Source organism: Cebus imitator, unplaced genomic scaffold (genome assembly GCF_001604975.1).
Source record: "Cebus imitator isolate Cc_AM_T3 unplaced genomic scaffold, Cebus_imitator-1.0 Scaffold4, whole genome shotgun sequence".
NCBI classification, from domain to species: Eukaryota; Metazoa; Chordata; class Mammalia; order Primates; family Cebidae; genus Cebus; species Cebus imitator.
The window spans coordinates 2460570-2532658 of NW_016107319.1; positions in this window are offsets into that span (position 1 = coordinate 2460570).

A 72089-nucleotide genomic window follows, 5' to 3' on the forward strand; every position below is an offset into this window, starting at 1 on the left:
TTCCCATCCCAGCTCTGCCGCTGAATTGCTGAGTGGCCTTGGGCACTTACCCTCTGTTTACTCATTTATAAACTGGGAATAATGATAGTACCAACCTTCAGGACTTTTGTTCAGACTAAGTAAGTGATAACTGTAAGTACCTGAGATGGGCTTAGCACTAAGTAAATGCTCAATAAATGGTAGCTGTTGGTAAGATTATAAGAAAGTGAAAGTGTAAGAGGTCAGAGAGAAAGAGAAGGAGGGGCTGGGTACTGTGGCTCATGCCTGTAATCCCAGCACTTTGAGAGGCCAAGGTGAGTGGATCACTTGAGGTTAGGAGTTTAAGACCAGCCTGGGAAACCTGGCAAGACCCTGTCTCCACAAAAAAATAAAAAGAAAAGAAAAGAAAATTAGCTGGGTGTGGTGGTGTGCACCTGTGATCACCGCTACTTCAGAGGTAGAGGTGGGAGGATCGCTTGAGTGTGGGAGGTTGAGGCTACAGTCAGCTGAGATTGTGCCATTGCACTCCAGCCTGGGTGACAGTGAGACCCTTTCTTTTTTTTATGCTGTTAGTTTTTTTTGAAGCCCCTCATACAAAACAATGGGATACAAACTGCTTGGTTGGTTTTGTTTCGGTTTTTGTTTTTGTTATATGTATATTTTATTGCACTTTAAGTTCTTGGGTACATGTGAAGAACTTGCAGGATTGTTGCATAGGTACATATATGGCAATGTGGTTTGCTGCCTCCATCCCCATCACCTATATCTGGCATTTCTCCCCGTGTTATCCCTCCCAAACTCCACACCCCCTGCTGTCCCTCCCCTAATCCCCCACAACAGACCTCAGTGTGTGATGCTCCCTTCCCTGTGTCTATGTGTTCTCATTGTTCAACACCCACCTATGAGTGAGAACATGTGGTGTTTGATTTTCTGTTCTTGTGTCAGTTTGCTGAGAATGATGGTTTCCAGCTTCATCCATGTCCCTACAAAGGACATGAACTCATGGTTTTTTATGGCTGCATAGTATTCCATGGTGTATATGTGCCACATTTTCACTGTCCAGTCTATCATTGATGGGTATTTGGGTTGGTTCCAAGTCTTTGCTATTGTAAACCATGCTGCAGTGAACATACATGTGCATGTGTCTTTATAATAGAACGATTTATAATCCTTTGGATATATACCCAGTAATGGGATTGCTGGGTCAAATGGAATTTCTATTTCTAGGTCCTCGAGGAATCACCACACTGTCTTCCACAATGGTTGAACTAATTTACACTTCCACCAACAATGTAAAAGTGTTCCTATTTCTCCACATCCTTTCCAACATCTGTTGTCTCCAGATTTTTTAATGATCGCCATTCTAACTGGCATGAGATGGTATCTCAATGTAGTTTTGATTTGCCTTTCTCTAATGACCAGTGATGATGAGCATTTTGTCATATGTTTCTTGGCCTCATATGGGTGTTCTTTTGAAAACTGGCTGTTCATATCCTTCTCCCACTTTTGAATGGGTTTGTTTTTTTCTTGCAAATCTGTTTTAGTTCTTTGTAAATTCTGGATATAAGTCCTTTGTCAGCTGGGTAGATTGCAAAAATTTTTTCCCATTCTGTTGGTTGCTGGTTCACTCTAATGATTGTTCATTTTGCTGTGCAGAAGCTCTGGAATTTAATTAGATCCCATTTGTCTATTTTGGCTTTTGTTGCTAGTGCTTTTGGTGTTTTTAGTCTTAAAGCCCTTGCCTATGCCTATGTCCTGAATGATTTTGCCTAGGTTTTCTTCTAGGGTTTTTATGGTGTTAGGTGTTATGTTTAAATCTTTAATCCATCTGGAGTTAAGTTTAGTGTAAGGTGTCAGGAAGGGGTCCAGTTTCTGCTTTCTGCACATGGCTAACCAGTTTTCCCAACACCATTTCTTAAACAGGGAATCCTTTCCCCATTGCTTGTTTTCGTCAAGTTTGTCAAAGATTGGATGGTTGTAGATGTGTGTACCTGTGATCACAGCTACTTGAGAGGCTGAGGGGGGAGAATCGCTTGAGTGCTAGAGGTTGAGGCTACAGTGAGCTGAGATTGTGTCATTGCACTCCAGCCTGGGTGACAGTGAGACCCTTTCTTTAAAAACAAAGATAAGGGGAAGGGGGAGCAGGAAAGGGAGATGGGAAGAAGGGAAGAAAGAGAAAAGAGACAGCACCTACACTGGAATGGTATATATTGCTTTTAAGGATAAACAAATATTCCATCATATTGGTTGATTACATTTTGATTTGATTCAAAAAGTGCTTTATTGAGTGTCTCCTCAGTCTATAACTATCATTTAATTTATCCTTCTAAACAGCACTCATGGGGTAGGTTTTATTTACATCTTATCACATGAGCAAACTGGGACTCAGAGAAGTAAAGCACCCTGGATCCCACAGCTTAGTTAAGAGTCAGGCAGGAAGCTAGACAGTGTCCTCCAGGGCATGGGTTGAGTCAACATCTGCTTAGCACCATGATGTTTCAAACAGAGGGCTGACACCACAGATGGTTATAATCCCTCAGCATATAAGCATATAAACAGGGATATTCTCTAAGCCACCATCTCATCAGCAGCATCCCTAAGCAGCTCCTCTTGCCAATTACTGCCCTGCACCATACTGGTTATCTGTCCTGTGTCGTCTCCCAAACCACCATGCCCAGACCATGAGCCTCTGGAGGGCAGAAAATCATGATTTTTTTTTCATCTTGTATCTGATTCAAGGTAGGAAATGAATCACCAGTACAGACTTGAGTTGGCACAATTTCTTCAGAATACGAGCAATGCCAACAACTGCATCCATCCATCAAGTCAGGAAATATTTACCAGTTAACAATTGTGTGCCTGGCCCTGAGCCAGAGACAGAGCAGCACATGGAAGACAAAGCAAATACAATGTCTCTCCCCAAGGAGTTTAGTGGTATGATTAAGGGGTAGGGGGCCCTGATTTCTAGCATTTGCCAGCTGCCATGGTGTTAATATTCCTATCATGAATCAGCCAGTGATTCTTCCATCACACAAAACTGACCTTGGGGTTGATATAGTAGAGTCACCATCAGTGTCCTGAATGAGAGGTTTGTCTAGAAAGAAGGGAGGATATGCCCAAGGGACATTGATCTCTGAAAAACCAGGGAAAGGAGCTTTGAAGGGAGGTACTTGCAGAGTAGACGGTGAACCGGGAGGGGGCTGGTGAGGCACAAGGAGTGGACCTGAATTTATTGTGTCTCTTTCAGGGCTGAGACTAGGGTGATGCGAGTGAAGCTTTGGATGCAAAACTTAAGGGGGTGCCCCCAAACTCAGCAGCCTCTCCAAGCTACCCAGCAACAAAATGGAATTAGGAAGACAGGCTGCTTCCAGCACACACTATAGATTTGTTGAGGAGGTAAACAGAATCGAGCAAGTGAGGAAACCAAATTAAATAATAACTGATTGGTTCTGTGAAGGAAATAAACAGGATGCTAGGACAGAGAGACAGGGACGCTGCCTTTAAGCTAAGAGCCGTGCATACAACTCCTTAACTTTCAAAGAGGATTTTTCAGTCCAAATTAAGCTCTGGTATTTACCATGGAGATTTATAGGAGTGGACAAATTCCTCCTCTATCCTCTTTTTCATGGGCCACCCTCCCCACCAGGAAAGTGGGCTGTCATTGAGGTTCTTCTACCCATCCCTCTGTCTTCTGGAAAAGCGACAGGCTCTTCCCCACCCAGGACTTGGCAGCTGCAGAAGTTTAAACTGATTACGACCTCCACTCCTGCTGTCCCCTGCTGCCTGCCTGATAACGTCTTCCTCCCTGATGGCTGCTGTCCTGGGGCAAGCAGTGAATCAAATCAATAGTGTCACCCAAGCTGATGTCAAACCCTGGAGGAGATGGTTTTTCTTCCTCTGCTTTTAACAGGTATTATGTAGCCACTGGGTCCCAGAGAGACTCCTTAATTATATAATTTTATTTATTTACTAGCATTGGGAAATGTCTCCCACTGGCCTTATCTTATTCAGGTCAATCCAAAATGAAGACTCAGAGAAACAGTGGAAACCTCTGAATTCTTTTTATTCCACCGAGAACGTTAAAGGCATCCTGTGGTTTTTCCTGTGGATGAATGGCATCAGATGGTCTGGATTTTCTTTCTGACTCCACCGCTTGCTTGCTGTATGGACTGTAAGGAATCCTTTTACTTCTGGATGACTTTGTTTTCCTCATCTATAAAGTGGGGATAATAAAGGCCAGGTGCAGTGGCTCACAGTTGTAATCCCAGCACTTTGGGAGGCTGAGATGGGAGGACTGCTTGAGACCAGGAGTTTGAGACCAGCCTAGGCAACAGAAAAAAAAAAAAAAATCACAAAACATTTAAAAATTAGCCAGATGGGATAGTGCACACCCATAATCCCAGCTGCTCAAGAGGCTGAGATAGGACATTTCTTGAGTTCAGGAGTTAAAGTCTACAGTGAATCATGATAATAACATGGCACTCCAGCCTGGGTGAAAATGGAAATAATGAAGTTCACCTTTAAGGTTGCTGTAAAGATTGGATGAATTGATTTGATACAGGCAAAGGCCTTAAAGGAATGCTTTAATGCCACCATGTGTGGTGGCTCATGCCTATAATCCCAGCACTTTGGGAGGCTGAGATGGGCAAGTCACCTGAGGTTAGGAGTTTGAGACCAGCCTTACCAACATGGAGAAAACCATCTCTACCACAAATACAAAACTAGCTGGGCATGGTGGTACGTGCCTGTAATCCCAGCTACTTGGGAGGCTGAGGCAAGAGAATCGCTTGAACCCGGGAGGTGGAGGTTGCAGTGAGCCGAGACCAGGCCACTGCACTTCAGCCTGGGCGACAGAGTGAGACTCTATCTCAAAAAGAAAAAGAAAAAAAAATGCTGGCCACATTTGGCATTATTACTACTTTTCCATTCTTTTTTGATTTCTTGAATACCTACTAAGTGCCAGATTCTGAGCTAGGAGATTTGCCTACATGACCTTACTTAAAATTGGTATGTTGCTCATCATGGATTTTTTGCATTAATTTTCATTTTTTTTAATGTTGCCTGGAAACATCATTGATCTTGGTTGCTGAGTTTGGGAGCACCCCCTTACGTGTTGCATCCAAGGCCTCACTACCCTCATCCTCGTCTCAGCCCTGAGAGAGGCACAGTAGATTCAGGTCCGCTCCTTGTGCCTCGCCAGCCCCCTCCCTGCCCATTGTCTACTCTGCAGGAGTCTCCTTTCAAAGCCCCTTCCCATGGCTTTTCAGAGCTCAGTGCCCCTTGAGCATATCCTCCCTTCTTTCTAGATGAACCTCTCATTCAGCACAGTGACAGTGACTCTATTATATCAACCCCAAGGTCAGTTTGTATGATGGGAGACTCACTGGCTGATTGCAGAGGAGGGACAGAAAGCTGTAGCTGACACAAGCAGCCCAGAGAAGCTGGTGACAAAGAGAACAACAGGGAAGGCACAGTTCTAGGGATATTTCTGGAGCAGCAGACTTGATGGCCCTGTAAATCTGGGCATAAGGAAAAAGGAGGGGCAGAAGGTGACTTGCAGGCTGGTGATCTACGTACCAGGGAGGTTCGGTTCCACTCATGGCAGGGAGGTGGATGCCTGAGAGGTGGGGGGAATCCCACTATGCCCTGGTCCTCCCTGGGGCTCTGATTTCTACCTGTGCCTCTCAGTTAAGCACAGCTAACTCCATGCAGGGGAAAGACCTTGGGCTGTGGAGTCACAGAGGCCAGGGCATTGAGATAGAATTTTAATAACCACACCAAGCTCTAGTATGAAAATAGAACTGACATTGAAATTAGAGGGGGCAGCAAACATTCATCCCTGGTTCCCTGCTCCCAGTTTGTTGCTAGAAGCTTCAAGAAAAGGTGACTGTGGAGCAGCCATTCCTGCCTAACAGATCTCCTTTGCTCTGGTAGACGTAGCCATTGCACAGCGCAGTTCTCCCTAAGTGAAGGCTGTGCAGAAGACACAGGCACCTCTGTTTCCCTCTTGGGTTGCTATGATCTGAATGTCTATGTGCCCCAAAAATTCATACATTGAAACCTAATTCCCAATGGGATGGTACTAGAGCTTAGGGTCTTTGGAAAATGATTCGGTCATGAAGATGTTGCTGTCATGAATGGGATTAGTCCCTGCTATGGTTTGGTTGATTGTCTCTACCATGCCTCATGTTCAAATTGGATCCCCAGTGTTGGAGCTGGGGCCTTGTAGAAGGTGTCTGGGTCATGGGGGCAGGTCTCAGGAATGGCTTGGTCCTGTCCTCACAGTAATGAGTGAGTTCTTTCTGTTAGTTCCTGCAAAAGCTGGTTGTTTAGAAGAACCTGGTACCTTCTTCCTCCCCCTCTTGCCTCCTCTTTTGCCTTATGGTATCTTCATACATGGACTTCCCTTCCCCTTCCACCATGAGTAGAAGTAGCCTGAGACCCTCACCAGTAGCCAAGAAGATGCTGGCATCATGCTTCTTGTACAGCCTGCAGAACTGTAAGCCAAATAACCCTCTTTTTATATATATTATCTAGTCTCCGTTATTCCTTTTTTAGCAGCACAAATGGACTACAACAATATCATTATAACAGGAACCCCAGAGAGTAAGCTAGCCCCCTTCTTCTATGTAAGGACATAGCTGGAAGCTGCCACCTGTGAACCAGAGAATGGGCCCTTGCCAGACCCTGAATCTGCCAGTGCCTTAATCTTGGACTTTGCAGCCTCCAGAATAGTGAGCAACAGATTTGTGTTGTGGATAAGCCACCTAGGGTATGATATTTTTGTTATCTCAGGCTGAATGGATTCAGGCACAGGTATAGATGGCACGAGGTGGATGGTTATGGCTTATTTGGGACAGTAGACTTCTTAGGATATAAGGAGATGATCATAGCCAACACAGGGGACTTCTTCATTCCTTGGGGTTTTGCTTTGCTTCTCCATAGAACATAGGCTCCATAAGACAAAGACTTGGTCTGTTCTGTCTGCTGCCGTCTCCCCAGCCCCCATATGGCTATCTGGCAAGTGGCATAAAACAGAAGCTCATATATTTTCTGAGCCAATGTTTGAATGAATCCATTCAGCAATAAACAAAGTAACAGAATTAGAGAAGACTAGATGATGCAGGACTGCACAGGTACAATTTGAATGTACCCACTGCACACATCTCCTCCCAGGCTCACCGTAGGGATGTTGCATGGGGAAAGATATGGAAGTGGGAGAGGATTTAGGAAATGATTGTGATGTTAAAATGTGTAGTCTTTGACCCATGTGGTGGCTTCTGCCAGTAATCCCAGCATTTTGGGAGGCTGAGGCGGACAGATCACCTGAGGTCAGGAATTCAAGACCAGCCTGGCCAACATGGCAAAACTCTATCTCTACTAAAAATACAAAAATTAGCCAGGCATGGTGGCAGGTGCCTGTGATCCCAGCTACTCAGGAGGCGGAGATTACAGCGAGCTGAGATCTCGCCACTGCCCTGCAGCCTGGGTGACAGAGCAAGACTTTGTCTCAAAAAAAAAAGTGTAGTCTTTAGACAAATCTCCCCTCTGTCTGTGGTTTTGTCCAGGGACTTTGATTCCCTGGTGAGAGCTTCATCATGCAGCCACTGAAAACTCCTGAGATTCTACCAGCAAAATAGTCTTTATTTTTTAAGATTCCAAGGTCTTAGAATCAGAGCCATCAGGCAGGATGGACTCTGTTGGCTGCAACCCTGGGTGGGTACTACTGGTGACTTTGTCCATTTTAACATGGATAAGCTGCTGAGGCAAGCACATGGTTTAATGTACGTGAGTACGCCAGGCATGGCATTACCCTGTGAGATTGATAAGGCTGCCCTGTTCACACTCTTGATGTCCCCTGAGTGCCTATCACTGAGCACACCGCAGGTGTTCAATGGATACTTGTGGGATGCATGTATTCCGGGTTGTATGATGTCCCTCAGAAAGATATGTTGAAGCCCTAACACCCAGGACTTGTGAATATGACCTTATTTGGAAATAGGCTCTTTGCAAATGTCATCAAGTTAAGATGAGATCATTAGGGTGAGCTCTAATCCGATAGGACAGTGTCCCTACAAAAAGGGAAAATTTGGACACAGACATAAACACCCAGTAATCACACCATGTGATGACAGAGGCAGAGACTGGCATGATGCATCCTTAAGCCAAAGCACAACAAGGATTGCCTGCAACACTGGAAACTAAGAGAAAGGCACAGGACAGATTCTCCTCTGTGACCTTCAGAAAGAACATGGCCCTGCCAACCCCTTATTTTGGACTTCTGGCCTCCCAAGCTGTGAGCAAATAAATTTCCAACAATGGAAGCCACCCAGTTTGTGGTCGTTGTTATAGCAGGCTGGGGAAACAAATGTAGAATGGCTGGTCTTGAACTCCTGATCTCAGGTAACTGTCCCACCTCAGCCTCCCAACATGCCGGGATTACAGGTGTGAGCCACTGTGCCGGCCAGTACTCAACACACTTTCACAGTTGTTCATGGACAGGCGCCAAAAGGCTAAGAAGCTGAGTCGCATGACGTGCACCTTCCAGTCTGAGGCTTAACAAGGTGAGGGTCTGCCTTCTTGTATCAGCAAATAAGTGTTATCATTGTGGTCTGTTAAATGCCATTTCTTTTTTTTTTTTTTTTTTTTTTTGTGGGTGCTTTTTGCTGTTTAAAAAGGCCAAGGGTAGTGCTGAAGGCTGAGGCAGAAGGATTGCTTGAAGCCAGGAGCTTGAGACCAGCATGGGCAAAAAAGCGAGACCCTATCTCTCCAAAAAAAATATTTAGCTGGGTGCAGTGGTATGTGCCTGTATTCCCAGCTACTTGGGAGGCCGAGGTGGGAGGATAGCTTGGGCCCAGGAGTGTGAGGGTGCAGTGAGCTATGATTGTGCCACTGCAACCCAGCCTAGGCAACAGAGCAAAACCATGTTTCCTGAAAAGAAAAAATACTGTTGTTAAAAGAAAGTCATTGGGAGAGGGAAGAAAAAAGAAAAAATACACACACACACGCACGCACACACACGCACGCACACACGCACGCACACACACACACACACGCATAATTTTGATGATTACTAATTTAAAATTTTACACGCGCTTATATATAGCATCTACTTTAAGTAAAAGAGGCTATGCTTGATAATGTGGTTGGCTTCATCTAATCAGTTGAGGGTGCTAAGAGCAAAAACTGAAGCTCCCCTGAGAAGAAAGAATTCTGCCTCCAGACCAGCACATGGAAATCCCACCCAAATTTCCAGGCTGCCAGTTTGTCCTGCAGAGTTTGGACTTGCCACCTCCTATAATCTCATGAGCCAACTTCCTAGTTTCTTTCTGTCTCTCTGTGTTTTTGTCTCTCTCCCACCTCCTGTTGATTCTATCTTTCCCCCCCGAGAATTTTGACTGATACAGATATTCAGGGCCTCATAGACCATGCTGCTTTTATTGAATTTTTTTTGGGACAGAGACTCACTCTGTCACCCAAGCTTCGGTGCAATGGCATGATCATGGCTCACTGCAGCCTCAACCTCCCAGGAGCAAGCAATCCTCCCATGTCAGTCTCCCAGGTAGCTGGGACTATAGGCATATGCCATACCTGGTTAATTTTTTCTTTTTTTTTTTTTTGGTAGAGACAGGGTCTTACTAGGTTGACCAGGCTGGTCTTGAACTCCTGGGCTTGGGTGATCCACCAGTCTCAGGCTCCCAAAGTGCTGGAATTACAGGTGTGAGCCACTGTGCTGGGTGTACTATACTTCTTAACCATTCTGGGGTCATAGATACACTGAGAAAATGATATAGGACTTGGGCCTTCACTCCTAAAAAGTGCACATGCATACATAATATTGTGTGCAAGCTGAGGGATCTGACACACAGTTTAAGAATGCTTGAGCCAGTGCTGATGAATCCCTAAACTCTACCCGCCCTGACTGCTCCCTCGAGCTTCAGCCTACTTGGTGTCTCATCTTGGCTGTTTTGCAGAGCCTCAAACCCCAAAAACAAAACTCTTCGTCTTTCTGCCCTGTTTCTCCTCTCCTGTTCCACTGCCAGTGAATGACACCGTCACCCACCCAAGAGAGTGATTTTGGGTCATCCTTGCATTTTTCCCTTCCCCTCTCCACCCACACCTAAACAATCATCAAAACCTGTTGAATCCATCCCCACTGCCAGGGGCCAGCTTCAGGCCATGATTGCCTTCCTCCCTTGGATTATGCTGTTGGTCTCCTAATTGGAATCCTTAATTCCAGCCCTGCTCATGTTCAATCTGTTCCTCATTCATAAACCAAAGTTGAATTTTAAAGTGATCATTAAAAACAATTCCTGAATTATGACTCTTTCCTGATTAAAAACATCTTTAGTGTTTCCACCTTGCCCTCAGATATTGCCAGAGCCAGCATAGCTTACAAGACTCTGCCTCTGCTTCTGTGAATCCATTGCTCATTCATTCCAGAAGCATGTCCTGAGCACCTCTGTGTGCCAGGCACTGTGTCAGATACTGGGAATACAGAGGAGAGTGGTCCCTGTCTTCAAAGTACTAGCTGCTTTATCCTTGTGTCTTCTAGCCATGCTGAGATAATTCCATTCCTTTCCTTTCCTGTCCTGTCCTGTCCTTTCTCCTTTCTTCCTTTCTCCTTTCCCCTTCCCTTTCCTTTTCTTTCCCCTTCCCTTCCCTTTCCCTCTTTCTCTTTCTTTCCTCCATCCCTCCCTCCCCCTTTCCTTTCCTTTTTCCTTCCTTTCCCCTTTCCTTTTTCCTTTCTCCTTTCCTTCCTTTTCCTTCCCTTTCCCCCTCTCTCTTTCTTTTCTCCCTTCTTCCCTCTTTCCTTCCCTCCTCCCTCTTTCCTTTCCTTCCCTCCCTCCCTCTCTCTTTCTTTCTTTCTTTTTTCTTTTCTTTCTCTCTCTCTCTCATTCTTTGCTTTGTGTGTGTGTGTGTGTGGAAATGGTGTCTTGCTCTGTCGCCCAGGGTGGAGTGCAGCAGCATGGTCTCAGCTCACTGCAACCTCTGTCTCCTGGGCTCTAGCATTCTCCCACCCGAGCCTCCAGAGTATCTGGGACTACACTCACATGACACCAAGCATGGCTAATTTTTGTACTGTTTGTAGAGATGGAGTTTTGTCATGTTGCTCAGGCTGGTCTTGAACTCTTGAGCTCACATGATCCACCTGCCTCAGCCTCCCACAGTGCTTGGATAACAGGCTTGAGCCATGTTTAAAAATTACTATTTTAAAAAGAATTTCTCTGACCATTTTGAATTTTGATTCCTTATGTACTTTGCTTTTGTACTGAACTCTGTGTGTCTGTGAACTGTATAACAGTCACTGTGTCTAGAACATAGTTGGTGCTCAGAAATGTTTGTGGTGTTGAACGGATGAGTGTGAAAATGAACATTCAAAATTAAGTGTTTCAAGGTCCACTTTTAGATATGGATTCTTAAGAGCAACATCTGGTTTTGACTTTTAGAATGTAGTTTTTTATTTCCTTTTCGCAGGAGGCTTGGAGTCTTGGAGTGTTGCCTATAAAGAGATTTGGGATAATTAAAATTGATTTGCTGAATGGTTTTCATGATCATAACCAGATACGTGGTGCCCAAGGACAGAGGAAGAAATTAGCTCTTGTTCGTGTCAGAGCCATTTACATGCAGAGATCTAAAGGAAAAAATGATCATTTTGGATAAAATATGATGCATAAAAAGTCATAGAATATAAATGCAAAGTAGCTTGGGTTTATGTTATGCTTGGGGAAAGAAAAGGAAAGCCCAAGATTAAGATTGTAAATGGATGGAGCATGTGGCTTGGAAAATGTCCTCTCTTCTCCCAACTATTACTGACACTTTCTGTGTGCCTGGTACCAAATCAAGCCCTTACACACAGAATCACCTTTTATCCATACAAATCCCTGCTTGGTGGGAATTACCATTCCCATTTTACAACTGAGGACACTGAAATTCAGTCTATTTATGTAAGTCGCCCCCAAGTTCCTACAGTTAGGAAGTGGCAGAGGCAGGATTTGAACCCTTGTCTCCCTGGTGTCAAAGCTGCTGTTCTGGGTTACAGTTGTAATTTCTCAAAACATGGTGCAAAAAGCCCCAGGGGTGAACTTCACACTTAGTCCCAGCAGTCAGTCCAAGGCTCTTGAAATCCCTTCTTGCCAAGGTCAGCATGGGCTCCAAGGTCCAGGGACAGCTGGGCTTGTTTTGTTGGGGTCAAAGGATCAATGGGAAGACTCCATATTGATGGATGTGCAGGTGAAGTGCTCAAGGTCTGAGGACAAATCTTGTAAGAGAAAACCCGCTCCCAGTGAGAGAAAGATCTCCCTTCCTCTGCATCTTGGGTCGATGAGGGTTACGTGTGTACCTGCATGCCACAGGGAATATGTTTGCATGTGTATGTAAAGCCCATATGATTCTGCATAAGAGGTTATGCCTGTCTCTCTGTGTCTCAGTGTGTACTTCTGCGTGTGTTTGGGTGTTGTATGTTTTTTAGTCGTTTATGCCTGTAGGGATGAGAGGAATACATGAGATGAAGAGGAAGGAGACTGTATTTACTTATAACTTAATATCTTTTTTTTTTTTGAGGTGAAATTTTGTTCTTTTTGCCCAGGTTGAAGTACAATGGTGTGATCTTGGCTCACTGCAACCTCCACCTCCCGGGTTCAAGCGATTCTCCTGCCTCAGCCTCCCGGTTAGCTGGGATTACAGGCACCCGCCATGACGCCCAGCTAATTTATTGTATTTTTAGTAGAGATGGGGTTTCACCATGTTGGTCAGGCTGGTCTTGAACTCCTGACCTCTGGTGATTCACCCACCTTGGCCTCCCAAAGTGCTGAGATTACAGGCTTGAGCCACCACACCCAGCCTAACATAATTACTTTTATTTCTATTATACCTGGTTTCTTAGTCCTTCTTGTGTTGCTATAGCAGAATAGCACAGACTGGGTAATTTATGTGTGTGTATGTGTGTGTGTGCATGTGCACATGTGCACATACAGATGTGACTTCATGGATGTGCTTCCTATGAAGTATAAGTAGTTGGGTCTCTGTGTGTGCACTCACCTATATCCCTATGTGTCCGGGTCTGTGTGTGTGTGTGTGTGTGTGTGTGTGTGTGTGTGTGTGTGTGTGTGTAGACAGCCCGATTTCCTGCCAAGCTGTTTGGCAGATTTCAGAGAGTGTCTATTTACCTCTTGTTGAAACTGCTCTGCAATTTCATTTTCCATTTGATCAAATGGATTTTGTTTATCTTCCATAAATCTCACTTTGGCAGCTCCAGCTCTACTGATTCTCACATCTCGCATTGTTCTCAACTCTGTAGTGTCTGTTATGAGGCCTCATATTCTGCCCCAGCCTTCATGTGATGCCAGTTTCCTACTGGGCTGTGGTCCTGTTTCATTGGCCTGGACACTGGGAAGCCTGGCTTTAGTAGCAATGTCCAGACCTGTCCTCTTAGCTCTTCTGAAATATACAGATGACCTTGGCTATTGGTAAATTTGGCATTATCTTAGGCAGCATGATAAGAGGCGCATAGAAGGATAGATTTTTAATGAAATGGAGCTATTTTCAAATCTGGCTTTGGAACCTACCAGATGAGTGAACTCAGGCAAGTTCTTCTTTTTATTTTTGTCATAAAATCTCATATAACCAAGAGAATTATAAATTCTCAGTTGAAAGAATAAAAATAATATCTTCAAAACATTGATTAGTTAGTGAGTGTGTCCGGCAGATGTTGCGGCATAACAAACCATCTCAAAAGTTAATGGTTTAGAAACTATGAACCTTTTTTTTCTTGCTCATAACTCTTAGAGTTGGCAATTCAGGTGGGTTCTGCTGGGTAGCTCTTCTATGCCTGGTGCGGCTTCCTCATGTGTCCATGGTCAGTTGAAGGTTGAGTTGATGACCTTGTGTTTGGAGGTTCGCTTGCTGTTAGCTGTGGTCTCTTGGTTCTAATGTACATGGTCTCTCGGCCTCCAGAAGGCCAGCCTGGGCTTGTCATCATGATTGAGGCAAAGGCCCAAGAGAGACAGTAGATACCTGCAAAGCCTCTTAAGATCTCAGTTTAGAGCTGTAATGCTGTCAGTTCCACTATGTTCTATTTACCAAATCAAGTTAACCAGGCCATCTTAGGTGCAAATGGTGGGAAAATAGACTCTACTTTATGATGGGAAGAAGCTGCAGATTCATAATGAAAAGGATGTGGAAGCAGGGATGTCATTAATTGGAGCAATCAGTGCAGTCATAGTACTGCAATAGGCAATCAATGTTTGTTGAATTGCTCGGAACCTAGGAGGCACTTAGTGAATATTGATTAATGGTAGTTAGTGTAACCTGTAGAGGTCAGGATATCTACGTGGTCCAGTCTCAGCACAGATTTGCATTAAAAGAAGGTGCAGCCCAGGTGCCATGGCTTATGCCTGTAAACCTAGTGCTTTGGGAGGCTGAGGCAGGAGAATTGCTTCAGTCCAGGAGTTCAAGACCAGCCTGGGGAACACAGCAGAACTCTGTCTCTACAAGAAAAAAAATAAGAATAAAAGAAAATTAGCTGGTGTGGTGACATATGCTGTTAGTCCTAGCTACTTGGGAGGCTAAAGCAGGAGAATAACTTGAGAACAGGGGTTCCAGGAGTTTGAGGTTACAGTCAGCTATGATACCACTACACTCCAGCCTGGGGGACAAAGCAGGATCTTGCTAATATGGAAGAAAATTTAGTTGAAAAAAATTAAAACTTATACTCAGTCTCTCAATCATCTTAAAAAATCTTATCTCTCTCACCTCAGATCACTTCCTAAATCTTTGCAGTGGCTCCTGGGAAAAGGCCAACTCGTTTCTCCTTCTCTCTCACTTTCCTAAACCCTGACACAGCCCAGAAAACGTTCCTGTCTCCCTTTTACTTCGTGTTTCCACCTTTGTTCTTTATTATATAAATCAACTTAGCCTTTCTGGATCTTTAGATTTCTTTCTACTTTGCCCTTTTAACACACGCATAAAGGGGAACCTAAGAACTGACCCAGGAAGAAAGAATTTCTTTCTCTTTAAAAGGCCAAAAGGGAGTGATAAGGGAAGAGGAAGGCACTGTACCTACTTATAACTTAATAGCATTTCTTCGGTTTCTGTTACATCTGGTTTCTTAGTCTATTTTGTGTTGCTATAACAGAATGTCACAGACTGGGTAATTTATAAACAGTAGAATTGTATCTGCTTCATTGTTTTGAAGGCTGGGGAGTCCAAGAGCATGGCAGTAGTATCTGGTAAGAGCCTTTGCACTGTGTTGTCCCGTGGTGGAAGGTGGAAGGGCAAGAGAAGGCAAGAGCAAGTGGACAAGGAGCTGAACTCACTTTTATAAAAATCCACTCTCAAGATAATTAAACGTTTCTCCCAGCAGCAACCTAATCCATTCACGAGGGCAAAGGCTTCAAGACCTAATCCCCTCTTATTAGCCCCCACTTCCCAACACTGCAGCATTGGGGATGAAGCATCCAGCGCATGAATTTTGAGGGGCAAATCTGAACCATAACATTGGGGTATTGTTATGTTTAAAAGATCTCTTCTGTACTATGCTTCAAACTATTTTTTCCGCCTTTTCCCTCCTCCTAGCCTTATTTTCTCTTTTGAATGCAGAAAACTCTGCTAGAATGTCAGTTTCTTGGAATCTTTCATCAGGCCCCCAGAGAATATTCCTCAGAATGGTCAAAGAGGAAGTTGAGAAAGGGAAGGGGCATTGGGTGATCTACCCAGGATGTAGGCATCCAAGGAGGTCCATTTCCTTCAGTCAGACTCCTAGTCTTCCTTATTCCCTCAACAGGAAGCCCCCACTTTGTTGAACCCCCAAGACTTCAAGAACATAGCACTGAGTGTGAGAGATTAGTCCTAACTCTTTCCCTTGCTTGTCCCCACCACTTTCTATCCTAGCCGCATCTCTACACTGCTCTCTCTCACCTTCTTGTCTGCTCTAGTCATTAATTCATGGTCTTTGGTTTCACCATCTCTCATTTTCCTGGATCTCCATATCCAGGCTTATTCCTTTCCTGCTTGGGAGGCTTTCAGAATGTACACTGGCAACTCATTTCTTCAGAATGATGAGAAGAAAACATATCAACTGCCTCCTCTGTGACAGACACTATGCTACACACTTTGCTTGCATTAACCTTATTACATGACTACCTTACATACCCGCGAGGTGGGCAAACACGACCATTTCCATTTTGCGGAAGAGAGGAGGCGATGCTGCCTGCCCAAGGTAATTTAGCTAGCACAGCTAGGATTCAAATCCAGGCCTGTCTTCAAAGTTCATGCTTTAGAAACTACATCAAACTATGTCTCCAACCTAGGGTGAACAACTCATCTTAGTTTTAGGGGAGCTTTCCTGATTTTAAAACAGAAAGCCCTGCATCTCAGGATATCACTCTATCCCTGGGAAGGTGGGGTAGTTGAAACTCTGCCCCAACTTGAGCCTTCTTGTGTGAAGAGCCTGGGTAAACAGTCTCATCAGGGAGGTCTGGCTCAGCACTGAAGCCTCCTCCTGCTCCCCTGATCAGAAAAGGAGAGCTGCCAGATTCTCTACATCTCCTGCATCCTCTCTGATTCCTGACACCTGTGTTATTGCCCGCTTCTTGCCTGTGCAGTCTTGTGTACCGTCAACATCTGGTTTGTTCCACTTTACAAAATGCACACTGTGCTGAAGGCTGCTACTGGCACTGGGATTCTCTGCACCCACCCCAATAGCTGAAGCCTCCTTAGGGTCCTCAGGTGATGCAACAAGGTAAGAATTCCATCTGGTTTGCAGAACCTTAGGAAACTTACTGTCCTCTCAATGCCTCCCAGTAGCACCAGGGGAATAGGGAGTGCCTTTCTGCTTATTGAGACATCGTAAGTCCCTCCTAATACCTAGCCACCTAACCATCATCATAAACAATGGAGGATTAGCAGGAAGGAGGAGAGGGTTGGGCATGATGGCTCATACCTGTAACCTAGAAATTTGGGAGGCTGAGGTAGAAGGATCGCTTGAAGCCAGGAGTTTGAGACCAGCCTGGGCAACAGGGTGAGACCTTGTCTCTAAAATAAATAAATAAATGATTTTTTTGAGACAGAGTCTTGCTCTGTTGCCCAGCCTGGTGGGCAGTGGTGTGATCTTGGCTCACTGCATTCTCTGCCTTCTGAGTTCAAGTGATTCCCCTGCCTCAGCCTCCTGAGTAGCTGGGATTATAGGCACACACCACTATACCCAACTAATTTTTGTATTTTTAGTACAGACGGGGTCTCACCATGTTTGCCAGGCTGATCTTAAACTCCTGACCTCAAATGACCCACCCACCTCAGCCTCCCAAAGTGCTGGAATTACAGGCATGAGCCACCATGCCTGGCCTATGAAAAATAATTTTTAAAAATTAGCTGGATATGGTGGCATGTGCCTGCAGCCCCAGCTCCTCAGGAGGCTGAGGCAGCAAGATCACTTGAGCCTGGAAGTTTGAAACTGCAAGTGAACTATGACTGTGCCGCTGTACTTCAGTCTGGGTGACAGAGCCAGACCCTGTCGCAAAAAAAAAAAAAAAAAAAGAGGGGAAAAGAAAATATTCAGATGATCCCCTCCACCCCCAAAACAAACTCTGTCTCAAAAAAAAAGAAAAAGATTTTGTCCTTAAAAATCTTATTTCAATTTTAAACACTTTGGGATTTTAAAAATAGCATTCCCCTGATGATTGTCACTTAAAGACTTCCATTTAGATCAAGGAACTGCAAATGTCCAGGCATCAGAAATACTGCTCAAAACTGTATATTTTCACCTCCAACATGCAGCATAGATGTCTGTATCATAAAAAAAGGAATGCCAGACATCCCTAAGTGTGGAGTTAACCAGTACAAAATCACAAATACATTGGACAGGCAGACCTAGACAGGTTTGCTACATAACCAGAGAGATCACTGGATTTACTCGGTTCCAAATGATCAGCTCCCCTGTTAAGCTTCTTCAAGCTTGGCATCTGTGGGACTTGGTAAATACCCAGCAGAGTTCAGAGTAAGTGGTCTTGAATTGTTTAACAGCCACAGCAATTACTTTTTTTTACACACAACATTCTTACCTTATCCATCTGGGAGAACAACAGGTAGAGCAAAAAAAAAAAAAAAAATTGTGTGAGTGCTTGAGTGGCTCCAAGTTGAATATTAAACAGAAATCCTCAGTGCCCCACGTTTCTGTAGATTGGTGTGCATTTGTGATTTACAACAGAAGTCAAATCAATATTCACCCAGAGAAACAAATTAGGAGTTAACAGTTTACTTAGCCAAGTGTGCTGAGCTCTCCAAGGATATAGAAATGAAAGATTCCCTCAGTCCTCTGTGCATGCCCCAAAGAACATCTAAAAGCTCCCTAAGGTTAACGCCAGAATAAAAAAGACCTTTGGCAATTGTGATATTGTGAGAATTTCCATTAGGTAAAGATAATGGGATTTGTAAAGTACTTCTTGGTTGTTATCAGGTCCATGCTGGGAAAATGATGGAAAAAGAAACAGTAAAAATGTTTTTTAATATTAGTGAGAAATAATATAGAGAAGAAAGAAAATCCCCCGCTAATGAGAAACAATCTAATTTCTGGAAATGGCCATTGTGATGGATAGGTTTTCTGTAATTTCAATTAGTAGTATGACTGATTAATCTTGGGGTGGCCAAAAAGAACATAAAGAGTTGTCTGATCACAGATTCTAGGGAATGGGAGATTGTTAGTACATCATTTTATGCCTTTTTCAGCATCTCAGCTTCCTGATCTCACTTTGTAGATTCTGTGAGTTGAAGGAAAGGAGAGAAAGGTCATGTGTCTCTTCTCTTAGGACACAGTCCCGTCCAGGTATCTGAGTGGTCACCCCTGTCTGTGTGATTCCTGCAATGGCAATGTCTTGTGGGGTTTCTAGTTGTAGTTTGGTGTCATCAGAATTTAGAGGCAAAAAAAAAATATGGTGTTGGTCCAAGGGGGACATCTGTCAAATGGGTAGTTTGAAAGATGGACTTGGGGGCTGAGATCCTGTATCTATTACGGGTGTTGAGACAGAGAATCATGTGATCTAGATTTTGGGAAGAGTGGAAAACCTCGTTTCATCCCACAACTGCAGGAAGCCATGTAATGGAGGGCTTGGAATCGTGGGCTGGACAGCCTTGAGTTACTCCTCCAAGCCACCAGGTATCACTGGTGTGCCAAGGCAGCAACGAATCCAAGTTTTCCCGGTGGATGGGGACCCTGGAAACCAGCAATCCTGTCAGTTCTCCAACCTGGTTGCCCCTCAGAATTCCTTGGAAATTTTAAATAATAATTGTTGGAAATGACTTTGGACACACTGAATCAATCAAGGCCCAGAAATAAGTATCTAAAAAAATTCCTCTATCAAAATCGTCATCATTTGGGATGTGTGTGCAGGGGGATTGTCACTGTATATTATATCTACTTAAATAAATGTCCTAGGTGATTCTGTAGCTGCAGCAGGTATTTGGAAAAATGGAGCTAATGTCTTTTAACAACAAAGAAGACTAATTTTCCAAGAGTCGCGGGACTTGCTTAATGCCACCCAACACAGAACCATGCCTAGAGGCTGGTCACCTCAATTCAGGTGGGGGGGCCCTTCCCTCTAGGCAGGGCTGCAGCTCCTAAAGTAGTTCTGGAAACTTCTGGGAAGGTTTGTGCTCTCTCTTGCACTCCCTCTCCCTGCCCCTACCAAGCCCAAAAGACACACCAACAGAGGAACTGGTTTATTTGGCAGAATATAATCTTCTTATCCTCTCTGATAGCTCTTTGCTCACCTCATTCTCTAAAGCTCCCACACGCAGAGATCTGATCCCCCCTCCTCCAGGTGAGTGGTCTCCATGGGCAATTGGACAAATCAGAATGGTCTACACTCTGCCACAGCTAATGGGTTAACACGTAACATTTATTGAGCATCTAGTACATGCCAGGCATTTTCCCATCCATTTTAATGTCACATCAACATTCTGAGGACTAGGAATTATTATTTCCACTTTCCAAATGAAGAAACAGGCTCAGGGGTTGAAGAAACTCAATCAAGATCACGAAGCTCAGAAGTACAGAGATTCAAGCCCAGGTCTTCCCCCTGGCCCCCACCTTCAAATGATTCTCCTGCCTCATCCTCCTGAGTAGCTGGGACTACAGGCATGTACCATCACACCCAGCTAAGTTTTGTATTTTTAGTACAAAAATACAACTGAACTCCTGACCTCAAGTGATCTACCTATCTTGGCCTCCCAAAGTGCTGGGATTACAGGTGTGAGCCACCACACCTGGTCTCAAGCCAGGACTTTTGGACTTCAAAGCCGTATTATTTTATCTGCTTATTTGGGGTCCCCATAACTCTCCTATCACATCCAAAGAATTTCTGTGATTCTCACCTAGTTTAGAAATGAACCCACTGTCTAGGTTAAAAACAAAAAAAGTCTGTGAGTATCTTTTTCAGGTGAAAGTAAGCTCCAGGGATACTGATACTTTATAAAATTTCCAAAAATATTGAGGTTTGAAGGAAATAAACTATACAGCAAACTTAGTGCACAAATTATCTTTTTTCTTATGGACCTCAAAGAATGTTTAAATCAAAGAATTCTTACCTAGGAGTAGGCCTTGGCTCGGTTGGCATTAGTGTTAATGAAGTCTTTCATGTTCTTGACGTTTGAGACATTCTTCCTGAGCATAGAGGTCAAGTTCGGGCATTTGTAATCAGCTGATAAAAGACATGTGTGCACAGCCTCATGGGAAATTTATTAATATTATCGAATAACGATGTAGAGTATAATTAAGGTTGAGCTATTAAGTACTAATTAATTAAGCTGTCAGATTTTAATCAAGGAATTGATTGTTTCTGTATAAAGGGCCAATGGTTCCGCATATGTGGAAAGCTCTGGAACCCTGATTTGCAAAGATTAACATATTAAAGAGCCACACTTGAGCTATTATGTCCTCTGCAAGAGGCAATGAGCTTTTCTGCTTCCTGGAGATTGTGGATCCAACAAATTTCTCTTTCTTACAGAAAGCCAGAAAGGTAGGTGAGTGCTCTTGGATACGGCCAGACCCAAAGGTTGTACTTAGGGTGGTCATTATTCAGATTTTTTTTTTTCTAGATAGAGTCTTGCTCTGTCACCCAGGCTGGAGTGCAATGGTGCAATCTCAGCTCACTGCAGCCTCTGCCTCTGAGGTTCAAGTGATTCCCCAGCCTCAGCCTCCTGAATAGCTGAGATTACAGGTGTGTGCCACCATGCCCAGCTAATTTTTTGTAATTTTAGTAGAGACAGGGTTTCATCATGTTGGCCAGGCTCAAACTCCTGACCTCATAATCTGCCTGCCTTGACCTCCCAAAGTGCTGGGATTATAGGTGTGAGTCACCATGCCCGGCCATTATTCAGATTTTTTAAAAAACAATTTTTTGAGTACTCTGTGCTTAAAAATACATTGTCTCACCTTATCCTCAAAGCAACTCACTTTACAGAAGAGGAAACTGAGGTTTAAAGAGGTATTGAAATCTTCTCACTGCCTGTAAGTGAGGCCAAATGTCTTCAAAGGAGGAGAGGTGGGTTTGAGTGTGTTTTCAAACTCTGTTTGCTTTTGATGATTGTAGTTCTTGTCAAACCTTTGCTTTTGTCAATTACAGCTCTTTCTGCATTTGATGGGACTGAACTCTCTGCTTTTGACTATTGTAGCTCTTTTATTTTGATTTTTATTTCATTTTGCCTCACTACGTCCTCTATTGCCAATCTCTCTTCCCATTGCATGAAGATTGCCTATCTCATAAAAAAACGCATTCATTTTTGGAGTCATACAGATCAGGGCTTAAATTTTGACTCTGCTAGTTGCTGCTATCAGAGTTTGAATATATTGTTTTCATTTTCCTGAACTTGGCTTTCTCATCTGTGAAATGGGAGCAAAGCCACCACCTTGCAGGATTAAATGACATAACAGCTTTGTTGTATTGAGCACTTTCTATCCTTCAGGTATGGTGCTAGGCACATTGTATTCATCAATTCATTTAATCCTCGCAGTACACCTGTGCTGCGCAGTAGAACTTTCTGCAGTGATGAAAATATTCTATAGCTGCCAAGCATAGCTATGCAATTGAAATGTGGTTTGTGTGACTGAGGGACAGAATTTCTGGTTTTATTTAATTTATAATGAATTAAAATTTAAATAGCCATATTTGGGTGTTGGCTACTGTATTAGATGGTACAGTTTAAAGATGTTCTATTGTTTTTTGAGATGGAGTTTCACTCTTGTTGCCCAGGCTGGAGTGCGATGGCATGATCTTAGCTCACTGCAGCCTCTGCTTCCCGGGTTCGAGCAATTCTCCTGGCTTGGCCTCCCGAGTAGCTGGAATTACAGGTCCCTGCCACCATGTCCAGCTAATTTTTTGTACTTTAGTAGGGATGGGGTTTCACCATGTTGGCCAGGCTGGTCTCGAGCTCTTGGCCTCAGATGATCTGCCCCCATCAGCCTCCCAAAGTGCTGTTACCCATGTGAGACACCATGTCTGTTCTATTCTTAACCTCATTTTATAGACCAAGGCTCAGAGAAACCATGTGACTTGCCTATAGCCCTACAACTTGTATGTGGCAGAGTTGGAATTTGAGGGCAGTTGAAACGACTCCTTAACTGATGTACCATACCACTTTTAAGGAGTCAGGGTTTATGGAAGCAGGGACTTTGCAGCTCAAGATTATGACCTGATGTTGATATGTGGGGCTTCCTGCCTTGTAGCTTGAGCATTCCAGCCCTTCAGAAAGGCCACTGGGTCTCACGCAGACAGTGCATCTTGGCCAATCTCATCTGCCCTGGAGGAGTCATCTGTTTATATGCAGGGGATGAAATAGACTTGGATGGTGGGCTGGCTGAGGGGGCCTTGCAAAGGGTGGAGATTGATTACATAATCTGTGTTGGCTTCTTGGCAAGAGTGGTTCTGTGCTTTGGCACTTGCTCAGTTGAAGAAAGGAGCTGGTATTGAATGAAGGTTGGTTGTGTACTGGGTTCTACATGGAGCTTTATTATGGCTGCATAGTATTCCATGGTGTATATGTGCCACATTTTCTTTATCCAGTCTATCGTTGATGGGCATTTGGGTTGGTTCCAAGTCTTTGCTATTGTGAACAGTACCACAATAAACATAGGTGTGCATGTGTCTTTTTAATAGAATGATATATAATACTTTGGTTACGTACCCAGTAATGGGATTGCTGGATCAAATGTATTTCTATTTCTAGATCCTTGAGGAATTGCCACACTGTCTTCCACAATGGTTGAACTAATTTACACTCCCACCAACAGTGTGAAAGCGTTCCTATTTCTCCACATCCTCTCCACGTGAAACTCTTTACATGAATGATCTCATTTAGCATCGTAAGTTAAGTGCTGTCACTGACCTTCTGAAGACGGGGAAATCGAAGCTCCAAGAGGCTAAGTGAATTGTCCCTGATCACACAACATCCGTCTCGTGAAGCATAAGGTCTTGATGGGACAGGCCTTTGAGATCCATCTCTGTGGGCTTGAGAGCAACAAGAGGAAACTGGGGTTTTGCACAATTTGCCCTCAGCAGCTGTGAACAGGGTGGGAGAAGGGAGGTGATGAGCTAAGGAGGAATATGAACAAAAGGGAACAACACAAAAGAAAGTCATTATAATCATCATCATTATAATTATGCCGGTTCTCCTTGTCCTCTTCCTGGAATCCCTGTGACTCCCCCACACCCAACACAATGGCCCTTTCTGGAGACATCCAGAACCACAGCATCTGTCATCCTCAGAGTAATCATTAGAAAAGAACAGCAGTTATCTTTAGAGCCAATGGAAGCCAAACCACCAACATTTAAGGAAATGTGACTGCATTTAATACTTTCTTTCTTTAATGGAGCAATAAGATGCCAAGATTTACACATTTCAGGATTCCTAATGGAATCGTGTAAGTGGAAAATGCGAGCTCTGGGAATCTTTGGAAAAACAGGCAAGTGGTTTGTCAATGTCAAGTTGCCGAGCTGGCTTCCTTCCAGGACAGCTTGGTGGCTGCACTAGTGAGTCTCCCACACTGGCGTGTGTCTGTGCAGGCTGATTTTCTTCTGGGAAGGCACTCTTCTCCTGCAGGAGATCACTTTGTAATCATGTCCATGCACAAGCCAAACATGAGCACTGATTGTTCAAACCACAAAAATGACCCAACAGTCCCTTACCTTGGCTAATGGGAGTAACCTCTGTTTCTTTACCAATCACAGCTTTACCTGTGTCTCATTCCTCACACCCTCTAAAGGAGATTGATCAAAATAGAGTTACTCCTACTTCATGACAGCATCCAATCTATCCCTAGACAGAAGCTTTCACAGAACTCTGAGTCACAAAGGGTGGAAGAACAAGTAAGCGGAGCTCAAAGCAGCCCACCACAGAGTGTAATTTTTGTAAATATCAGGTTTTCATGAAAAAGTCATGCAAATACTGCTTTTTCCTCCATAATATATTTGCATTTGTTATAAATACATGTTTTTAAATTTCTACCATTGGCTGAACGCAGTGGTTCATGCCTGTAATTCCAGCACTTTGGGAGACCGAGGCAGGCGGATCACTTGAGGCCAGGAGTTTGAGACCAGCCTGACCAACATGGTGAAACTCCATCTCTACTTTAAATTTAAAAAAAAAAATTAGCTGGGCACTGTGGCTCACCCCTGTAGCCCCAGCTACTCAGGGGGCTGAGGCACACAAATCACTTGAACCTGGGAGGCAGAGGTTGCAGTGAGTCAAGATCGTGCCACTGCACTCCAGCCTGGGTGACAGAGTGAGACTTTGCCCCCAAAAAATAAAAGTAAATAAATAAATTTTCTACCATTGAGGAAAACTGACAACACAAGATATGTCTCTCTTCCCCGCTGTCTAGAGACTCCAAATCCATAGTACAGCCTGGGGGTCTTCTACACTCAGCCCTTTGCTTCCTCTCCCACCTTGCGTCAGGAATATTCTCTGGTCCGTACACACCAAGCAAGAATGGCAATTAACATGTTTACTGTGGGCCAGCTAAGCATTTAACACATTTTCTTCTTTATTCAAAATACAAGGAGTGCCTTCACAGCAGACGTGAACGTTTTTGCCTTTGAGCTTGAAAGTCCTCCACGTTCCCTTCCTCAATCACTCCTACTCATCCCTCAAAACCCAGTTCAGGCAAACTGTCCTCAGTCAAGCAGTTAAGAGCATAAACCCTGAATCCAGCTGTCTACCTCAGTTTGTATCCTCCTCTGCCTTTTGCTATGTGTTCTTGAGCAGGTTTCTTCACTTCTCTGTGCATCAGTTTCCTTTTCAAAAATGGGATGATGATAATATTTCCCTCACAGCATTGAGGATTAAATGAGATAATGAGGGTGTGTGAAATAGTACTTGGCACATAATTGGTGCCCAATGAGTGTTAAGTAGTAGTATTTTACTTTCTTTGACCTTTCCCCTATCACCATCCTATCACACCTGCTAGGAACTGGGTGTCACAGGTATTTCTGGATTTATTAGGAGGTGTTCATAAGTGTTTATGGAAAGAATGAATGTGATACACATATGTAGTAGCCACACTTTTGTAGGACTGGTTGCTAAACTCAGCAAACGAACAAAACAACCCAACTCCAAACAAATTTCTGAATTCTGTATAAACAGAATTCAGAACCATAAAAGGAAATTCTGTTATGGTTTCTTGGGCAGATTGAGATTCTGGATATTATTTGGGGGCTCTTAAGAATTTAGGCTAGTAAGGGGTCTTAGCTGATGATAAGGAAGGAGATCAGGCCTGGGAACTCCACACTGGGCAGCTCTGAAATGGCTGGCCCTGGAGCTGTCAGCACTCCAGAAGTCCAGGTTCATTAGTTCTGTCTGCCTAGCAGTGATGGCAGCGATAGGAATAATAATCTCTCGTATTTACAGAGGGCTTTACTTGTTCTCATTTCCACCCTCTCTTGCTCTGTGCAGCCATTGCAGGATGGAGTTTATATTATTACATCTCTGCCCTGGCTGGTTGTCTGACTTGGCCAACCCTCTTCACTTGTTTCAGCCTCATTTTCCTAATTTATAAAATGCAGGCTAATAGTACTTATCTTATGGGCTGCTGTAAAAAGTGAGGTTTAGATCAGAAAAGGCGTAGAGTTGGTGGTGGGCTGTTAAATCAGCTCTTTGAAACAAAAGCCCTGATGTGTAGGGTTTGTCAATTTCCAAGGTATATACGCTCCTTCCATGGTGGAGTCCAAGCAGCCAATGTCACATCACTGAGTAGATTTGGGAAGAGACATGTGCCATCTACTTTTTTGTGCAGCTGTGAGCTGGCTCCAGCACATTCTGTTAAACCTGTTACACTAACTCTGCTTTATTAGTCAGTGGCTTCCCAACATGGTGTTGAGAAAGATCCTGAGGCTGTGTCTGGGAACAGAGGAAGGGAGTAATTAAATTCATTATGGCTGTCTGCCATGGATGATGGAGGAGAAGATGGCACATATATGTAGGGACTTACTATCCCTGGATTTATGAGACTGTATGCAAAGGTCCTTTCAGGGTCTGACACCCAGTAGATACTCAATCAATGTACATGTTGCACCTGGGTAAGGAGACAAAGATCACTTCTTGTTTTTCTTACATTGACACTTGCTGAACACACAGGTAGCAGTTAATTGTACCAAAGGTTGATAAGTGCTACAGAAGCACAAGGCAGTGTGGTATAAAGGACAAAGGTTCAGCTTTAGCAGGAAGGTGACCTGTACTGGTATTCTAGCCTATTAGTCATGCATCCTTGGGAAAAATGGCTCATCCTCTCTGATCCTCAGTTTTCTCACCTGCAAAAAGGAGACATTGTTGGGAAGATTGAATATTACATGCATTAAAATGAAGTGTGGGACCTATTGCTGATGTGTTTCGTAAGTGGCAGATTCCTTTCTCCTGTTCACTTTGAAGCTGCAAGTGGATTGTTGACCCGCTGCCAACTCAGTGCCATAAAGCCTGAAAATTCCGGGGAATGATTTCCAAGTAGCAGTTAAATTCAAAATCACTCACACAACTTCTTGTCCCACTTAAACATTTCCCTGAGCTATTCTTTTCCTTTTGCAAATAGAAACAAGAATAGAATGGAAAAAAATGCTACCTACCAAACTTTGCAGGTAAATATCCGTAAGTGGTTCAAGCCCGGGAATGGCCTTCTGAGACAGACAGGGCAGTTTTGTTTTTGCCACATGCTGGGTTCATTATCATCCTTGGAAAAAGCAGGTTCCCAGAGAAATGCTGATGCAATCTGTCTCCGTATTGCTATAATACATGCAAAGCATCACATATAATTAGATCCTGACATACAGACCCAAGTTTTTTAATTATGGAGTCCCTGCCTGTGTTGCAGGAGATCTTTGGTCACTGTGTAATGGTAAGTGCTACCTTTTGTTTTATTTCCTTTGTGGAGGACAAGACTAATTGTTCTCCACAATTTAGCTTCTTTTTATTTGGAAAATGTAGGCAGGAACTTGGGCTCAAGTTGAGGAACCAATTTCTCCATGAAACAGACTCTTGGGAGGGCAGAGAGGGGCGGGCAATGAAGGCTGCAAAATTCTAGTGTGCAAATGCCTAGTGGCACTCACTGTTAACTCTCTGTGTCTTTAGAGAAGTCATTTAACTGCTCTGGTTAGATGAGGACTTTCTCCTTGGTTGATTTGATCAATGGGTCTATGTTTGTACCTTTGTGACGCTAATGCACATGTAAATCGCACAGGTGATTGAGACTCATGATTCACACTCGGATGATAGTTGATGCGGGCCAATAGTCCACTTGCAGCTTCAAAATGAAAAGGGGAAAGGAAACCACCCACTTACAAAACACACCAGCAATAGGTCCCATGCTTCTTTTTAACACGTGTAATATTCAGTCTCTCCAATAATGTCTCCTTTTTGCAGGTGAAAAAACTGAGGATCAGCCTAGGTATTTAGCAGGTCAGTGTCCTGCTAAATGCAAGCTTCTAACTGAGTTGGTCTAAGGTAAGGACTGAGACTCAGCATTTCTAACAATTACCTGGCTGATGCCAATACTGCTGGTTTCTGACTCAGTCCCTATTTTGAGTAGTCAAAGGGAGCATGAAAGCAGTTTGGAAAGTTATTATACCCTATAAGGCATTTTATATGGAAAACACAAATGTGGAAATTTCATCAGCTGCCCAGCTAGATGATGCTTACTACGTACCTTGGAAGTACCCAGTGGTGCACTAGGATTGGAGGCAGTGACCTGGATTGTGACTGACTGATAACTCTGGGCAGTAAGGGGAATAGACAGTAGCGGCATTGGCCCCAGAAAGACCTGAGTTGGAACCCTGGCTCTGCTCTTTTATGGATGTGTGATCATAAGCAAGTCAGGTCTCCTGTCTTGGCCTCAGTTTCTGTGTCTGTTACATGGGTATGACGTATCATTTCAGGGTGGGTTGAGAGGTTAAGCAGGATAACAAGTGTAGTGGCTGTCTTGGTGCCTGGCTCATGGTGCACCCTCCTTCAGTACATGTCACAGGTGCACACTGCATGAGAGTCCTCACTTGACCCTGGTTCCTCAGGTCAGGGCTCAAAGGGGAGGGGTGATGGCATCTCCAAGGCAGCCGTCAGCTCTCACTCCAGGATGGAGTGATCTGACTCTCCAGGGACGTTGCAGGCTGTTCCTCCCAAGTCAGCAGAAAGGGCTGCAGTGATGACAGCCCAAGCCTATCCCAAGTCTCATTATCCACCCCAACATGCCTGCCAGCCGCCAGCAGGTTCCAAGACCAGTGACGCTTGCACCAAGGCCAGTAGCCTTTGGGATTCCTGAGTCAGAAAAACCTAGATCTCAAACCTCATTCAAAAGCCTTGGTTTTCTCATCTGTAAAAGGAGGTTAGTCCTCCCTGCCTTGCAGAATCATGTGGAGATCAGAGAGGATCATGACGAAAATCAGAGCAGCTCCCTCCTTCCATGTCCAGCACTGGGCTCAGAGCTTTGCATGGAGCATTTCAGTCTAGGCCTCAAACCCTCACAATCACTGGTCTCATTAAACTGCCCAGTTCATAATTGAGTGAGCTGAGGCTCAGAGTTTAAGTAACATGTCTGAGGACACACAGCTGGCAAGGGGCAGAGTCAGGATTTGAATTTAGAAGCCTAACTCTTAGGAGTTTCAAATACTGGCTCCCAACTTTTTTTTCCCCCCCAGAATCTGGCATGGGAGTGACAGGCAGGGCTGGGTACTAGTACCACTACTTGATGTGGTTATGAATACACAAAAAGGCATCTGTTTTTGATGACTTTGTGTCTGGGTCCTCTGGGCTTATTGTTACATGATCTCTCTAGCACGTTTTCATCAAACATCATGGTTGTGTGACCATAAGCAAGTCAGCTCACCTCTCTTGGTCTTGCTTTTCCCATGACTTAAATGGAATGATGTCACCCTCCCTTGACAGTCAGAGGGTTAGTAACATGACAGATGCAAAGGACCTGCTGGTCAGGGTGTTACGTAAACAGCTGAAGATGCTCAGTGTATGTCTGTGCTCCCTGTGCCTCCCTTCCACTGGACCCTGACTCTAAACTCTCTTTCCCTATGTGTGTCTAAGATAGTCTGGGCATAGTTAGGCGTTCAGCGTTTGGAAGGTGTCATATTATTTGAGCAGCAAGACCTCAATGCCCAGGTGTGTCCCATCCTGATTGTAGCCTGTGTTGTCAGGGAGAAAGATTCGGGGGCCCTGTCAATCTTTCTAGCAGGAAAGAAAAAAAATCTTTAAGACAGCAGGAGCATGGACAGGACAGGCGGGATGATGGGCAGCTGCAGAAGCCAGCTCACTCTGCAGCCAGTCTGCGAGGCAGCCGCTACAGCTTCATAATGTTAAGGAGGCCTGGCTTCCTAGAGTGCCGCTGAGCATTGCAGCAAGTCATGACTAACAAAGTTGTCAGGGGGAGGGGCTTGTTTCCCCCAGTGCACATGTCTCAGCAGCTCAAGACTGACCGCTACGGTTGTGCCTTTGCTCTAGGCACATGGCCTCTGAAACACCCTCAGGAACCCCCAGGTGGGAAATATACAATATCCATTGCCTCTGGGAGTTGGATGAGGGTGCATTAGACCAGCATGTGGAGCAGCTGGGGTGCAGGAAAGAGAACAAGGACTTGGAGACTGACTCCAAGAGGCTTAAAGCTATCTGGCCTTAGCTTTCTCGCCTGCAAAATGGGACCAAACCCTTTGTTTCAGAGAGGCAGTGTAATAGAAGGCAAGAACCTGGCAAGTCTGAATTTGTATCTTGGCTCAGCCACTTAGAAAGTATACACTCCTGGGAAAGTTCCTTTACCTTTCTGAACCTCAGTTGTTTTTCTGTAAAAAGGGTGCTAATGATGATACCTAGACCTCATAGAGTTATTATGCAGATTAAAATAATGTGTGTGAAATGCTTAGCCTATTGCATGGCAAAAAAATGAATATTTCTTTTTTGAAATGAGAATCAGAATTTTTCTTCTTATTCATGAAGTAGCTCATTTATTCCTTCCAGGTGCTGGGAAGGGGCTGGGAATGCAAAAGTAAAAACAAGAGTTGAACAGATATTTCAAGAGCTGTTGGTAGAATTAGCCGAGAAAATGTATGTGAAGGACCTGGCTCCTGTGCTCAGTAAGCCCTAAGGGTCAGTTGAGGCAAGTTCCTGTGTGCTCATCCATTCCTACCCCCTGACAAACTAATAACAATAGCAAAAGATCTGTGCCAGGCATTGATAGAAATTTTAAATCACTTAATTTTACGATACAGAAGGTGTTTATTATTATCCTATTTTGTAGATGAGGAAACTGAGTCACAGGGAAGTTAAATGGCCCAAGATTACACAGCTGTTGGGTGGTGAAGTCAAGATTATAAAGCATGTTGTCCGGTTACCAGGTCCTTGCTTTTCACTGCTCTACCAGACAGCTTGTTAGGATGGCAAGCTGGGCTCTTGATCTTTCTTTCCATGCCCATCTCCTATCCACTGACTACAAGAGATGCCTTCTCAAACTTGTCAGCTAAGCTCAGCTCAACTTAATTCAGCTTAGCTAAGCTCAGCTCAGCTCAACTCAACTTAGTTCAGCTCAACTCTGCCCAGCTCAACTCAACTGAAATCAGCTCAGCTCAATTCAACTCAACTCAGCTTAGCTCATCTCAACTCAGCTCAGTCAACTCAACTGAGCTAAGCTCAGCTCAGCTCAACTCAAGTGAATTCAGGTCAGCTCAGCTCAGTTCAGCCCAGGTAAGCCCAACTCAACTGAACTCAGTGGAAGTCAGCTCAGCTCAGCTCAACTCACTCATCTCAGCTCAGCTCAGCTCAGCTCAGCTCAACTCAGTTTAACTGAACTCAATCAGCCCACTTCAATAAACTCAGCTCAGTTCAGCTCAACTAAATTCAAGCAGAACATGTACCTAGGGGATCCTAAGATACATGTTCTTAGAGTGATGACAATGAATGATGAAAAACTTGGGGTCTCTATTACATGCTTGTTTCATTCCCATTGCCCTGATGAGAATCTCCTCTCCCTTATTCATGTGAAATAATACCAAGACATTATGTGAGTACACTGCTGTACAGTTTACAAAGCGCTTTTACATATGTAGCTTATTTATAATTATGTTTTCTAAGCCAAGCCAGCTTGAAAGTAAAAAATGGGAGGGATTATATGCAGGACAATTAATAATAATACCACTATTAACTGGGCAGCTACTATATGCCAGGTACAGTGCTAGATACTTAAAGAGGGTAATCTTGTTTAATACAGCAACTTGGGAAGTGAGATTATTCTGGGCATTTTACAGATGAAGGAACTGAAATGTGGAGAGGCCGAGTAGCTTTTCCAAGTCACAAAGCTATAGGGGGTGGAATCGTCGGATTCCAAAGGCCAAATCTTTCTGCAGTTCCACCCTACTCCCAAGGGCTCACCACTATCTAGGGAAACCAGTCTCCATGTCTCTGAGAAATTAGGGCTTAGAAGACAAAGGATGACATGAGTTATGTCTTTCCATTACTTGTGAGACAAGAGCTAAAGGAACTGTAAGCTCCATGCCAGCTGGAGGCAGATTTCCCGTCTCCAGGGAAAAATAAGGATTTTGAAAGAGTGACCTTCTGGAACTCCCACTTTTTGAACCCAGTATGAATTCACTCCTTACTTAAACATATTCTTGCTGAGCTGACACACTGCCTGCAACCTTCCATTCTTGCTAATGGATGTCTTAGAGTCTGGGCTGGAAGAACCATTGCAGTGCCTCTACATCAACCTCCTTGTTTTCAGATGTGCAAACTGTGGCCGCAAGAGACGAATCCTTAGAGCAAGGTAGATGAGAGACCAGAGCTCAGGTCTCTAGTGTTTGCTGGGTTTAATGAAGTCAAAAGCCTGAAAAGGAAGGAGGATTGAAATTTGGCTCTTAAAAATGAACATCAATCACATTATTGATCCTTTCTTCTTTTCCTTTTTCCTCTTTGTGTTTGGGATCCCTGGACTATGCTTGCTGCAGGCTTCACTCAGAATGTTAATTAATGTTAATTAAAATACCAACTTACATCAAAAAGGAGACCTTGTTGTGGAAAGGGTAGAACCCATCAAATGAGACTGGAAATGGTGTTCTGCTGAGGTGGGGCTCTATCAAATTAAAAGGGAGATGGATTTTGCTGAGAATGGATGTTCAAGAGCCCATTCATTTTTCCCTTTTGTCTAGATTCAAATTCTCTTTTCTGCTACTTTCAAGTGTTCTCTCTGAGAAGTTCCATGGCTTAGCGGCTTGGAGGAAAGCCATTTCAGTGACAGGTTAGAATCACTTCCTCCCTATTGATGATGTAACCTTGGCCGTGGCTCTTAACTTCACCAAGCCTCCTTTTCCTCATTTGGTAAATAAGGATAGTAATTTGCAACATGCTGGGGTTTCAGAAGGATTAAATGAGTATGTAAGAGCTGGCATGACTCAGCAGTTGGTTACTTATTATTACTATTATAATCACTATTGTAGGGGGTGGGAATGTCTCAGTCCATTCAGGCTGCCATAACAGAACACTATAGACTGAGCAGCTTATAAATAACAGAAGTTTATTTCTCACAGTTCTGGAGGCTGGGAAGTCCAAGATCAAGGTAGATTCAGGCTCGGGTGAGGTCCCTGTTTCTGGCTCATAGTGCCATCTTGCTTTGCCCTGACATGATTGAAGGGGCAAAAGATTTATCCTCTTTTATAAGGACACTAATCTCATTCATGAGGGCTCTACCCTCATGATGTAATCACCACCCACCACCAAACAACCGTCCACTAAGAATTAGGTTTCAAAATAGGAATTCTGCTGTGACACAGAAATTTAGCCCATTGCAGGGAGTACCTTGAGCTGTAGAACAACTTGATGGCTATACAACAGGCTTTTCTGTTGGAGGATATTGTTGATTAGTTACCTCCTGTGTCTCAAATTATGATACATTCTTTGTTTGCTGGGCACCAAACACTGTTGTGGAATTTCAGACCCCATAGTGCCTTAAATGGAGTCATAGTTATCAGTGAGCAGGGCTGAAATGATGCTGTATGCGTAAAGCAGATGCTGTAGACATTCTTTCACTATGCAGCATACTTTTTCCTGTGGCCAGTCTGTAGCTAGAAAGTAGGAACTCTACTTTCTGCTGTTTTGAGAGGTTAGAGCTCTTTCAGCTCTTGGCTCATGGGTGATGAGTAGTCCTCTCTATGGTGAACCCAATCATGTCTCTTTATGTTTGCTCAGCTATTCTGATCATGCATAGAAGCTACAGATTTAGTATGTGGCTAGAGGAACTGGCTTTAGAGCCAGACAGAGCTCAGTTTACATTCTAGCTCTCCAGCCCCACCTGTGTAATCTTGGTTAGTATGTAACCTCTCACAGCCCATTTTCTCTGTAATAAAATGTGGTAGAGTAGTCCTGTCTTCCCTACAGCAATGTCAAAAATAAATAAATAAATTTAATTTCAAACAAGTGTTTAGTTTAGGGCCCACATGTTAGCTGTCATATCTATGTACAAAAAACCCTATTTTTAACTATTATTTCATCTATATCAGTGAAATTCTCTGAGATAAAACACAAAGAGCTCACTAACAAGGTGATCCAAAGTAAAATACCTCGTTCTCCATTTGCCTTGGGGACAAAGGGCAAAAAGAGCTCACCTTGCCATTTTCCTCATAGGTGATGGGAGGAAGGCAGCAAATCACACTGCCACGTGTGTACCTATGCAACAATCTTGCATGTTCTTCACATGTACCCCAAAACCTAAAATGCAATAAAATAAATAAATGGGGGAAAAAAAAAAAAAGAAAATTCAAGTCTGCCAACTTTTTCAGATAGGATGGTTAGTATCATTAGTAGGAGAAACCTGCAGAAAATACGTGTCAGTCCCCTTGGCTTGGTGTTTGAGACTTTCCATGATCTGGCTTTCACCTCTCTTTTAGATTCCTTTTCCTCTGCTCCTATTCATAAGCATGTAGGGTTAGTTTGGTGAATGGCTTCACACTTTGCCACTTCGTTGCCTTTGACCATGTTGCCGCTTCCCTCAGGAAAATTGTTCCTCATCTCTTCATTCATAAATCCAAACAGACCCATCCTTATTTTCTCTGTGTCTTGCCTTCTCACACATAGGGAACATTTGTTATATTGGTCTTGCTAAATAATTGTCTCACTAGTTTTGGCAACACACCTCCCCAGTGGGGTAAGGATGAGGTTGGCTATGATCTCCAGCTTATTGGGGTAGGCTCAATCAGAGCTTTCCATTCCTGTGACAGCAGGAAAGGGGAAGAGTGGAATGAGAAAAAGGGGACCCTTTTCACTGGAGTCAACTCCTTTTAAGGAGAGTTGCCCTAAGTCCCTTTCTGCTTTTATCCATTTACATCTCATTGGTCAGAATGTGGTCATGTGGCCATGCCTAGCAAGGGAGTCTGGGAAATGTAGTCTTTTAGCTGAGTGGTAAATGTAGTTTTCCATACTAGCAAGTAAGAGGATGTCAAGTAGGCACTATTGTTTATACCACTCTCCACTTGAACTCACCCACCACATAAATAGCCAGGACAGTGATGAAGGTTGGGTAGAGAGCTTAGTTTGAGAACAAAGCACTGAACTTGAATGCTGATATGCCTTTCTTAGTCTAGTCTTCTGTGGAAACTGGAAATCAGCCTGGCTTGAGGAAAGCCCCCTGGAGTGAGTGTCTTGACCCAGATTCTCATCTTTGCTTTGCCCTCTGTGACTTTAGGAGCAGGGGACTGAATGGTGTCTGTTCAGTTTCCTCCATCCCTCTGTGGTTCTCATAGAAGCACCCTGCCTATTCTGGTCCCAAGCCACGCATGTGTCTGTTGTTACTAAGCTTCTTACCACTGTCTTTGGCTCCTGCTTATAAATGTTTAAAAATATTCACTTGACGCACAGTGGGATTATAGACTCTCTCATTTCCAAAATGAAAAGTGGCTCATGCATTATTCAAGAAAAATATTGTATTATTGAACAAAGGATGGGTACACTCATCCCTTATTATGCATTCCAGTCTTTGCTACCTTATTAATAGATGTGTTCTGTGAGAATTTTACTGATGGGGTTTATAAACAAAGGCAGAAATCAAACACTAATGTGTTGAGATGGCATGATTAAGAGATTATCATAGAATCATCAACTTGTATGCCTGGGAGGTCTGTAGTCTACTCAACTCTTGGGCTCCTTCTACCTATTCTTACCACATGGAAGCTTAGCCTTGGCTTGAACACTTCCAGTTGTGGGAAACTCACTATTCCCAAATTCACCTTTGTGCAGTTTGAGTATAAGGAGGTTTGTCTCAAATTGGACTGAAATCTCTTTCCTTGTGGTCTTTACCCATGGGATTTAGTTTTCACATGGAACAATTCTGTTATTTTTCTCCCTGACAACCCTTTAGTTATATAAAGATGGCGACTGTTGAAATCCACCTGTGTCATTTTTTGAAAGGTCAAAAATCTTCTAACTTTTCAGCCATTCTCTCTGACAAAAAAGGAGAGTTCATTGGACCTAACAAACATTTGTCAAAGAGCTTTCCCTTTATGCTCCAGACATGGTAACAAGCATGTTTATGGCTTATAACACTTTGCAATTAAGCGAAGATTTATAGGGTATTCAACTAGCAGTCAAAATTCCATACCTTTCCAGTCCTGTCTCCCACCACTCTCCCTCTCACCCTCTTTCTTCAGAGTTCCTGAGCTTGCTTGCTTGCTTTTTTTATTTTTCTTTCTTTCTTCTTTCTTTCTTTTTTTTTTCCCCCCCTGTCACCCAGGCTGGAGTGCACTGGCAGCATCTTGTCTCACTGCAACCTCTGCCTCCCATGTTCAAGCTATTCTCCTGCCTCAGCCTACCAAGTAGCTGAGATCACAGGCATGTGCCACCATGCCTGGCTACTTTTTGTGTTTTAGTAGAGGTGGGATTTCACCATATTGGCCAGGCTGACCTTGAACTCCTGACCTCAGGTAATCCACTCGAGAGTTTCCAAATTTTCTTTTCTTCGAACACACCGAGATCCTTCCTGCCTCAGGGCCTTTGCACATGCCATCCTTGCTGCCTGGGATGCCTCCCCAAACCTTCATAACTGCTGCTGCTGCTGCTGCTCACCATGCAGCTCTCAATGCACATGACACATCTTCAGAGAAGCCTGCTTAGATTTCTATCTAAACTAAGCCCTCAATCCCAGTTCTGCTCCATTACCCTCTGGCTTAGTCCATTAGGGCTGTTATAACATATACCATAGACTGGTGGTTTATAAACAACAGAAATTTATTTCTCACAGTTCTGGAGGCTGGGAAGTCCAGATCAAGGAGCCAGCAGATATGTTGTTTGATGAGAGTCCGCATCCTGGTTCATGGGGAGTGCCTTTTTGCTTTGCCCTCACACCATAAAAGTGAGAAGGGAGATCTCTAGGGTCTCTTTTGCATGGGCAGTAATGCTATTCATGAGGACTTCACCCTCATGATCTAATTACCTCCCAAGGGTCTCACCTTCTAATATTATCACATCAGGGATTAGGTTTTCAACATATGAATTCTTTTGTGGGGGGGGAGGGACCATAACACTCTCCATTTCATTACCCTGTTTAATTTTTCTGTAGAAATCACACTCTTCTTTACATGAAGTAAGTCAATTCAACAAATATTTACTGAGAACCTACTACGGGCCAGTACAGTAATTGTTGTAGGCACTTGGGCTATATCAGTGAACAAAACAATGATTCTTGCCTTCATGGAGCTTACATTCTCAAAGGAGAGACAGAAAATATACACTATGTATAGAAATATATTACCTGGTAGTTTAAAAGGAATGAGTTCTGGAGAGGAAAAATAGGGAAGGCAAGATTAGGGAATTGTGAGTAAGGTGGGGCAAGGTTGTGCATTGAATAGGGAAGCTGGAGAGAACTCTTTAAGAGATGAGATTTGCAAGGACAATTTCATTACATAAAATTATTTTTTAAATTTGTTTATATACTGATTTTTTGTACCCCTGCCCCTCGCAACCAACCTCAATGTAAGATCTATAAGGCAGGGACCTTGTCTGCCTTGTTTTCCATCTGTATCCAGAGTCTGGCACACTGTAGACTCTCAATAAGTCAAGTCAACAAATATTTATTGAGCATCTACTAAGTGACAGCAAAGTAATTGTTCTAGACACTTGGACTACAGCAGTGAACAAAACAATGATTCTTGCCTTCATGGAGTTTACATTCTCACAGGAGAGACAGAAAATATACAATATACTCAATGGGATGTTGGTTGAATGACTGTCCAGTGCCTAAATGATAAGATAGGAGGTAGCAGCAGAGATTTTGGTCCTAGGTGTACTATAAAATCTATGCACTTGTCACCTGAATGCTTTACTCCTCCCTGTGAATGCTCCTTTTAGGTCTTGCCTCCCTCTTTCCTCTCTCATAGAATAGTGAAATCACACCTATTTCCGGCAGTACATCCCCTGGTTATGACTAGGTAGAACTAGTGCTATCATCCCCATTCTGCAGGTGAAGAACCCGAGGCTCAGAGAAGTTCAAGGTTGTACGGCTCTAGTGACAGAGGGTGGGTTTGAACCAGGGTCATTGCCACTGACAGGAAGGCCAGCAGCCACCTGCAAGCCCCATCTCTCACTGAGTTTTCTGCACTGTCCTAGTACCAGAGCTTCCCTGAGCAGCACAGAGGATGCACCCTGCCTGGGAGAGCTGACTCTTCCTCTGCTCCCTCCACTCATGTTCAGAGATGGAATTTCCCCAAGAGTGAACTTGCTGCTTCAAAGCTCTCTCTGAACCAATTCAGTTAAGGCAAATCTGGCTGTGCCTGATGGGTTCTCTTAAACACGACCAAATAAATAGGCAGGGAGTTTTGAATAATTGGCTTTTGCTTCTCAAAGCCAATTGTTATCAAAATGAATCCTTCACTCTGCCTCTTTGAAGACAACTAAATTGTCTTTCCAGGCTCAGGAGAAAGATTAACTCTTTGACTTCCAGTTGTTTTCAGGGCAACCAATACTTCCTTACCTTGCTGCAGAATTGTAAGCTTCAAAAGTGCTTTCATACAAAATATGTGACTTCAGTCCAGGCATTACAATATATTCAGGACATTTCTGGAAACTGGGTATCCATGGGTGCATTCATTTTTAATAACAGCAAACTTAACTGCAAAGGACATTAAAATACAGGGAACTGCCTGACTCAGAACTGAAATGTTTGGAGGAAGAACGAGCTTGAGGTGCAGAGTAATCATTCTTACGGCTTAATTTCCCTCCTAATTTTTTTCAGTTACTCCTTTTTATTTTGCAAGTCAGATTCATTCTCAGGCTAGCTCCTGTCATGACTACGGTATGGTTACAATAAATTGCTTCTTGCTTTCTCACTCATGTCCAAGGCCAGAATGAGCACTTTTGCTTTCACATTCAAAGAAGGGTCTTGAGATTCACCTCGGTGGTACCTATGTCAATCAAGTGCCCAAATCTGAACTGGAAACCCGGCTGGGGGACTCAAAGAAGCTGATTGCCTTAAGCCAGTCAGAGCTCACTCTTGCTGCAGGCCTGGGCATCTATTTCCCTTAAAGCATATTGGTTGTATTAGGAGGGGGAAGAGGACGGGATGGATGTGAGAAGGCAGCCAGCATGTATTTGCTACAGACTCACTTTAGGGTAAGAACAACTGAGGATTGAGTGACTTATTAAAGGGCATTTGGCTATTCAGTAGTGGATCAGGGGCCAGAACCCAGGCCGGCATTTCTGTATTGAGAGCTCTTTCTAAATATCAGATTCTCTTCGCCCTTTGCCTGTGTTGAATTTGCGATCCTCTTTTCATTGAAGGCTGCGCAGCTATCAACAGAGGAAGATATTAGGGGTGAGACAAGGTCTCCTTCTTGTCTTGCTGATGCCAGAAATTCTACATAATTACCTTCTTTTGGGTTGTAGTATTGCTCATTCATTCAAAAACAAATATTCACTGAGCTGGAAACATTGGCTGGCCTGGGCCATCTGAAAACCTGTCTTTTAATCAGCAGTCTTTTAGTTGCAAGTAATAGAAACCTGCTCAAGCTAGCTTGGGCAGATAAAAGAGGGGAATTTATTCTAAGGGTACAGGATACTCTATCCCATCTACTAATCTCTCACATATTATAGAATAATTTTATATGACCAAATGTTTAATAACAATGCACATATTGCTTACTGGACATATTGATTGATACTTGAGACCTCTGCAGCCCGTTTGGTAGTTCACATTTGTCTTCTTGAGTGAATACTCTGTTACTATTATTATATCTGGGTTTAGGGAACGTCATATAAAATCTAGCTCCATTTGCATATACTTCCACATAGCAGTTTTAGGCTTAATTAGATGGGTGTGTTCAAGAAAAGCAAAGGGACTGAACAGTTTCTCAGGAGAGAAAGAAGAATCAGAAAGCTGGATGGCAAACTCTGCTCATTACGAGGCTTGGATACTGAGTGGCTGCAACCTCAGCCGCATGTCCATGTTATACAGAGCTTGCATTCTGATTCCAGTCCCACAGGTGCAAGCAAAGACCACTCCAGACTTATAGGAAGTGTATTGGTTTTATAAAGTTTTCTCAGCTCACTCCCAAGTATGAGCTGGGACCATGAAAAAATTTCTCGGCCATTCAGGTCTTCAGACACTGTCAAAAGAGAATGAGGTGATGTCTCTCTCTTCATGTAGACCCTGAATGACTTTCTTTGGGGGCAGGTGAGGGGGTCACTTTCCCATACATCTGGATCTGATCATCCTGAATCATCCTTTCCAGTTGGTGGACTTCATAATGGTCTCCTCTTTTCAAAAGGTGGGGAGACCAACACCTAGGTAACCCAATGAGTAAGCAGGTAGCTTTCCCCAAGAATGAATTAATTCTTCCTTTTTTCTCCCAATGAATTCTGTAGAGCTCTTCTGCTCAAACTGTGCAGCATCAGAATCAGTTGGGAACTTGCTAGAAATGTAGACTGCTAAGTCCCATTCTAAACCCCAAATCAGACACTGTATTTTAGTAAGAATTCCCTGGGCCATTTCCATGCACATTAAAGGTTGAGAAGCACTGCTGTAGAAACTGTTCCTCCATCCTCCACATTGCACTTATGTGGTTGCTACTCTGTGTCTGGGAGAAGGGCCAAGGTCATGTCTACTCACCTGTATATCTCCATCTCCGATGTAGTGCCGTGTGTCTAGGTGCCACTCAATAGCCACTTCATGACTAGATGGATGGAGAAAATAAGGTTCCTTGCTTGTCAGGGAAGGTACAGTCCTAGTGGGAGAGTGCTGGGGTCAGGAGGAAAGAGAAAGGTCGCTAAACTGTTTTGTTGCATCCAACATTTCTTCAGCATCCAATTTGTATGAAGTGGTTTACCTACATGATACAACTTACTCCCTTCAAAACTTTCCCAGGTGGGGGTCAGTTCTATCATGTTACAGATGAACAAGTGGTGAAACTGCAGTTTTTCTTTTTTGAGACAATCTTGCTCTATTGCTCAGGCTGGAGTGCAGTGTTGCAATGTCAGCTCACTGCAACCTCTGCCTCCTGGGTTCAAGCGATTCTCATGCCTTAGCTTCCCAAGTAGATGGGACTACAGGTGTGCACCACCATACCTGGGTGATTTTTTGTATTTTTGTATTTTTCACCATGTTAGCCAGGCTGGTCTTGAACTCCCAGCCTCAAGTGGTCTGTCCACCTTGGCCTCCCAAAGTGCTGGGATTGTACATGTGAGCCACCATGCTTGGCTGCAACTGCAATTTGAACTCAGCACAGTTGTTTTGCTTTCCTTCTACACCGGAACTCCGTGTTTGTGTGAGCATGGGTTTGCCACCTAAGCTTCCTAGACTGACTCTGCAGCAGAGGCTTTGGTGCTGTGCTCATATCCCCCCTCCTCTCGCACTCACTGTTCCTGCCAACCGCTTCTGTCTGCAAGGAGCCTGTGACTCTGCCTGAGGGCTTCTGCCGGCTCTAGGAACATGCCTGTCCCACGCACAAGCAAGGTACAGTGCCAGGGAATTAACACTCCCAGGAACAGCCTTCAACCTGCAGCAAATAGGAGTTGATGAGTAAATGCCCCGTGAGTGGGATAACTGGACGCATGCCCTATACCACATCCCAGATTCCCTCTTGGGATGAAGCCCCTGAGAGCCCACAATGGTGACCTGCTCATTGGTTTCCTTTCCTTCCCTGTCTCACTTCCTTACTTCCCTTCTGGTGCTTCCTGGGATCTCCTGGTAAATGCATTGTTTGCATTCAAGTCCTTATCGTAGGGTCTTCTAGGAAACCAAATCAAAGAGAGCATCTGTTAAATAAAAACTGCAGATGACGCGTTCGGATTGTCTCACATTGGGATGAGCCTCTGTGTGTGTTGCCTCCTTTAATCTTCACAGCAGTGGTCCAGATGAGGAAAATGAGGCCCAGATAGGCAAAGGAATCTGATAAAGCTTGTACATGGTAGAGTCAGGGTTTGGATCTATTTCTGCTTGATGTCAAACCTCATGGTCTTGAAATACTTGCCCTCCATGATCATTTGGATTATTGGCTTTATTAGTCCATTTTCATACTGCTGATAAAGACATACCTGTGACTGGGTAATTTACAAAGAAAAAGAGGTTTAATGGACTCACAGTTCCACGTGGCTGGGGAGACCTCACAATCATGGTGGAAGGTGGAAGGCACGTCTTACACAGTGGCAGCCAAGAGAGAATGAGAGCCAATTAAAAGGGGAAACCCTTAATAAAACCATCAGATCTCATGAGACTTACTCACTACCGTGAGAACAGTATGGCAGAAACCACCCCCTGATTCATTTATCTCCTACTGGTTTTCTCCCTACAACACATGGGAATTATGGGAGCTACAATTCAAGATAAGATTTGGATGGGGACACAGCCAAGCCATACCATTACCTGAAATCCTGAATGTGAAGGTTTTTTTGAAAAAATGAGAAGTTGTCATTGTTATGTTTTTAGAATGGACTAATTCTATCAAATTCTCTCTTGCCAAAGGGGTTAGGACAAGTCAACCATGGCTGGTTTTGTAAGGGTTCTGGTAGGATATTGGAATGTCCTCAAGTTAGGATTCAATGGGACCAGAAGGAAATGGAAAAATGCCAAGTTTAGGGATGAGAGACATCTCGCCAGTGGAATAGGATGAGGATGAATAGACGCAAGGACAAGCTGGAAAATGCAGAAATGATCTGGGTCCCTCTAGAGACAGTCCATGTATGTATGGTGTTTGGGATTGAGGCATAGCAAATGACTGAAATAGACAAACCCGTAGAAGTAGGAAGAGAAATTATATGTCACCATAGCAGTCAAAGGTGACCACCTGACATCCACATAAATAAATTCTAGGTGGCAGAGTGGCAAACAGCTTTTATCTTCCATGCTACTCTTACTGACTGGCAGTGGTTCCTGGAGCCCTGTTTGGAGGGCAATTTTGAGGCTTCTTTCTACCTTAGAACAAAACAGAGTCATGATTGATTAGTGATGTCTGCTTGAAGCACAGAAGTGAAGAGTGTTGGTGCACATGCCACCTGGAGGAACAGACTGAATTCCAAATATGAGTCAGACGAATTCTCTCAGTCAGGACTGAAGCAACGTTTACATTTCAAGTAGGCGTTCACTTTCGAAAGGATGATTTCCCTTTGAAGACAGCTTATCTTTAATTTGAACATATGTAGCAAACCTAGGCAATATGCAAAATTACAGCTTGATTATAACTCCCTAGGGGCAAGGAAGAGAAGAATTGGCAATTCACTGAGTGGACTACACTTGGAAGAAGAACCCCGGGCTTCCATCTTTAGGTAGGGGCGCCCTCTGTGTTGAATGGGCTGTGATGATGCTCAGTTTTATCATAACCTTTTCTGAGTCTGATTTCCACCTCTGGGAACTCAGGCTTCTTGGTCTCATTTAAGCAGCAGTGACAAGCTCTGATGGTTGGAGTTTAGTTTTAACTTACTGCAGATGGAAGAGGGAGGCAGGGAGCCCCACACAGGTCACAGTGAATGGGTGCATCTGCCTGTGAGCATTGCTGAACACCAATTATTAATAATGCAGCCACTTCTGCCCTTGTTTTTGGAGCTCATGTAAAATTTGCTGAATCACAGAACTTACTGGTGTTCAATGCAGACCTGTGTGGCAGGAGGATTCAGACTCGCACTTTGAGTTCAACCCATAATTTGTATCCTTGATTTCAAAATGCCCTTGGGAATCACCTTTTATCTCACAAGGTAGTGTGAAATTCTCTTCAGATTTCCAATGAAAATTCAGTGTTAATTTGCTTTAATTAACAAAATGCCCAGATTACTTAGGTGAAGTCCCATGGAGTGAACTTGTCATGAAATTATATTGGGACAAATTCTGTTCATGTTTAATTAATAATTGCCAGATTAAATGGTTTAACAATGTGCACTCAGATTCTGTAGTGAGAAGTGGCTTCTAAAATGGGCTGTGCATTCAGGAGATTAATAGAGGGAAGAGAGACGTCGATTTCTTAGTACGAAAGGAAGATTTGGAAGCTCAGTTAGGTGGAGTACTGCTAGAGAAAAACTGTGAAAAGGATATTTTTTGGGGTTGGTAGTTTGGAATTTAATGAAACAGAGAGGATCCATGCTGAGGCTAGGATGGGTGAGGTAGAATGTCAGGATTGATTAGCAATGTCTGCCATGGGTAAAGTAGGAGAGGAAATAACACACACACATATGTGCCATCCCTTCTCCAGGAGAAAGCTCTTTAGAAACACAGGGCCGTAGAGCAGACATTAACTGTCCTGGAAGTGAGAGAGAATTGAACAAAGTCGTTCTGATGCCATTACTGGAGAAGAACTTTTGATTTAGACATTGGCAGACTCCAGAAAAAGCTTGCCTCTCCGCCCTCTTCTGTTTCCTAAGAGGATGAGCCAAAGATACTGTTTAGGAGCGGTTGCAAATGAGGTTTTCAGGCAGAGGAGTGACAAGTCAGAGAAAAGCAAATGTCTCCTTTTGGCACTGGGCAATGACTAGTAGGACTATAAAAGAAATTGTTTTGTGGAACCATGACAAGAATGGTGCTCGATTTTCCTTGGAATTTCCACTTCTTCCAGAGCTATGTGGTGGAAAGTGTTCACTCAGCTTTAAATAGGGATTCAAATGTCGAGTCCACCAGGTGTTACCTAAGTATGCTTGGATAGGTCATTTGAACATTCTGAATATTATTTTCTTCATGTGGAAATTAAGACTAAAAATACAAAACCCATTTAACACACAAGATTGTGCCAGAAGTGGACTATTAATGTCTCTCATTTGGAACCAACATGTGCACCTGTGACTAACATACCATCAGGCATGTAGTACGTGTTCAATAATATGAATTCAGAAAGGAAGAATCCATGTAGGTTTACACTGTCCTGAAGTTTGCTCCATCTTTTGCTTCTACCCTTAAGGTTCTGGGACCCTTCATTTTGGAGATCATGCCTTCCAAAATGTTTTCAGAGAAAAGAAAGTTCCAGATTCTGGTGGCTTTGGTCACTTAATCACCTCTGTGAATTCAAGAGATGCTGCAGGAAAAAGCAGTGTGGTTGTTCAGGCTTATCCCAAGTGAAAGGACTTGGCCAGCCTGTCTAGATGATTGATTCCCCTTCGTGATGAATGTCTTGGATGCTGGAGTTTTATCTACTTCATTTTCTGCAACTGGGGAGGGGAGCTAGGGATACTCTCTGCCCAGATCTTTATGAAGCTTCCAAGGTGAGAATCACTGCCAGATGATTTCTGACCATCTTGTTCTTTGAGGAGCTAAGCTCTATGTCTCATCTTTGTGGTTCTGGACTCATGCAACCCTTAGAAACCCAAGGGGCATGAGTTTTCTATCAGAGCCATAAAAGACTTCAGGAAGGATGTACCTAGGAGATTGGCAAGACAGTCTCTACCACAAGCAGAAGGAAAATCTACTCATGTCTGAATCTACAATCCTTTCTGCCTTAAGGTGATTCACAAATTTTTAGCAGTGGATGGGTGGAGAATTCAAGGGTTTCTGCTTGTGTTTTTACCACTCTTCATTCTGGCTAAATATAGTTGAGCTTCTGTGATAGTAATACATCTAAATAACAGATTTTTCTGCTATTACTATGCCCCAGATCAACCCATCATTACTCTGTCCTTGGCCCTAACTGTATAGACATCAAGTCTGCCAGGGTCCTTCCTCACTTTGGAAGTTAAACCACAGTAATTCTTTCTTATTTATTTTTCCATGCATGGATCAAGGCTAACATCAGCTGCTGCCTTTTCCTTCTCCCCTTGCACACTGAGAAGGTTGGAAGTCCACGTTCAGAGTCAAGCATTGCTGGGCTTTTGTGTTGGAAGTATTTGGATGTCTTGCCCATGGAGAAAGGAAGGCCCTGCTCTCTGGGTCTCTTTGAGAGCACTGAGACATGAAGCTCTGGAGGCATTTCCTCATGGGCAATCAAGGGAGCAGCGAAAGCCGATTTTTCTGTTTTCTGGCAGCAGCCTTTGCTTTCCTTCTCCCTCTGGGGAAATTAGCTTGCTGGCATGGACAGAGGGAAAATAAACAAGCCTAACCTGAAATATGCATTAGACATGAGCTATTTTTGGAGATTCCCAAGATTGAAAATGGCTAAAGGCTGACCAGTTCCCATCTTCCCTGAATTAACTTCCTGAGTTTTGTGGGGAGAGTGAGGGGCCTGGGCATGTCAGGACACTTAGCTGAGATTGGCATTGATTTGTGGATCTGAGCAAAAGAATTATGGCCATGAAGCATCTATTCCTCTTAGAGACTAGCTCAGAGATGAGATGGAAGCTGTGTCAGGATGGGTACGTGGGTTTGGAATTCAAGGGGGAGCCTGGGGCTTCCCTGCTGTGATGCGTGGTGCTCCATTTTCTTTGTGGTAGTTTGTTGCATCAGCAATTTAAAAATTGTGTTTTTTCCTGAGTAACAAAGAAGTTTGAGTGCAGAGAGAGGAATGGAGGAGGCTGCTTCATGGGCATGGGTTTCCTTTTGGAGTGATGACAATATACTAATGGCTATTGAATTGCTCACTTGAAAATGGTTCAGAGAAAAAAGAATAAAGGAGGACCTGTGACAGGACCACCCAGTGGTCCTTATGCACTGAATGCATGTTTACATCACCGGGGAGCTTTAAAAATACTGATGCTGAGCCCCACCTACAGAGATTATGATTTCATGGGTAAATTTTAAAGGCTCCTCAGTAGATTCCTACCTGCAGCAAGGTTAAGAATTGTTGAATAAGCTGGGCTTGGTGGCTCATGCCTGTAATCCCAGCACTTTGGGAGGCTGAGGTGGGAGGATCACCTGAGCTCAGGAGTTCGAGAGCCACTTGGGCAACATAGTGAGACTTTGTCTCTACAAAAATATTAAAAAAAAAAAAAAGAATCATTGAATAATCTCAAAGTTCCTGTGAACTCTATGCTTCTCTGTATAGTGAGAATTTGTCAATTCATTTCTTCTCCCACAGCATTTTTAATCTTTGCTAATTGTGGCATAAAAGCCCAACTTTTGTTTTGTTTTGTTTTTGAGATGGAGTCTTTGTTGCCCAGGATGGAGTGCAGTGGCGCAATCTCAGCTCACTGCAACCTCCGCTTCCCTGGTTCGAGCAATTCCCCTGCCTCAGCCTCCTGAGTAGCTGGGATTGCGGGCATGCGTCACCATGCCCAGCTAAAATTTTTTTGCATTTTTAGTAGAGAAGGGGTTTCACCATGTTAGCCAGGCTGGTCTTGAACTCCTGACGTCAGATCGGCCTCCCAAAGTACTGGGATTTCAAGTGTGAGTCACTGCGCCTGGCCATGACTTTTTTTTTTTTTTTTAATTTTTGGCTAAAGATATTCCAGGCAAGGCCTTTTAGGAAGGTTAGTTTTTGAAGTGTGGGTGGTAAGAGGAGAGTTTCCAGGAAACTTTGAATTCATCCTTGTCTCCTGTGATCCAGCCTCTCTCAGCTACAGGAAAAGGCCTTTCCCAGCAGCGTGTTTGGTCTCAGCACATTCAGTTTGTAAAATTACATGTGCAGCATTTAACATGTAAAAGTACTTAACCTAAGTGGATTCAATTCACTTCAAATGCTTATATTCAGGACCTAACCTGCTGTGTGCTGGGCGTTGTATTAGACCATTTTAAAGAGGGGAGGAAGAACATTAATCAGACCTCAGTCCAGGACCTCACCACTGAATTGCAGAAGACAGAATGTTATAAAGAAAACAGTCATGCTCCTGCCAATTGTTAACCTGGAAAAAGGACCTGCTGTGTGCTGTGCCCTTAACATGACAATTGTTTTATTCCTTTTTTTTTTTTTTTTTTAATTTGAAACAGAGTCTCACTCTGTTGCTCTGTTGCCTAGGCTGGAGTGCAGTGGCACAATTTTAGCTTACTGCAACCTCCGCCTCTCAGTAAAAGTGATTCTCGTGCCTCATCCTCCCGAGTAGCTGGGATTACAGGCACCTGCCACCACACCCGGCTAATTTTTGTACTTTTAGTAGAGACGAAGTTTCAGCATGTTGATCAGGCTGTCCTCAAACTCCTGACCTCAAGTGATCTCGCCCATCTTGGCCTCCCAAAGTGTGTGTGAGGCACTGCACCTGGTGCGATTATTTTATTCCTGTTTTATAGAGAAGGACACTGAGTCACAGCAGGTCAAGTCACCTGCTCTGAGTCTCATGACTGAGAAGTGGTCGAGCCAGTGCTGCAGCTCCTGACTGCTGTGCTTGACTGCTTGTGTTTTGAGAGATGGCTCTGACCTCGCTACCAAGAGCCATGAGCAGAGTTACCCTAGCAGAGGGGAGGGGGCGGTTCATTTGACAAGAGGAGAATCTTTCTCCATACCCTGTCCGGCAAGACTGCATAAGCCATGGGACTATGCTACATCACTTTAAATTATTTATAGTTAAAATTAAATAAAATTTAAAAATGTAATTTCTCATCACACCAGCCACATTTCAAACACTTAGTAGCCACATGGGGTCAGTGGCTCCCCACATTGGACAAAGCAGATACAGAACATTTCCGTCATTTCAGGAAGTACTCTTGGAGAGCACAGATCTAGACCTTTTATCCAACCTCAAGTTCTCGGTGGGTTCAAGCTCAGCTTTTTGTTGGTTCTTCATTCAGATGGTAACTGCAGTGTGGTTGTACCTTTTATTTACAGATGTGTCTGTTGCCACCTGGGGTCTCTTCATACTTCCCCATTTTGTCCTTTATAGCACTCTTCATTATGTGCATTTTTTTTTTTTTAGCTTGCTGATGCAACAGATTACCACAAATGTAGTGGCGTAAGATGCAAATTTATTATCTTACAGTTCTGAGAGTCAGAAGTCTTAAAAGGGTCTCACAACTCACATCTGGGTTAACATCAAGGGGTAGCCAGGGTGGGGTTCCTTTCTGGAGTCTCTGGGGGAGGATCTGTTTCCTCCCTTTTTCAGCTTCCAGAGGCTGCTCACATTCCTTGGCTTATGGCCCCTTCCTTGGACTTCACAGCCAGCAATGGTCAGTCGAGTCCTTCTCACCTCTTATCACTCCGACTTCCTCTCCTGCCTCCCTCTTCCACATGTGGAGTCCCTTCTGTTTACGTTGGGTCCACTTTGATAATCTGGAATAACCTCTCCATTTTAAGGTCAGCTGACTAGCAACCTTAATTCCATCTTAATTCCCCTTTGGCATATAATGCAATATATTTACAGGTTCCAGGGATTAAGATTTAGATGTCTTTGGGAGGCCATTGTTCTGCCTCCCATACCATCTAACATTCTAGGAGGAGGCACAGCAAAATAAATAGACTTCGTGGGTGTGGAGGAATAGCGGCAGGTGAGAGGCCAGGCTTTGTGATTTGAAAAGCTGTGATGGGTGGTGGTGATAAGAGGGGGGGCTTTCTAGAGCTGACTGCTTGGCCTGGAATCTCCCACTATGCCCTTGTGCAGACATCTTCGAGCCTCAGTTTCCTTACCTGTAAATGGAGAAAATGCAGGATGCCTCCCTCACAGAGTCATGGGGAGGATTAGAAAAGATAATACATGTGAAGCTTTGGCAGATAGTAAATCCTCAAATGTCAGTTACCATTTGGAAGCTAAAAATGCCTTCACATTACGGCATAAATGCGTTCTAGCTTTGAAAATAGATCCAAATTCCATTTTTGTCATGAAACATTCTGTTCCCCATCCCTGTGTGTGTGGTGGCCCCTTGGAGTGGGGTGGTTGTCAGTGCTGTATGGTAGGAAGCCCTACCTGTTCAGAAGGTGTGACGGAAGGTGGATGACCAAAGAATCTCCTTCTGCAGAATGCTAATAGGCTTGGGGTCTTGAAGGCCAGAAGTATGTTATGCTTTTACAAACCTTATATAAATACTCTGTCATTCTGAGCACAATGAAATGAACTAGTACGGATGTATTTCAATAAACTCCTAGAATTCCAGGGTCAGAAGGAATCTATTTGGATTATTCTAATGATGCTTGTGCACTGTCTGTAATAGCCTGCTAAAATAGTTATCCACTTTTAAATGACCTAAAGATAGTAGTTTTGCTCTATTTTAAGTAAAACATTTTCATTGAATAGGCAATAAATGTACAGGGTGCAAAATGTATAAGAATATATAGACTCAGCCATACAGTTTTACTCCAGCGCCAACTATTGGTTTTGGTTTCTTCTATGTTCTCCAGATGTGTCCTGTGATATATCCTATGCACTTACAGTCTATGGACTTCTGCCCTGTCTATTTTTCTCCCTGCATCCCTGCACCAAAGGTAGCTCTCTGTATTCATACTCTGTATCTGCCCTGCCATCTCTCCTCCCTCATGCCAATTTCAACAGTGCATCTTGGATGCTGTCCAACATTGCTACAAACAGAAGTATTTAATTGTATGGATGTACCATAATCTATTTTACCAATTTCTTTGTTTTTGTTTTTGTTATTTTTTCTTTGAAATGGAGTCTCACTCTGCTGCCCAGGCTGGAGTACAGTAGCGCAATCTTGGCTCACTGCAACCTCTACCTCCCAGGTTCAAGCAATTCCCCTGTCTCACCCTCCTGAGTAGCTGGGATTACAGACATGCACCACCACACCTAGCTAATTGCTGTATTTTTAGTAGTACAGATAGGGTTTCACCATGTTGGCCAGGCTGATCTCAAACTCCTGATCTCAGGTGATCCACTCACCTCGGCCTCCCAAAGTGCTGGGATTATAGGCATGAGCCACCGTGCTCAGCCTCAATTTCTTACTTATAGTTTTAAGGTTGTCCCACTGTTTGACTACCATAATGCTGGAAATAACTTTTGTATCCATAGCATTTCTCACCAGTTCAAGGATGATTTTTTTCCAGTGGAATTGCTGGGTCACATAGCATGTACATTTTTAACTGTAAAAGTTTGTGCCAAATGGCTCTTCAAAGATGTTTATCAGTTTATCTTCCCACCAGAAAATATGAGAGTGACTGTTTCCCCACAATCTCAACGCCACAGTTTGTTATCAAACATGTTGATTTTTGCCAATTAGAAGCTAAAAATATGTTGCTATAGTTTTAAGTTGTATTTAACTCATAATTAGTGTGGATGAGCATATTTTGATATGTTTAGATATTCTTTTTTAGATAAAAAAATTTGGTCAATTTTTCTATTGAGTCGTTGGTCTTTTTTCTTACTGATTTATAGCATTTATTTAACTTGAGAAAATGAACTTTTTTTCTTTTCTGGTTTGCACAAATATTTTCCCCAGCTTTTTAGATCTTTCTTAAACTTCCTTTGTGGTTTTTAAAGGCAGAAATTGCTTATTTTTATGTGTTTAAATATACCTCCTTTATATATGGGTTCTGAATTTTAAGTGGTTCTTAATGTTTTCTCTCCATCAAGGTTTTAGAAGAAAACACCTCCCATCCTTTCTTATAGTATTTTAATGGTTCCATTATTTTATGTTTAAATCTTTGATCCATCTGGAATTTGTTTTCATGCAATAAGGACTCAACTTTATATCTCGCCAGATGGTTTTCCAGTTGTTACCATTTATGGAGTAATCTGTCTTTCCCCAGTGGTACGAAAACAATGCCGTTATATACTGATATCATGTACGTATGTGAGTCTATTTCTGAATTTCAGATTCTGTGGTTTTCCACCCTTTGAGATGCCTTGTTTTCTTTTTGAGCTCTCATGCTCTTTGTCCCAAGTTCTCAAAAGCACAAAGAAGGAAGCTCCTGCTTGGTTGACAGGATTCTAGACATTTTCAATGGCTGCTATTTGGGACCAAACTCATGTTTGGGATGGTGACTCATTAGAAAGAAGGGCATGAGGGTTAGAAAATTTTTCCCAATCATTAAGCCCAATCATCTTCTTTCAGAATCCAGAGGTTTCAAATTGCTGCATTGAATAGAATGAAAAATGAGTTGACCCCTCTTACGGATAACCAGTTGATGATAATAATGTTAATATTGGTGATTGTAAACCACCGTCCTGGTGGTGCTGGGTAGCTTAAATATGTTATTGTATTGATTCTTACAGCAAGTGATAAATTAACATTTTTTATTGCCGAATTACGTAAGAAGGAGGTGGAGATGATACAAAGTAGAGAAGGAGTTAGGACCCACATATAACTGATTCCAAACTCAAAACTCCTATTTTTTTGGCATTGCAGAATCTCGCACAGTATAGCCAATGAAATCACATTTTGTTCATTTATTTTCTCCACTAATCATTTCACAATTTCTTTGCAATTTGGTTATTAACAGCAGGAATCAGAAAATTATATACCTTCAGACACAGGCAGGTAACATAAATGAAAAAAGTTGCCCAGGTGGGATATGGAAGGAAGTGGTTAAGCCTGTGCCAAATGAAAGAGTAAATGGCATGCCTTCAGTTGACACCACTCATTGTTGCTAGTGAAGAAAGGTGAGCCCAGTATCACCCAACCTTAAGATTGTTTATTTTTTTTAATTTTTTATTTTACTGCATTTTAGCTTCTTGGGTACATGTGAAGAACATGCAGGATTGTTGCACAGATACATACATGGCAATGTGGTTTGCTGCCTTCCTCCCCATCACCTATATCTGACATTGCTCCCCATGTTTTCCCTCCCCAACTCCCCACCCCCTGCCGTCCCTAGTTCCCCACCACAGACCTCAGTGGGTGATGCCCCCTTCCCTGTATCCATGTGTTCTCTTTGTTCAACACCCGCCTGTGAGTGAGAACATTCGGTGTTTGATTTTCTGTTCTTGTGTCAGTTTGCTGAGAATGATGATTTCCAGGTTCATCCATGTCTCTACAAAAGACACGAACTCATCGTTTTTATGGCTGCATACTATTCCATGGTGTATATGTGCCACATTTTCCCTGTCCAGTCTATCATCGATGGGCATTTGGGTTGGTTCCAAGTCTTTGCTATTGTAAACAGTGCTTCAATGAACATTCGTGTGCATGTGTCCTTATAGTAGAATGATTTATAATCCTTTGGATATATACCCATTAATGGGATTGCTGGGTCAAATGGAATTTCTATTTCTAGGTCCCTGAGGAATCGCCACACTGTCTTCCACAATGGTTGAACTAATTTACACTCCCACCAACAGTATAAAAGTGTTCCTGTTTCTCCACATCCTCTGCAGCATCTGTTATCTCCAGATTTTTTAATGATCGCCACTCTAACTGGCATGAGATGGTATCTCAATGTAGTTTTGATTTGCATTTCTCTAATGGCAGTGATGATGAGCATTTTGTCATATGTTTTTTGGCCTCATATATGTCTTCTTTTGAAAAGTGCCTGTTCATATCCTTCACCCACTTTCGAATGTGTTTGTTTTTTTATTGTAAATCTGTTTTAGTTCTTTGTAGATTCTGGATATTAGCCCTTTGTCAGATGGGTAGATTGCAAAATTTTTTTCCCATTCTGTTGGTTGCTGGTTCGTTCTAATGATTGTTTCTTTGGCTGTGCAGAAGCTGTGGAGTTTAATTAGGTCCCATTTGTCTATTTTGGCTTTTGTTGCCAATGCTTTTGGTGTTGTAGTCATGAAGTCCTTGCCTATGCCTATGTCCTGAATGGTTTTGCCTAGATTTTCTTCTAGGGTTTCTATGGTGTTAGGTCTTATGTTTAAGTCTTTAATCCATCTGGAGTTAATTTTAGTGTAAGGTGTCAGGAAGGGGTCCAGTTTCTGCTTTCTGCACATGGCTAGCCAGTTTTCCCAACACCGTTTATTAAACAGGGAATCCTTTCCCCATTGCTTGTTTTTTTTGGGGGGGGTTGTCAAAGATCAGTTGGTTGTAGATGTGTGGCATTGCCTCCAAGGCCTCTGTTCTGTTCCATTGGTCTATATCTCTGTTTTGGTACCAGTACCATGCTGTTTTGATTACTGTAGCCTTGTAGTATAGTTTGAAGTCAGGTAGCGTGATGCCTCTAGCTTTGTTCTTTTTGCTTAGAATTGACTTGGCTATGCGGGCTCTCTTTTGGTTCCATATTAAGTTTAAGGTGGTTTTTTTCCCAGATCTGTGAAGAAGCTCATTAGTAGCTTGATGGAGACAGTGTTGAGTCTATAAATTACTTTGGGCAACATGGCCATTTTCACGATATTGATTCTTCCTAGCCATGAGCATGGAATGTTTCTCCATCTGTTTGCGTCCTCTCTTATTTCCTTGATCAGTGGTTTGTAGTTCTCCTTGAAGAGGTCATTTACGTCCTTTGTTAGTTGTATTCCTAGGAATTTTATTCTCTTTGTAGCAATTGTGAATGGCAGCTGGTTCTTGATTTGGCTCTCTTAAAGTCTGTTATTGGTGTATAGGAATGCTTGTGATTTTTGCCCGTTGATTTTGTATCCTGAGACTTTGCTGAAGTTGCTTATCAGTTTCGGGAGATTTGGGGCTGAGACATTGGAGTCTTCTAAATATACAATCATGTCATCTGCAAATAGAGACAGTCTGACTCCCTCTTTTCCTAATTGAATACCCTTTATTTCTTTTTCTTGCCTGATTGCTCTGGCTAGAACTTCCAATACTATATTGAATAGGAGTGATGAGAGAGGGCATCCTTGTCTAGTGCCAGATTTCAAAGGGAATGCTTCCAGTTTTTGCCCATTCTGTATGATATTGGCTATGGGTTTGTTGTAAATAGCTTTTATTATTTTGAGATACATTTCATCAATACCTAGTTTATTAAGAGTTTTTAGCATAAAGCGCTGTTGAATTTTGTCAAAGGCCTTCTCTGCATCAATTGAGATAATCATGTGGTTTTTGTCTTTGGTTCTGTTTATGTGGTGAATTATGATTATAGACTTGCATATGTTGAACCAGCCTTGCATCCCCGGGATGAAGCCTACTTGATTGTGATAGATAAGTTTTCTGATGTGCTGTTGCAATCGGTTTGCCAGTATTTTATTGAAGATTTTTGCATCTATGTTTATCATGGTTACTGGCCTGGAGTTTTCTTTTCTTGTTGAGTCTCTGCCAGGTTTTGGTATCAGGATGATGTTGGTCTCATAAAATGATTTGGGAAGGATTCCCTCTTTTTGGATTGTTTGGAATAGTTTCAGAAGGAGTGATACCAGCTCCTCTTTGCATATCTGGTAGAATTTGGCTGTGAACCCATCTGGACCTGGGCCTTTTTTGGTTGGTAGGCTAATTGCTGCCTCAACTTCAGCCCTTGTTATTGGTCTATTCAGGGATTTGATTTCTTCCTCGTTTAGGCTTGGGAGGATGCAAGTGTCCAGGAGTTTGTCCGTTTCTTCCCGATTTACTGGTTTATGTGCTTAGAGTAGTTTGTAGTAATCTCTGATGGTGGCTTGTATTTCTGTGGAATCTGTGGTGATATCCCCTTTATCGTTTTTTATTGTATGTATTTGATTATTCTCTCTTTCCTTTTTTATTCATCTGGCTAGTAGTCTGCCTATTTTGTTGATCTTTTCAAAAAACCAGCTCCTGGATTTGTTGATTTTTTGAAGGGTTTTTTTGTGTCTCTATTTCCTTCCTTTCTGCTCTGATCTTAGTTATTTCTTGTCTTCTGCTAGGTTTTGAGTTTTTTTATCTTGCTCCTCTAGCTCTTTCAATTTTGATGATAGAGTGCCAATTTTAGATCTTTCCTTGCTTCTCATGTGGGCATTTATTGCTATATATTTTCCTCTAGACACTGCTTTAAATGTGTCCCAGATATTCTAGTATGTTGTGTCTTCATTCTCATTGGTTTTGAAGAACATCTTTATTTCTGCCTTCATTTCATTGTTTATCCAGCCAACATTCAAGAGCCAGTTATTCAGTTTCCATGACGTTGTGCAGTTCTGAGTTAGTTTCTGAATTCTGAGTTCTAATTTGATTGCACTGTGGTCTGAGAGACTGTTATGATTTCCATTCTTTTCTATTTGCTGAAGAGTGATTTACTTCCAATTATGTGGTCAATTTTAGAGTGGGTGTGGTGCGGTGTGGTGCTGAGAAGAATGTATATTTTGTGGATTTGGGGTGGAGAGTTCTGTAAATGTCTATTAGGTTTGCTTGGTCCAAATCTAAGTTCAAGTATTGGATATCCTTGTTAATTTTCTGTCTCATTGATCTGTCTAATATTGACAGTGGAGTGTTAAAGTCTCCCATTATTATTGTATGGGAGTCTAAATCTCTTTGTAAGTCATTAAGAACTTGCTTTATGTATCTGGGTGCTCTTGTATTGGGTGTGTATATATTTAGGATCGTTAGCTCTACTTGTTGCATTGATCCGTTTACCATTATGTAATGTCCTTCTTTGCCTTTTTTGATCCTTGTTGATTTAAAGTCTATTTTGTCAGAGACTAGGATTGCAATTCCTGCTTTTTTTTTGCTCTCCATTTGCTTGGTAAATCTTCCTCCATCCCTTTATTTTGAGCCTATGTTTATCCTTGAATGTGAGATGGGTTTCCTGGATACAGCACACCAGTGGCTTTTGACTTTTTATCCAATTTTCCAGTCTGCGTCTTTTGATTGGGGCATTTAGCCCATCTACATTTAAGGTTAATATTATTATGTGTGAATTTGGTCCTGCCATTTTGATGCTAGCTGGTTGTTTTGCCTATTAGTTGATGCAGTTTCTTCACTGTGTCAATGCTCTTTACCATTTGGTTTGTTTTTGGAGTGGCTGGTACTGGCTGTTCCTTTCTATGTTTAGTGCTTCTTCCAGGAGCTCTTGTAAAGCAGGCCTGGTGGTGATGAAATCTCTGAACAATTGCTTGTTTGTATAGGATTTTATTCCTCCTTCACTTATGAAACTTAGTTTGGCTGGATATGAAATTCTAGGTTGAAAGTTCTTTTCTTTAAGAATGTTGAATATTGGTCCCCACTGTCTTCTGACTTGTAGGGTTTCTGCTGAGAGATCTGCTGTGAGTCTGAAGGGCTTCCCTTTGTGGGTGCCCCAACCTTTCTCTCTGGCTCCCCTTAGCATATTTTTCTTCATTTCAACCCTGGTGAATCTGATGATTATGTGCCTTGGGGTTGCTCTTCTTGAGGAATATCTTTGTGGTGTTCTGTGTATTTCCTGTACTTGAATATTGGCCTGCCTTGCTAGGCTGGGGAAGTTTTCCTGGATAATATCCTGAAGAGTGTTTTCCAGCTTGGATTCATTCTCTCCATCACATTTGGTTACACCTATCAAAGGTAGATTAGGTCTTTTCACATAATCCCATGTTTCTTGGAGGCTTTGTTCGTTTCTTTTTATTCTTTTTTTTCTAATCTTGCCTTCTTGTTTTATTTCATTGAGTTGATCTTCAATTTCTGATATCCTTTCCTCTACTTGGTCAGTTCAGCTATTGAAACTTGTATATGCTTCACAAAGTTATCATGTTGTTTTTCAGCTCCATCAATTCATTTATATTCCTCTCTAAGCTGTTTATTCTCATTAGCATTTTGTCAAACCTTTTTTCAAGGTTCTTAGTTTCTTTGCATTGGGTTAGAGCATGTTCTTTTAGCTCAGAAAAGTTTCCTATTACCCACCTTCTGAAGCCTGTTTCTGTCAATTCATCAGACTCATTCTCCATCCAGTCTTGTTCCCTTGCTGATAAGGAGTTGTGATCCCTTGGAAGAGGAGAGGTGTTCTGATTTTGGGTGTTTTTATCCTTTTTATGTTGGTTTCTTCCCATCTTTGTGAATTTATCTCCCTGTGGTCTTTGTAGTTGGTGGCTTTCAGATGGGGTCTCTGAGTGGACGTCCTGTTTGTTGTTGGTGAAGTTATTTCTTTCTGTTTCTTAGTTTTCTTTCTAACAGTCAGGTCTCTCCACTGTAGGACTGCTGGAGGTCCACTGTAGACCCTGCTTGTCTGGACATTACTTGCAGCAGCTGCAGAACAGTAAGGGTTGCTGGCAGTTTCTTCTTCTGCTATCTTTGTCCCAGAAGGATACCCGCCAGATGTCAGCTTGAGCTCTCCTTGATGAGGTGACTCTTTGAATATACGGGGGGTCAGAGAGCTGCTTGAGGAGACAGTCTTGAGCTCCTTTAAAGGAGCTCAAGTGCTGAGCTGTGAGCTCTGTTGTTCTGTTCAGAGCTGCTGGACAGGTGTGTTTAAGTCTGTTGCAGCAGAACTCATAACCGCCTTTTTTTCCCAGGTGCTCTGTCCTGGGAAGGTGGGGCTTTATTTATAAGTTTCTGTCATGCTGCTGCCTTTTTTCAGAGATGCCATGCCCTGTGAGGAGGTAGCCTAGTCACAGTCTGTCAGCAGAGTGTTGCTGAATTGCTATGGGCTCTACCCAGCTGCTGGGTCCAGCTGTGCTTGCTGTGAAACTCTCAATCCAGAGCATTTCAGATTGCTGGTCTTTGTGGGGGTGGGACCAGCTGAGCCAGATCACATGGCTCCCTGTTTCAGCCCCCCCCCTTTTTTTTTTCAGTTGCATGGGCAACTCTGTCTCCCAGGTATTCCAGTCACCAGTTGAAAAGGCACCCGGATTTGTGTGAGTTTTTGTGCAGAGACCCACTGCACTGGCTGAAACAGCCGCGCTGGGGGCTCATGGCGCTTTTCCACCTGGGAATCTCTTGGCTTGGCTCCCTGTTTCAGTCCCCTTTTTTTCAGTTGCATGGGCGACTCTGTCTCCCAGGCATTCCAGTCACCAGTTGAAAAGGCACCCAAATTTGTGTGAGTTTTTGTGTGGAGACCCACTGCACTGGCTGAAATGGCCATGCTGGGGGCTCATGGCGCTTTTCCGCCTGGGAACCTACTGGTCTGTGGGCAGTAAAAATTCACTTGGAAATGTGGTTATCATTCACCCTCTGCGTTTTCACTGGGAACTGTAATCCAGAGCTGTTCCTATTTGGCCATCTTGGATCCCGTGTCTCTTTTTTTTTTTTTTTTTTTTTGAGACGGAGTCTTGCTTTGTCACCCAGGCTGAAGGACAGTGGAACCATCTCGGCTCACTGCAGCCTCTGACTCCCGGGTTCAAGCAATTCAAGTGCCTCAGCCTCCCAAGTAGCTGAGATTACAGGTATGTGCCACCACGCCCAACTGATTTGTGTATTTTTAGTAGAGACAGAGTTTCACCATGTTGGCCAGTATGGTCTCGATCACCTGACCTCATGATCTGGCCACCTCAGCTTCGCAGAGTGGTGGGATTACAGGCATGAGCTTCCATGCTTGGCCCCCAATATTAAGATTCTTAGGACCCACCAGACATAAAGATTTTTATATGAAACCTTTCAATTGTTGCATGCTAATAAATGATAAAAACAATCAATGTTTGTTCTTTAAAGCTCAATACTTAATTCTGAAAGTTTCTTTGTAGATAATACATTAAACAAATGGATAATTATTCAACTGAATGTGACTTTGCAATGGAAAGGAAAAAATGACTGATACCTACACAAAGCATGAATGAATCTCAGAAGCACAATGCTGAGCAGAAGAAACCAGACACAAACAATGCACAAGACAGGTGCCCATTTACTTGAAGTTCTAGAACAAGCAAAATTGACCTGTGATGTGGCCAGGGATCAGCTGGGAAGAAGGGAGTGAGGCACTTTCAGGGTGCTAATAATATTCTCTATCTTGATAGGGGCTTAGATTATACTGATACATGCATTTGTCCAAAACTCAGCAAATGAACACTTAAAATGTGTATATTTCAACCCATGTAAATTGCATATAAAAAACCTGCAAGCAAATACTGAAGTCTAGTTACTGAAAATCATACTGTAGTATTTAGATGGAAGTATACTAAAATCTGCAATATGCTTTGAAATGAACCAAAAGTAAGATGGATTGATAGATGGATAGATATGTGATACATCAAGTTCAGTAAAATGTTAATGATTCAATGTTGCTGTGTGTTGAAAAGTTTTATAATAAAATATTGGGGAAAATTAGCAAAAACCCAATAAAAAACTATCTTCTCAACACACACACACACACACAAACACACACACACACACACACCCCTATCTGTGGAACTAGGTTTGGTTTCTGGGCACCAATGTTCAATAATCTTTAACTTCTGCATTATCTCATCATACCACTCTATTACATGGTATAACCTCAGCAAGAATAAGGGGATTGTTCCTGCAGCTCCAAGCTCTTTGCACTTCCATCCATTTTACATGGGGCTTGATAGATCTGGCATGATTTAGTGAATGAAGGTATGAGAAAATCCATCACCTGATGACATCATTAACATTTCTCCAACATGACCTGTCTGAGATAAAAGCACAGCCTGGCCTCCTTCTCATTAATCAAGGGGAAAGACAAAAACCATTTTGGTGACACAGCTCCTTAGCCCCTTCTGTAATCCATCTTGCTGCATCGACACTCTCTTTCCACACAACATTTAAATTCAGAGGAGACAAAGATTAGCCCAGAGCAGCCTCTTCATTAGAGAACAGGGTTTATGAAAAGTGTTTGCAGCCTTCAACACTGTTTCCTGTGTCGGCTGAGCACACACAACTTTCACTCATTAGTAGCATTTCAGAGCAAGTGACTGTGTCTGAGCTGAATACCTACCGGGTGCCCTTGGCTGGGCTTAGAATAATAAAGAATATGACCAAGCACTGTCAGAGTCTTGGAGGCTCTGCCAGAACCGCAGGGAAAAAGGAACAGAGGGGAGTGGTTTCTCCTCTAAATACACTCTCTAAAAGTGGCACCTTTTTAATAATTTTAAAAAGCAAGTTATTATCATTGTAGTTAAGACTGTGATGAATACAAAATTAGAGAAAGCAAAGATCAGTCTTGTAAATATATGATTGATGCATCAGAGGTCAAATCTGGAGACATTTACAGATTACAATCAAAAGGTAGCACCTTTTTTATGGGCTTTTCACCTATGTTAGCTGAATTATTACTGGAATACTCACTCCTCCTTCTTGGAAAAGAATAATGCTTTCATTTCCCTCAGGATGTCATGCTTTTGATTTGCTTTGGCCATTGAAATGCAAGCAGAAGTGACAGGAGTCTCTTCCAAGCAGCAGATTTAAGAGCCACGTCCTCTTTTTCCTCTGCCGAAGTAATGTCCCAGATTGTGGCTGCCCCAGCAGCCTATGGCCCAGGGAGGAGAGATGTGGATCACAGCCACAGATGACCCTGATGGACGTGCTTTTGGGGTCATTTGTTGCTGCACGTAACATGGCTTTCCCTAACTGATACACTTGCTAGTCAGCAAAGCAGTTTCTCTAACCAAGTCTTCCAGACATGATCCTTTTGACATGATGACTTCTCCATAAAACTTTGACCAGTTTTGAAATAATTGAAATTACACAGTATAAACTATGCTGGATAAAGATAAAGCAATTTAGGCGTAATGAGGTGTGGGGAGGGTGGCTGTCAAAAGAAGCAGCTATACGGACTAGTAGTGATGGCGATGGGGTGGCTATCAGGAACAAGGGACCACTGGGCAGTATGGAGCCATGATCTAGAATTTGACAGACTAAGCTTGAGTCCCGGACCTACTCTTCACTAGTTGTGTAGATGTGAACAAAACCCTTGGCCTCTCTAACACGCCCTCTGTAGCTAGTAGGTGACATTGTTATAAACTAAGTCATATGGAAGGATGAGGTCAATTGTAAGGCCTACTATTGGGGTGGTAGTTGCTAATTTCTTTCTCTTCTTTTTCTTCCTCTTCCTCTTTCTCCTTTTTCTTCTGCTTTTCTTTTCCCTCCTCCTCTTCTCCATTGTCTTGAATAACAGTAGGAAGAAAGGTGGGAGATTACAGGTATAGCAAGAACAAGACAGGGTGCATCTAGAGATTCAGAGGGCTCCAGCCTGTTCCAAGGAGGGGCTGTGTGTTTGAAGTTTCTGAGGGACATATTTAGATGACAACTCTGCCGTTTGCTAGCTCTTTTAACCTTCTTGAGGGCATGCTTCAAAGGGAAGTTTGATGAAGACATAGATCTTGCTTCAAAAAAATTTTTTTAAAGTCACAGTACTTTGGGAGTCCAAGAAAGGTGGATCACTTGAACCCAGGAGTTTGAGACCAGCCTGGGCAACATGGCAAAACTGCATGGTTTTTGCAATACTACAAAAACTACAAAAAATTAGCTGGGTGTCGGGGTATGTGCATATAGTCCCAGCTGCAAAAACTACAAAAAATTAGCTGGGTGTGGGGGTGTGTGCATGTAGTCCCAGCTACCTGGGTGGCTGATGTGTGAGGATTGCTTGAGCCCAGGAAGCTGCAGTGAGCCATGATCATGCCCCTGCACCCCAACTTGGGTGAAAGAGTGAGACCCTGTCTCAAAAAAAAAAAAATTAGAACTGGAATCAACTCTTTTGTTGGCAAAATATTAAAAATAATAAATTTGTAATAATAGTACATATACTTCTTTAATAGTGCATTAAATAGATCCAACAGTTCAACATTGCGCTAAGCATGAATAGTATTTTGTGATGTCTACAATAATTGTGTCGTGATGGCAAAGTGTCTGTGGTTTCTCTTGGTGACAAAATAATAATAAAGCAAGTATCACTGTGCTTGGTTGTCTACATTCAGTTGAAGGAAATGAAAACTTTCAGCTAGAGATTATTGAAAAGTCGTCCTCTGATTTTTTCCCATTAAAGTTCATAGACTCCCTAAATTCTACCCAGGACCATTTGACAGTTTGTGGACCCTAGGGTTAAGAGCCCTTGCACCAACTTAATTTTGTTGAAGAAGTCACATTCCTTCTCTGAGCCTCTGTGTCTTCATTTGGAAAATGGGTGCATAGCCTTTGATGTTTTTTTCTAAGCATGGGACTGAGTTGCCCTACAGTTAGCCGCCCTTATGGGGCCTTGATGCATTGGATAATAAGGTTTGAAGAAGACTGAGCACATCCTTCTGACCACTTCTCACTCCCAATCCCATGAAATAACAAGAGAGGGAAGGGAGACAGAGAATACGAGAGAGAATATATAGAGCAACAGAATAAAAAACAAGCACAAGTGGCAGAATAGCATCAACAAACCAGGATTCTTGAGGAATCCCTAGCAGATCCAAACCAGATCATGCATGTGGAGAAAGAGCCATTGCAAACCACAGCCTAAAACGTATTTACAAGAATATCTAATTTTAAGGAGCTCTTTGTGCCAAGCACGATGTTAAGCTTTGTGCTTGCATTATCTACTGTAATTCTCGCAATATCCCTCTGACGTAGGTTTTGCTAGTACTTCCATTTTATAGATAGAGAAACTAACACTCAGTGGGTTGAGGTATTTTGCCCAAGATCACACAACCAGAGAGTGACAGAGCCAAGATGCTGGGCTGCCTGGCTTCAAAACCCATGGTCTTGTCCACTGCACTGTCCCAGGTTAGTTAATTGCTACATTTAATTCTTATGCAAGAAGGAGCCTTTTTTTCTTTCTTTGTTTTTTTTTTTAAACCTGCTAGAATCTGTAGGCTTAAGAACTAGGACAAAAACTGTTCTGGCACCACTTCTAGGCTTGGGAAGAGCTTAAGCTGCACCACGCCATTTTGGGGCCAATAAAGTCCTCATCAACCCCCCTCCAGGTTAGCAATGCAGGCGGGAGCTGTCTGGCTCTGGGGGCTGTCGGGAAAACCCACGCTAATCCGTTCAGGAATATCTGCACTGAAACACAATTACCTCACCGTTTCTCTTGAGTTCTTTTCTGAACACCATTTACCCTAAAAATACTCTTTGACATTATGCACAAACATTGAAGAGACATTTATTTGGCCCTGACCTTTGTATGGTTCCTGCTAACAGAGATTCAATGACACACAAATGGGACTGAATTATTTATAGGTCTCAGGGGAAATCAGCGTTCTTTTCATTCCTATTGAAAGCGCATCGGAAGGCCAAAAAGTGCCAAATTAGCTTCGGCTCCTCACTGAGGGACTCCAGCTAGACTCGAGGGTGCTTATTAAAGTTATGGGTGCTCTCCATGGCTGGATTTTTGGAAATCTGCATAACCCTAGGCTGTTGTTCCTTTCAAGTACTTTGAAGACAAAAGCCTATACCCTTTCTGCAAGAAGCTACTAGGATGAGCAAGGTGTAAGGAGTATCTGGGGGCTTAAATCACCCATGAGGTTCATTTATGAATTTATTACATCAACTGAATACAAATTGGACACCTACTTGATGCTGGGCACTGAAGAGGAAGGGATACATTCATTAATGCATTTGTCCAAAGACTCAATAAATATTTATTTAGTGTCTTTCTTGGCAGGTTCTGTTTCAGGCATTGGATGCATGTAACAAGACTGACAAGGTCCTGTTTTCATGAATAAGATACTCTTCCTATCCTCAAGGAACTCAGTATAATGAGTACCTAATAAGAATAATAATAATAGACTGGGTATGGTGGCTCACACCTGTAATCCCAGAACTTTGGGAGACTGAGGCGGGCGGATCACCTGGGGTCAGGAGTTAGAGATCAGCCTGGCCAACATGGTGAAACCCCGTTTCTACTAAAAGTAGAAAAATTAGCCAGGCATGGTGGTGGGCGCCTGTAATCCCAGCTACTCAGGAAGCTGAGGCAGGAGAATCGCTTAAACTCGGGAGATGGAGGTTGCAGTAAGCCGAGATTACACCACTGCACTCTAGCCTGGGCAATAAGAGTGAGACTCTGTCTAAAAAAAAAAAAAAAAAAATCATCATTGTCATCCACATTTATTGAATGCTTACTATTTGCCAGGCACTTCCCTAAGTGCTTTTCATATATTAACTCAATGAATCTGCCTAAGTACTCAATGAGATAAGAATTGCTAATATTCCCATTTCATGGTTAAAGACAATGAAACACAGTGTTTAAATAACCTGCTAAAAGAGTCCAATTTCAGAAGTTATGAGGCTGGAATTCAGACCCAGGCAGTCAGCCTGCATGTAATCTGTGCTATTTTAGAGGTGTCGGTGAGAGCTATAGGGTTCAGAGGCACAGGGGTATCTGTAAATGAAGGAAGAGGTATCTGAACTGAGTCTTCAAAGATGAGTAGAAGTTTCCAGGTACCCACAGCGGGACAGAAAGAACAGGTCATTTAACCTCTATGAACTTCATTTCCTCACCTTAAGACGTACAGTTTTTAAGAGGAATGAATGAGAAGTCATACGTATAATGCCTTCTTTGAGGTGCCCAAGGGCAGAGGCTGAGCAGCGCAGCTCTTTCTCTCTCTCTCTGTTCCTTCTTTCTGCATTTAGAGCCCCTAGCCTGCTGGCCCAGAAAATCTTCAACCTCAATCCGGGGTGTCCATCCCCTCAGTTTTCAGTGCTGCCAGGAATCTGATTATTATACTTTTCTGCATGAGCTGTAATGTGAAAAATCTACAATGGGAAAACAGAAGGCACGCAATGCATACCTTTCAAATATTTATTTCTCTTATCTGTGCAGGATGGGGCAGAATTTGCTCCAGAACCAAGTTTTCAAGGCCTCTATTTGGGAATTGGGAGGCCATAAACATGGCCAGACCTGCACATCACCATCTAGGTTTATCAACCTGGGTTAATTCTCCCTGACACCAAGTTTATATTTTATTCCATTTGTCTATGTGGTGAATAAAAATCGGAAGGTTGGGAGTTTCCTTCTGGGGAAGTGTACTGTCATTCTAACCATTTTAATATATAAACAAGATCTTCACTGGGAGAGAAGGGAGCCAGCTTTGAGTTTCAGAGGGGCCCAGGGTGGTTGCACAGGAGTGAGGCCATATTTGCATTGACCTTAAGCACCAGTTTATAGCAGATGGCAAGTGCTTATTCACCCTGGGGTTCCACTTCCTAGGTAAGCATTCTGCACCCAATGAATGGGGCAGGATGTATGTCTTTTCTCCCAAAAGAGGCAGAGAATCCTTGTTACTTGTGTGAGTCTGGGGTACCTACTGAGATAAAATCCGAAGTCATCTTTCCTGGGACCCAGAGATAACTTCCAGATCTCCAAGGCTGTAGGCAGAAGGAATTTTTCCAGGCTTTTGAGGTTGAGGGTATGAAAATTATGCTTGTTTTGTACTCTTCCCTTCAGCTGAAGTACTGAAAGTGAAATCTGTGAGAGAAGGTGCTTTCTCAGGGAGGGAGGGCATTGTGGAAGGGAAGGAAGCTATTTTAGTGCCTCTGTTCCAGTGGACCCAGGGCATCAGAAACTCCATATCCAGGATAAGGGATAATGACAATACAACTAGTGCTCGACTTATGACCACGGTTGGGACCACGGACCCGTCGTAACACGATTTGGTCGTAAGTTGAGTAGGCTATGTGTACAGTTGAAATGGTGCACACGGAGATGGTAGTGCTGCCGGAAGCTGGTCCGCACTGTCGTACACCCAGCTGGGCAACGTTTGTGCTGCCAGACACGGAGCAGTCGTGGCTAGTGATTGTGGTCGTAAAGTCGAATGGTCGTAAGTTGCATAGGTAGTAAGTCGATCAATACCTGTAACAGAATTCTGAAGCTATTGTTGCTGCCCATGTCTCTTATGGTTGTACTTTTCCTCTGATTTTCCTTAAGGATTGGTGGCGAAACCCTTACTGCCTTTCAAAACAGCTAGAACACCATAGCAAGCACTTTAGCAGAGTTCCAGTGGAAAGACGAATAGCCGGGGAATTGTGTGTGTGAGTGTGAGTGTGTGTGTGTGTGTGTATTGGGGCAGTTCTAAAATAAATAAAGATAACACACACCAACTGGTGGATGAGAAGCACTTTCTTGTTCTTCCCTGTCACACCAGGGCCTGCCACAGTTTCTGGTACATAAGAGGTATTGAAAAATACTTTTTTGAAGGGCAAATTCTAGCAGAGCAATGACATTATAAAAACATTAGTGACTGGTACCTATTGAATTATCAGTATGTGCTAGGAATGGTGGAAATGCTTTATCATTAACAACCCTATGAATACTATAAAGAATTATAATAATACAATGAAGTTTTACAGATGTTAAAACAGTCCGAGAGATTTTGCAGAACATACCCAATGCCACAGAGCTTATAAATGGGCTGGGTTTCCAACCTTGGCTTGTTTGATTCCAGAGTTGGGCTCTTCACTGCTGGGCTACAACACAGAAAAGGTAGAGCAGAAACAGTACATGAAACACGCAGTGGACAATATTTAGGGGAAGGTGAAAAAGAGTAAAGAAAAAGCATTTTCGTTCAAACAGTAATGGACATTTCGTTTTTCGGTAGAAAAAATTTTGAACTGCATCCTCTTGTGTATAAAATAAAGATGGATTCAAAAGCGATATGCAAAATATCAACCTGTATAAAAGCTCTTATATGTGAATAGAAAGGTGAGAAGGAATTAAAGAAAAAAATGGGTAAAAAAGTATAAGTGCATTTATTTTTTTCTTTATTGTATTATTTTTTCTCCAATAAGCATGTAATATTTTTAAAACTTGAAAATACACAGTATATCAACCCACTTTCCATTCTTTCCGTATTTTTTTCCTTAAGGAAAATGATTTTTTTCCTTAAAAAGATGAAAGGAACAGAAAGCAGAAAGGAAAAAAAAGATGAAAAGAATGAAAAGGGGATTGATTTATTGTGTATTTATTTATTCCAATTTTATTGTGTATTTATTTATTGTGTATTTATTTATTCTAATAATTGAATTCCATCTCTGTCTTTGATTCCAATCCCCATCTCTTTCTCTTCTCCTCCCTCCTCTTTGCTCTCCTTTTTCCTGTGTCATTTAAGTCCAGGTCTGCTGGCCCACCTAGTCTACCGCTCTGTCCTGTCCCTCTAGAAATATTGCTCAGTTCTATTGCCGCAGCTCTCAAGTGTCTCAAATGTTGCACAGCCTCTCAGCTTTGGCTTCTGAAAACTGCCAAACAGTTTTGAAGAGGCAAACTGCCTCTTCTTAACACAGCCACATGATGTTTTGTACATTTTAAGAGTCTCTACTTTTCAGAGACTCTTAAAATGTAGAAAGCCCCACTTTGTATCTTGAGTGATGGCCCTCTTTATCAGATAGTTTCACCATTAATATTTACATCTCCGCTAAAAAAAAAAAAAGACTGCAATTCTCCCAAAACACATGCTTGGCCTAGAGTCACCTTCTAGATAGACAATTCCATCTAGAAGTTGCTGTCATAGAGTTGGACCCAAATGGGAGCAATGGAAAAACAGAAGGAAACTGCATACAGTTGGATGGGTGTGGGGCAGAAGCAAGTGAAATTTCTGTAGCAACACAGGGAATACCGAATACTGATGTATTCTATATATGCTATTGACTGCATATTCAAGAAATGATTAAATACTTTCAATGGGCCAAGCACAGGTGAATGCAACAGTGAACAAATCCAGCACCTGCTCCCACAGAGCTCAAGGTCTGGTAGAGAGCCTGTCAAGTCCACAGCCCATCATGACACATGATGTGAAGAGCAATACTAGGGGGAGCACAGCACTTGGAAGTTGAGGAGAGAACCACGGTCAGGGAAGATGTGTGGAGGAAGTGATTCTGAAATAGGGCATGGGCAGAGAGAATTAGCTCATGCAGGTAACACTTTGAGTTCAAGAAATTAGAAGTTAGATGAGAGCAGAAGAGTAAGTCAGGAATTGAATTAATCCAGTAAAGGAGTGTAGGTCTGAGGCCACTTCCGTGTGGCATTTGCATGTATTTTCGAGGGAGCATATTTTCCTAAGAGTCTGTTGCAGCTGGAAAAAGAGACTGTTTCTAATGAGAGTGGAACCAGGGTCAAGTCACAATGCACAGCAGTGTTTGATAAAGTAACTTTTCTCCCTGTTACTTCCCTTCCCCTTGTTCTCTGGGATTGTGTATGCTGTTAGACGCCTTCTCTGCCTCTTTAATGGCAGATTTCTAAATATTTTGGCCCGTAGGTGGGAAATATGGTTGGAACCACAAAGTCTTCATTTGTATCACAGCCATAGCTTTGCCTATTCTTGTGATTCAGATCTATTGGAAGTTGGTGTCTTTAATCCACAACATTTTTAGCTTCCCCTCAACATTAATTCATCTTCTTTTTCCTGTCCTGTTGATTCATGGTATTCATCTTCTTTTTCCTGTCTTGTTTGCCATTCTGCCTTCAACAAAGTGGACGGGAGGTCTCCTGTGGACTTGTTTGCAGAATCAAAAGAGAACTGAGAAGCTACTGGGTTCCCTTTCATTCTTGGGGAGCCTCTGTACAAAGCGTCTCTTGGCAGACCCAGTTCTAGACTATGGAAGAGGCTTGGGTGCCAAATATTACAGTGTTTGACTTGACTAAGCTTTTGTTCTGTTTGTTACTGAAACTCAGTAAGTTTTGAGTAAGAAACACATATATTACTCTTTCAGGCACATATATTACTAATTTTAAGCAAGCAAGTTTTATGAAAGTTTGAGCAATAGGAATTGATAAAGCAGGCTCTAGAACTCTTTTTACACACATTGAATAATTTGGGGATCAGAATATATTTAAAAAATTTTTTAAATGTTTATGGATTCGTAGTAGGAATCCCATATATTTGTGGGGTACATGAGATAGTTTAATACAAGCATCCAATGCATGAGAATCACATCAGGGTAAATGAAGTATCTGTCACCTCAAGCATTTATCATTTATTTGTGTTACAAACATTCCAATTATACTCTTTTAGTTATTTTTAAATGTACAGTTAATTATTATTTTCTGTAGTTATCATCTTATGCTATTAAATACTAGACTCATTCATTCTAACTATATTTCTGTGCCCATGAACTATACCCACCCCTTCCCCAGTCTCCTACTACCCTTTCCATCCTCTGGTAACCATCACTCTACCCTTTATCTCCATGAGTTCAACTGTTTTAAATTTTAGCTCCCACAAATGAGTGAAAACATACAAAGTCTGTCTTCCTGCACCTGGTGTATTTCAGTTAATATGATGTCCTTCAGTCCCATCTGTTGTTGTTGCAAATGACAAGATCTCATTCTTTTTATGGCTGAATAGTACTCCATTGTGTATGTGTACCACATTTTTTTCATCCATTCATCTGCTGATAGACAGGTTTCTTTGAAATCTTAGCAGTTGTGAACAACGCTGCAATAAACATAGAAGTGCAGATCTCTCTTCAATATACTGATTTCTTTTCCTTTGGGTACATACCTAACTGTGGGATTGCTAGATCATATGGTAACTCTATTTTTATTTTTGTGAGCAACCTCCATACTGTTCTCCTTAGTGGTTGTAGTAATTAACATTTCTACCAACAGCATACAAGGATTCCCCTTTCTCCACATCTTTGCCAACATTTGCTGTTGCCTGTCTTTTGGATGAAATTCATTTTAACTGAGGGGAGATGATACCTCATTGTAGTTTTGATTTGCATTTGTCTGATGATTAATGAAGTTGAACCTATTTTCACATATCTGTTTGCCATTTTTATATCCTCTTTTGAGAAATGTCTATTCAGATCTTTTGCCCATTTTAAAAATTGGATTGTTGGATTTTTCCTGTTGAGTTGTTTGAGCTTCTTATATATTCTGGTTATTAATCCCTTGTTAGATGGACAGTTAGCAATTTTCTCCCTTATTTTGTGGCCTAATGTATGATCTGTCCTTGAGAATGCTGAGGAAAAGAATGCATATTCTGTAGCCATTGGATGAAATACTCTGTAGATATTATCAGATCCATTTGGTCTATAGTGCAGATTAAGTCTGATGTTTCTTTGTTGATTTTCTGTCTGAATGATCTGCCCAATGCTGAGAGTGGGCTGTTGAAGGCTCCAGCTATTAGTGTATTGGGATCTATCTCTCTCTTTAGCTCTAATAATATTTGCTTTTATATCTGAGTGCTCCAGTGTTGGGTGCATATATATTTACAATTGTTATATCCTCTTGCTGAATTGACCCCTTTATCATTGTAGCAATACATTTTTTCAGCTCTATAATTTCTGCTTTATTAAAAAATCTTTTTTTTAAATTTATCTGATGGGATTCTGAATTCCTTCTCTGTATTATCATTAATTTCATTGAGCTTTCTCAAAACACCTATTTTGAATTTTTGTCTGAAAGGTCCCATATCTCTGTCATGCTGAGATTGGGCACTTATGCCTTATTTAGCTCATTTGGTGAGGTCATGTTTTCCTGGATGGTCTTAATGCTTGTGGATATTTGTTGATGTTCTGCCATTGAAGAGTTTGTTATTTATTGCTGTCTTTGCAGTCTGAGCTTGTTTGTATGTGTCCTTCTTGGGAAGGCTTTCAAGTATACAAAGGGAGTTGAGTATTGTGATCTAAATCTTTGGTCACTGGAGTTGTATCTGTTAGAGAGCACCCTAAGCCCAGTAACACCATGACTGTTGTATACTTGTAGAAGTACTGCCTTGGTGGTCTTAGATAAGATCTGAGTGAATTCCCTGGATTGCTAGGAAGAGACTGTTGTTCTCATCCCTTACTTTCTCCCCAAACAAAGAGGTTCGTTCGTCTCTCTCTCTCTCCCTCCCTCCCTCTCTCCCTCTCCCTCTCCCTCTCCCTCTCTCTCTCTCTCTCTCTCTCTCTCTCTCTCTCTCTCTCTCCAACCCCCCTCGAGCTCTCTGGAGCTGGGAGAGGGCTGACACAAGCACTCCTGTGGCCACCACCACTGGGGCTGTGCTAGGTCATACCTGAAAACAACATAGCGCTGGATCTCACCCAAGGCCTGTGCTGACTATGGCCTACCTACTGCTGATGTTCCCTTAAGCCAAGGGCTCTTCAGTCAGCAAGTGGTGAATCCAGCCAGGCTTGTGTCCTTTCTTTCAGGGAGGTGTCCTTTCTCCTCTCCTGGCCCACCGCAGTCCAGGAATGCTGTCAGGGAGCCAGAGTTTGTAGTTGGAAACCTTAGGAATTTACCTGGTGCTCTATTCTGCTATGGCTGTGCTGGCACCCAAGCCGTAAGATAAAGCCCTTCCAACTCTTCCCTCTCCTTTCCTTGAGCAGAAGGAATCCTGTTGGCCACCACTGCCCTAGGCCAGTGGTGGATACTGCCTGGCTACCACAACTGTTTAATCAAAGCCCAAGGGCCCTTTAGTCAGATTGTGGTGAATGCTGTCAGGCCTAGGTCTCTCCTTTCAGGACAGTGGGCTCCTCCCTGGCCTACAGCAGGTCTAGAAATGCCATCAAAATGTCAGGAATTGGAGACTGCTAAAGCTTACTTAGTGTTCTACCACACTGTGGCCAAGCTGGTGCCCAAGTTGCAAGACCAAGTCCCCTTTATTCTCTCCTCTCCTTACTTAAGCCGAATGGGTCTCTACCCATGGCCACCACAGCTGGGAACGTCCTGAGTCACACCTAAAGCCAGAATGGCTCTGGATCTTACCCAAGTCCTGTGGCAAGTGCCTGGCTTGCCTGGCTACCATTGCTGATTATTCAGGGACCATGGACCCTTTAGTCAGCAGATGATTTATCCTGT